Source organism: Meriones unguiculatus, chromosome 18 (assembly GCF_030254825.1).
Source record: "Meriones unguiculatus strain TT.TT164.6M chromosome 18, Bangor_MerUng_6.1, whole genome shotgun sequence".
In the NCBI taxonomy this organism is placed as follows: Eukaryota; Metazoa; Chordata; class Mammalia; order Rodentia; family Muridae; genus Meriones; species Meriones unguiculatus.
The window spans coordinates 50,346,896-50,418,984 of record NC_083365.1 but is presented as its reverse complement, the minus strand read 5'-3'; the positions used below and the strand labels follow the sequence as shown (position 1 = coordinate 50,418,984).

At 40.7% G+C, this 72,089-nt stretch overlaps 4 protein-coding genes and 1 pseudogene across 7 annotated transcripts in view; 2 read left to right on the top strand and 3 right to left on the bottom strand.

The window, feature by feature from the left end:
- The first annotated feature begins 13,727 nt into the window (after positions 1–13,727).
- Positions 13,728–14,660, top strand: LOC110564892 (olfactory receptor 4C5-like). Its single transcript, XM_021662439.1, has one exon. The coding sequence runs from the start codon at positions 13,728–13,730 to the stop codon at positions 14,658–14,660; it is 933 nt and encodes a 310-aa protein (XP_021518114.1).
- A 2,304-nt stretch (positions 14,661–16,964) lies between these two features.
- On the top strand, positions 16,965–36,085 carry LOC110564887 (olfactory receptor 4C45-like; annotated as a pseudogene).
- A 4,845-nt stretch (positions 36,086–40,930) lies between these two features.
- On the bottom strand, positions 40,931–41,860 carry LOC110564895 (olfactory receptor 4X1-like). Its single transcript, XM_021662443.1, has one exon. It carries the CDS (start codon positions 41,858–41,860, stop codon positions 40,931–40,933), a length of 930 nt encoding a protein of 309 aa, XP_021518118.1.
- Positions 41,861–61,242: 19,382 nt separating this feature from the next.
- LOC110564893 (olfactory receptor 4X2-like) lies at positions 61,243–62,169 on the bottom strand. Its single transcript, XM_021662440.1, has one exon. It carries the CDS (start codon positions 62,167–62,169, stop codon positions 61,243–61,245), a length of 927 nt encoding a protein of 308 aa, XP_021518115.1.
- A 6,407-nt stretch (positions 62,170–68,576) lies between these two features.
- Positions 68,577–72,089, bottom strand: part of LOC110564894 (olfactory receptor 4B1-like) — a 4,537-nt gene continuing 1,024 nt past the window's right edge. For all 4 annotated transcript variants that reach the window (XM_060371643.1, XM_060371644.1, XM_060371645.1 and 1 more), the window contains exon 2: positions 68,577–69,805. In XM_060371643.1, the coding sequence (XP_060227626.1) occupies positions 68,834–69,763 (930 nt within the window). In that variant the 5' untranslated portion in view covers positions 69,764–69,805 and the 3' untranslated portion in view covers positions 68,577–68,833. The remainder of the gene's footprint in view (positions 69,806–72,089) is intronic.

Here is a 72,089-nt window from a genome sequence, read left to right as displayed (position 1 = left end):
CACCATGACCAAGTAGGCTTCATTCAAGGCATGCAGGGGTGGTTAAATATATAGAAATCCATCAATGTAATCCACCACATAAACAAACTGAAAGGAAAAAAACTACATGATCATCTCCCTAGATGTTGAAAAAGCATTTGACCAAACCCAACACCCATTCTTGTTTAAAGTTTTAGAGAGATCAGGGATACAAGGCACATACCTAAACATAGTAAAAGAAATATACAGCAAACCTATAGCCAACATCAAACTAAATGGAGAGAAACTTAAATCAATCCCACTGAAATCAGGGACAAGACAAGGCAGCACACTCTCTATATATCTCTTAAACATAGTACTTGGCATCCAAGCTAGAGCAATAAGACAACTAAAGAAGATCAAGAAGATACAAATCATAAAGGAAGAACTCAAAGTATCACTATTCACAGAGTATAATATAGTATATAGAAGTAACTTATATATATATAGTATATATAAGTATATAGTATATATAAGTAACTATATATATAGTATATAGTATATATAAGTATAATATATAGTATATATATTGGTATATATACTATATATTATATAGTATAATATAGTATATATAAGTATAGTATATATAAGTATATATATATATAAAATTCTACCAGAGAAAGACTACAGCAAAGTGGCAGAATACAAAATTAACTCAAAAAAAAAATCAGTAGTCCTTCTGTATGCAAAAGACAAAAGGGCAGAGAAAGAAATTAGGGAAACTACACCATTCACAATAGCCAGTAATAACATAAAGTACCTTGGTGTGACTCTAACCAAGCAAGTGAAAGACTTGTATGAAAAAAACTCCAAGTCTCTGAAGAAAGATATTGAAAAAGAAATCAGAAAATGGAAAGATTTCACATGTTCAAGGATTGGTAAGATTAACATAGTAAAAATGGTCATCTTACAAAAAGCAAACTACAGACTCAATGCAATTCCCATGAAAATACCAACACAATTCTTTGCAGACCTTGAAAGAATAATTCTCAATTTTATATGGAAAAACAAAAAAAAAACCCAGAATAGCTAAAATCATCCTGTACAATAAAAGAACTTCTGGAATTGAAATCAAGTCCCAGAAATAAAACAACACACCTACAGACACCTGATTTTTGACAAAAATGCCACAACCATACAATGGAAAAAAGACAGCATCTTCAACAAACGGTGCTGGTCTCACTGGACCTCTACATGTAGAAAAATGCAAATGGATCCCTAGTTATCACCCCGCACAAAACTAAAGTCCAAGTGGACCAAAGACCTCAACAAAAAACCAGACACACTAAGTCTGTTAGAAGGAAAAGAGGAGGACAGCCTTGAACACATTAGCACAGGAGACAACTTCCTGAAGAGAGCGCTAATAGCACAGGCTCTAAGATCAACAATCAATAAATGAGACCTCATGAAATTGAAAAGCTTCTGTAAAGCAAAGGACATTGTCATCAGAACAAAACGACAGCTGACTGCCAAAAAAAGATTTTCACCAACCCTGTGTATGACAGAGGGCCAATATCCAGAATCTATAAAGAATTCAATAAAGTATACATCAACAAACCAAATAATCCAATTTAAAATGGTGTACAGAGCGAGAGAAAATTCTCAACAGAGGAATATTGAATGACATGAACACTTAAAGAAATCCCCAACATTCTTCATCACCAGGGAAATGCAAATAAAAATGACTCTGAGATGCCATCTCACACCCATCAAAATGGCTAAGATCAAACACTCAAGTGACAACAAGTGTTGGAGAGGATGTGGAGAAAGGGGAACCCTACTCCACTACTGGTGGGAATGTAAACTTGTACAACCATTTTGGAAATCAATCTGGTGCATTCTCAGACAACTAGGAATAGTGCTACCTCAAGATCCAGCTATACCACTCCTAGGCATATTTCCAAAATATGCATAAGTACACAACAAGGACATTTGCTCAACCATGTTTGTAGCAGCTTTATTCATAATAGCCAGAACCTGGAAACAACCCAGATATCCCTCAACTGAAGAATGGATACAGAAATTGTGGTACATTTACATAATGGAATACTACTCAGCAGTTAAAAACAAGGAAATCATGAAATTTGCAGGCAAATGGTGGGAACTAGAAGAGATCATCTTGAGTGAGGCATCACAGAAGCAGAAATATACACACAGTTTATATTCACTTATAAGTGAATATTAGACATAATATAGGGTAAACAGAAAAATCTGAACACCTAAAGAAACTGAGCAAGAAGGAGGACCCTGAGTAAGATGCTCAGTCTTCATTCAGAAAGGCAAATGGGATAGACATCTGAAGAGGGAGAAAACAGAGAACAGAACAGGAGCCACCACAGAGGACTGTTGAAAGACTCTACATATCAGTGTATCAAAGCAGTCATCACAGATGGAGAAGGGAAGATATTCAACGAAAAAACAAATTTAAACAATAGCTGGATATTTTTCCTGTTTTTTATTTATTACAATTTATTCACTTTTTATCCCAAGTGCAGCCCCCTCATTCATCCCTTCATCCCCTCCCAACCCCACCCTTTCTCCTTCCTCTCTTCCCATTCCCCTCTCCAAGTCAACTGATAGGGGAGGTCCTCCTCCCATTCCATCTGACCCTAGCCTATCAGCTCTCTACCCTGCAGGGTATCAAAGCAGATGCTGAGACTTATGGCCAACCTTTGTGATTATAGGCGTATGCCACCATGCCTGGCTGTAGTGATGATTTACAGTATGGTTTTACCTCAATAATTATAGTGGGCCAACCTTTGGGCAGAGTGCAGGGAATCTTTCAAAAGAAGGGAGAAATAGTAAGACCTGGAGAGGACAGGAGTGCCACAAGGAGAAATACAGAACCAAAATATCTGGACACAGGGGTCTTTTCTGAGACTGATACACCAACCAAGGACCATTCATGGAGATAACCTAGAACCCCTGCACAGATGTAGCCCATGGCAGTTCAGCATCCAAGTGGATTCCATAGTAATGGGAACAGGGACTGTCTCTGACATGAACTGATTGGCCTGCTCTTTGATCACCTCCCCCTGAGGGGGGAGCAGCCTTACCAGGCCACAAAGAAAACAATTCAGCAACTCCTGATGAGATCTGATAGACTAGGCTCAGAAGGAAGGAGAGGAGGACCTCCCCTATCAGTGGACTTGGGGAGGGGCATGCTGGAGAAGAGGAAGGGTGTGTGGGATTGAGAGGGGTGGAGGGAGGGAGCTACAGGGAGGATACAAAGTGAATAAAGTGTAATTAATAAAAATATTTTTAAAAATAAAAAAAAGATCCCAGGACTCAGGGAGACAAAGGCAGTAGGATCTCTGTGAGTTTGAGGCCAGCCTTGTCTACAAAGTGAGTCCAGTACAGCCAAGGCTACACAGAAAAACCCTGTCTTGAAAAACCAAAATCTTTTCTTAACATTCTTCTCTATATAATCCATTGTCGTGGGATAGCTTTCTAATGAAAATAATATATAACAATAGCTTTAGTAATACAAAATATGATACATGGCACATAGTTCAGTTAGAAGTGTTCATTAAAGTTTTCTATGATTTACCATTCTCTGTATTGTTTTGTTTTTGGTTGTTTGGTTGTTTTTACATACCTGTTACTATCACAAGGGGGCAGTATTCACTTCAACCACAGCCGAATATGAAAAGACCAGTCAGCACCCAAATTCATTCCTATGGTGTAAAAAGAAATTTTGCTACATCTGTGAACGGGTTTTAGGTTACCTGCATGCATGGTTTTCAGTTGGAGAAACAGTCTCAGAAAAGACCCCTTGGCCCAGGTTTTTTGGTTGTGTTGCTCTCCTTGTGGAGCTCCTGTCCTCTCCAGGTCTTTCTATCTCCCCCTTCTTTCATATGATTCCCTGTACTGTGTCCAAAGTTTGGCTGTGAGTCTCAGCATCTGCTTCAATATACTGCTGGGTATAGTCTTTCAAAGAGGCTCTCTGTGGTAGGCTCCAGTCATGTTTCCTGTTTTCTCCCTCTTCCTATTCCCCATCCCATTTGCCTGTCTGTGTGAGGATTGATTTCTCTTACCCAGGGTCCTCCTTCTTGCTTAGCTTCTTTAGGTGTACAGGTCTTAGGATGTTTATCCTATATAATATGTCTAATATCCACTTATAAGTGAGTCTATACCATGTGTGTCTTTCTGCTTCTAGGATACTTCACTCAAGATTATCTTTTCTAGTTCCCCTACACAGATGTAGCCTATGGCAGCTCAGTCTCCAAGTAGGTGACCTAGTAAGGAGAACAGGGCCTGTCTCTGACATGAACTCAGTGGCTGGCTTTTTGATCACTTCTCTGCTTAGGAGGGGGCAGACTTACCAACCCACAGAGGAAGACAGTGCAGGCAGTCCTGATGAGACCTGATAGGCTAGGGTCAGATGGAAGGGGAGGAGGACCTCTCTTATCAGTGGACTGGGGGAGTGGCATGGAGGAGAAGAAGGGAGGGTGGGATTGAGAGGGAATGAGGGAGGGGGCTACAGCTGGGATTCAAAGTGAATAAATTGTAATAAATAAAAAACATGTAAATAAAAAGGAAAAAGAAAAAGAAAAGAAATTTTGCAGTAGTTAATGATTTTAGAGTACATGATTTTATGATTTTACATTTACCCAGTAATTACACTTCATGAAGTGTCATTTTTAGCTTCAATACGGCTGCTTTCCACACAGTAGCTACTCTTTATACATTGTTGGCTGATCCCCTAAGTACATTATGGCACCAACCCTATCACGTGCACCTATATTTATTCAAGTTCTACATGTTAGATTTAGCATGATGATGTCATCACACACGAGATATTCTTTTTTTTTTATCTTTCTTTTTTTTTTTTTTTTTTTCAATGCAGTTTATTCAGGAACCTTGAACAATCCTCGGACCCTGGGGAAAGCCAGCCCACAGCTTAAATAGCCTCTGGGTAGCCAACCCAGGCGTGCCACGTGTGCAATGCAGATAGGTCCACATACATGGAAGCAAGCCAGATCCTCAGCCTTAGCCATTCTTATGTGGGTATATCTGCTCGTGCGTGGACCTGCCTGGAGAGGGATAGAGCAGTGTTTCCGTTCCTATGACCACCAGAAACCTCCCTCCTGGCCATTTCCTGGGACCTACCCCCATCTGCAGTACCCAAAGACCAGCACAGATAAGGGAGGAGCAAGTTAAGAGCCCCACCCGAGCCCCATCTACTGGCCATCCACAGCCTGCCGGCAACAGTGAAGAGGTCTGCCCAGGGTTCTCTGTGTTCCACTTCTCCTGTGCTCCCCACACCCCAGTTCCCAGGACTGTGCCATTATCCAGGACCAGCCGCAAACTGCGGGTCCCAAAACAGCAGGGATCAGAGAGCAGTGGTTCCCATGGCAGCACCATTTTTTTAGGACCCACCCTAATCTGAGGCTCTGGAGACCTGCACAGATCATGGAGCAGCAGGAAAAACAGAGGAGTATGGCCATCTGGGACCACGAGCTCTACCTGTGATCCCAGAGACCTATTACCATCAAAGACCACCAGGCCTGTTAATAACAGAGACAACCAAATGGCTAGAGGCCAGCGTAAGAACACCAACTGGAGAGGTTGTGGAGAAAGGGGAACCCTCCTCCACTGCTGGTGGGAATGTAAACTTGTAAAACCACTTTGGAAATCAATCTGGCGCTTTCTCAGACAATTAAGAACAGCACTTCCTCAAGATCCAGCTATACCACTCCTAGGCATATATCCAAAAGAGGCTCAAGTACACAATAAGGACATTTGCTCAACCATATTTGTAGCAGCTTTATTTGTAATAGCCAGAAGCTGGAAACAACCCAGATGCCCCTCAACTGAGGAATGGATACAGAATTTGTCCTACATCTACACAATGGACTATTACTCAGCAATAAAAAATAAGGAAATCATGAAATCTGCAGGTAAATGGTGGGACCTAGAAAGGATCATCCTGAGTGAGCTGTCCCAGAAGCAGAAAGACACACAGGGTCTATACTCACTCATATAGACATATAACATAGGATAAACCTACTAAAATCTGTACATCTAAAGAAACTAATCAAGAGAGAGGACCCTGACTAAAACGCTCAATCCCCATCCTGAAAGGCAAAGAGGATGAACATCAGAATAAGAAGAAAATAGGAAACAACCTAGGAACCTGCCACAGAGGGCCTCCGAAATCCTCTGCCCTGCAGACTATCAAAGCAGACGCTGAGACTTATGGCCAACTGTTGAGCAGAGTGCATGGAATCTTATGTAAGAAGTGGGAAATAGTAAGAGCTGGAGAGGACGGGAACCACACAAGCGAGCAACAGAACCAGAAAATTTGAACACAGGGAACTTCCCAGAGACTCATACTCCAAGGACTATTCATGGAGATAACCTAGAACCCCTGCACAGTAGTAGCACATGACAGTTCAGTGTCCAAGTGGGTTACATAGTAATGGGAAAAGGGACTGCCACTGACATAATCTGATTGACCTGCTCTTTGATCACCTCCCCCTGAGGGGGGAGCAGCCTTAGCAGGCCACAGAAAATGACAATGCAGCCACTCCTGATGTGATCTGATAGACTAAGATCAGAAGGAAGGAAAAGAGGAACTCCGCTATCAGTGGACTTGGGGAGGGGCATGCATGAAGAAGGGGAAGGGAGGGTGGGATCGGGACGGGAGGAGTGAGGAGCTTATTGGGGGATACGAAGTGAATTAATACAAAGAATCAATGAAACCAAGAGCTGGTTCTTTGAGAAAATCAACAAGATAGACAAACCTTTAGCCAAACTAACTAAAAGGCAGAGAGAAACTATCCAAATCAGCAAAATCAGAAATGAAAAGGAGGAAATAACTACAGACAGTGAGGAAATCCAAACAATCATTAGGTCTTACTACAAAAGCCTATATGCCACAATATCCAAAAACCTAAAAGAAATGGACAAATTTCTAGATACAATCCATCTAACAAAATTAAGTCAAGATCAGGTAGAAAGACTGAATAGTCCTATATCCCCCAAGGAAATAGAAGCAGTAATCAACAATCTCCTTTCCAAAAAAGCCCTGGACCAGATGGATTCAGTGCAGAATTCTACCAGACCTTCAAAGAAGTGCTAACTCCAATTCTCTCCAAACTATTCTGCAAAATACAAACAGAAGGAACATTATCAAACTCATTCTATGAAGCCACAGTCACCTTGATTCCTAAACCACACAAAGACCCAACAAAAAAGAGAACTTCAGACCTATCTCTCGTATGAACATAAGTATGATGTAAAAATACTTAATAAAATCCTTGCAAACCGAATCCAAGAACACATCAAAGATATCATCCACCATGACCAAGCAGGCTTCATCCCAGGCATGCAAGGGTGGTTCAACATACGGAAATCCATCAATGTAATCCACCACATAAACAAACTGAAGGAGAAAAACCACATGATCATCTCCTTAGATGCCAAAAAAGCATTTGACAAAGTCCAACATCCATTCATGTTTAAAGTATTGGAGAGATCAGAGATACAATGAACATACCTAAACATAGCAAAGGCAATATACAGCAAGCCTATAGCCAATATCAAACTCAATGGAAAGAAACTTAAATCAATCCCAGTGAAATCAGGGACAAGACAAGGCTGCCCACTCTCTCCATATCTCTTCAACATAGTACTTGAAGTCCTAGCCAGAGCAATAAGACAACTAAAGGAGATACAAATCGAAAAGAAAGAGGTCAAAGTGTCACTATTCGCAGATGATATGATAGTATACATGAGTGACCCCAAAAATTCAACCAGAGAACTCCTTCAGCTGTTAAACACTTTCATCAAAGAGGCAGGATACAAAATAAACTCAAAAAAAGAAGATGAGGGAGGCAGGATGAGATTGGGAGGGAAGGAGGAAGGTGACTACGGCTGGGATACAAAGTAAATAACCTGTGATTAATACAAAAAATAAATAAATTCAAAAAAAATTACCCATGTGGGGCATCTCCTTCTCTGAGGAGAACAGGTAGGAAATAAGGAAAGAAATGTGAGAGTGGGAATGGAAGGGGAGAGGACAGAGTGGACACCAATCAGGCTATAAAGGGAATGAATAAATAAATATTAAATAAGTAAATAAATTAATAAATAAATTGCACCTGCAAATTCATTGGCTGCTGTGTTTCTGCAGGAAAACAGACACTTCTACTTTTTTTTCCCTCCTACTAAAGGATTTTGCTGTGAAAACAGGTGTTTGGGTGTAGTTTAGGCCTGATCCGGGGCTCAGGAGGGAACTTCTGCTATGTGCAGGGACAAGGTGCACTCTACAAAGTTGAGCTGCCTGCTATGCGGTGTAACCCAGGTTCCCAAGTTCAAGAGCAGTCATTGTGCTGGGAAGAGCTTTGGTGATGTAGCTGTCTGTGAGGCACTTCTGTTCTTGTAAGTAACCCTTCATCTGCATCATTGCGAGTAAACTCAGTAAAACTCCTTAGCTCACTTGATGGACATTTGTGGTTTCCTCATGTTGGTCTCTGATGGGCTCCCTGTCCTGGGTAGGTAGACCTGTGCTGCGTTTCCTTAGGAAAAGTCTTATCACACAACAAGGAGGCATCAAAGCTCTTAATGTTCAGAAACATCTTGACTATAGTGTTTAGGAACTGTCTCCTTAGCCTGCACGTGTCTGTCCTCGACACAGTGATAACAGTAACAGCTCAGCTTTGCTCTGGCTTAGAGGATTTTTATGTGTCACCTTGCTCAGTCTTCCCCGGAACTACTAAAAAGAAAAGGATTGTTAACGTTATTTTATAGGCTGAAACTGGATGTTTTCCTCTGTCCAAAACTATTCTATTCTGTGCTTTAGGTCTCAGGCGCTAAGATCATTCCCACAACCATAGAGAAGCTACTAGCTGAGCCTAGCTGGCTCTTTCCCAAACTTTTGGTCACAGATGTCATGGTCACAAGAGAGAGAACAGACTTTATGCTGATTTAGATGCCATCTTGGCTCTAGAAGCTAATTCTGGACCCCTGGGAGCTAAGACATTGGAGCATCCCTGACCTCTCATATTTGTATAAAGTCTACTAAACAGTTTACTAAATCCACTCCTGAAAATTCAGTTAGGGACAGAGCCTTGGGCTTCCTAATCTCAAAATCACATGAGCATAAAAAGCCACAGTGTTCTGGTTTTCAGCTACTTGAATCAAGAGTTTCAGGAAGCGAAGAAGGTGTCCCTGGACTGTGCACGCACTTAGAGAAAGGCTCAGCACCTACGACTCCAAAGGAATGTTCACGTAGGGCTGCTCTCGTAGAGATTAAAAACCCTAACTTTTCCATATTCATGCTCTTTGCTATTTGGGGGTTTTATATGATATGAGCTCTCAAATTCAGTGTTAGTGTGCTGTTTTACTAGTCATCCAGGCAGATGCACAGAACGTAGCTTAGAGAAAGATGTATTTTGATGGTTGTGGTGTTTTAGCCCATCAGGTTCTTTTTTTTAAAAACTAATATTTTGAGGCTGACTTTGTTTTATTTTCTATCTTGGAATGTTTATTCCTCACATTCACAGCATTATAAACCTTTGAGAGAAGAAAAACTCTGACCCGTCCACTCAGTTTTATTCACAAACCCTTTGTAGTCACTGATGAGGAAAATAAATATATTTACCTGGGAGGAAGCAGCTCGTGAGGGGTCAGTGAATGCCAACTCCACGGGAACTGATTTCTGCAAATAATCTGACCTGCCATGGACGGAGCCTGTTGACCCCAGACGCAGTCAGAGAGGTGGGTACAACCTGCACTTTCTGTGGATTTGTTGTCTCTCTGTGAGCCGGGCGGCTCTGAACCCGCATTCCCAAACCTCAGTTTCTCTAGTCCTCCGATTGCAAGCCTGTGCCTGCATGGATAATTTTCTTCTGAGTAGTGTAATAAATTCAGACAAGAGAGACTTAGACATGTGTTTATAACATGGTAATCAACCTTTAAAAGATCACTCCAGATACAATGGCTTCAAAACTGATAGTTAAAGTGAAGATTCTTTCCTTAAACTATTTTACTGACTGTAATGGTAATATATTCCCTTTTTACAAAATTCAGGTTAGAATTTTTGAGGACACAAAAATTGTCCTGAACTCCATAATTCAGGCATGCATCACTAGTATTTTGTATTATTTTCTTGAAATACTTTTTCTATGTATGTTTAGTTTTTGAAATAATACGAATTATTTTATATTCTGTGTTTCCCACTCATATATTAGTTTTTCAAATCATTAATTCTTCTTGCAAACCGTTTTAATGCCTACCTGACATTTTATAGATCTAAATCATTCAATTTTTCCTCCTTCTTAGACATTAAAGTTGTCCATTCTTTTTCATTACTATGAAGATGCGCTTTGATATACCTGTAAGCATAATTCTGTCCTTATTTCTCTTGAGTACGCTCACAATCCAAGGAGTAATAGATTAAGGTAATAATCAATGATACATGCCTGCTTCTATGGCGTCAGATATCAGAAGATATCAACAACTTTATCAACACTGTATAATGCACATCTAAGAAATCTTTGTCAGTTTACTGATTTAAGTATTATCACATGACTGTTATCCCAGCATTTTGGTGAGGCAGAGGCAGGTGGATCTCTGTGAGTTAGAGGCCAGGCTGGTCTGCAAAGTGAATCCAGGACAGCCAAGGATACACAGAGAAACCCTGTCTCAGAAAAAAAAAAATATTTCACTGTTTTTGAATTGCATTTTTGTGACTTATGAGATAAAGTAATTTCTTTTAGGTATTGAATACCTTTTCTGAGAACTAAACTATTTGCAAGTAAACATTTTAATTTGTTTTTTAAATCTATTTAAAAAATAACACTCATTAAGCTTGTTGCAAATATTTCCAGTATATCACCATTTTTCCTATGTCTTCCACTATTGCATTTTCACTTAAAATTGTCTTCTCTATTCATATATGTTTGCATGTGATACATGTGTATAAGTATATATGTTTATATGTAAATACATACATATTTACAATATTTTTTCTGTTTTTCAATTGGTTTATATTTTATTTTCTCCTCTGGTGTCTAGGTAGCACTGAGGGGGGAAAAATGTTTTGAAAGTTGTGTTCCTACTTACTGAAAATCTTCTTGAAACATGTCCTTGAAAAACAGTATTCTCCTGTCGCTAAGACATATTTGTTTTCTTGCTGTGTTCACCTGAGTTCATTAGTTTGCTTATTTTTTTAATCTTTAAAATTTTATTATTATCATTTATCACAACTTATTCACTTTGTATCCTGACTGTGGCCTCCTCCCTCGTCTCCTCCCAATTTCACCCTGCCTCCCTCTTCTCCTCTATGTCCCTTCTAGTCCACTGATAGGGAAGGTCCTCCTCCCCTTCAATCTGACACTAGCCTATCAGGTCTCATAAAGACTGGGTGCATTGTCTTCCTCTGTGGACTGGCAAGGATGCACCCCCAACTGGGTAGTGATCCTGCCCCTGAGTTCATGCCAGAGAAAGTCCCTGCTCTCCTTACCAGGGACCCCACTTGGAGACTGAGTCTATGGGCTACATCTGAGCCAGAGATTTAGGTCTTATCCATGCATTGTCCTTGGTTGAGGTATCATTCTCTTCAGTGCCCCCCCCCCAGGGCTCAAATTTTATGGCTCTGTTGGTCTCCTCTTGGAGCTCCTGTCCCCTCCAGATCTTTCTATCTTTCCCTTCTTCAATAAGATTCCCTGCATTCTGCCCAAGGTTTGGCTATGAGTCTCAGCCTCTACTTCAATACCTTGATCAGTAGAGTCTTTCAGAGGCCTTCTGTAGTAGGCTCCTGTCCTGTTCCCTGTCTTCTCTTATATCCGATGTCTATCATATTTGTCCTTCTGAATGAGGATTGAGCATCTTCCCTAGGGTATTTCTTGTTGTTTATTTTCTTTAGGAGTATAGATTTTAGTATGTTTATCCTATATTATATGGATAATATCCACATATGAGTGTGAATATACCATGTGTGTCTTTCTGCTTCTGGGATACCTCACTCAGGATGATCTCTTTTAGTTCCTACCATTTGCCTGCAAATTTCATGATTTTCCTGTTTTTAATTGCTGAGTACTATTCCATTGTGTAAATGTACCACAATTTTTGTATCCATTCCTCAGCTGAGGGACATCTGGGTTGTTTCCAGGTTCTGGCTATCACGAATAAACCTGCTACAAACATGGTTGAGCAAATGTTCTTGTTGTGTACTTCTGCATATTTTGGATATATGCCTAAGAGTGGTATAGCTGGATCTCGAGGTAGCCCTATTCCTGATTGTCTGAAAAGGCTCCAGATTGAATTCCAAAGTGGTTTTACAAGTTAACATTCCCACCACCAATGGAGAAGAGTTCCCCTTTCTCCACATCCTCTCCAGCATATGTTGTCACTTGAGTTTTTGATCTTAGCCTTTCTGATGGTTGTAGGGAGAAAAGTCAGGGTCATTTTTATGTACATTTCTCTGATGACTAAGGATGTTGAACATTTCTTTAAGTGTTTCTCTGCCATTTGATATTCCTCTATTGAGAATTCTCTGTTTAGCTCTGTACCCCATTTTTTAATTGGATGACTTGGTTTGTTATGCTTTTATTTTTAAAGTACCAAAAAATTACAAATTTTCTATGGCTAAACGCATTTATTTCTGCATTTAGCCATGTTCTGAATATAGTTATTTTCTCACTTCTTGAGTGAGTTATGCATTTACCTCTGAATAATATTAAAGTAAATATTTGAGAATACAAAAATAATATGTATTTTGTTTATTATCTTTCTTACCCAAAATTTCGAGTGTGTGGAAAGCTATATGTTTTGGGATGAGAAGATGGCTCAAAGTGTAAGGCAATTGTACAAGCATGGAAGAACCTGATGTTTGATCTCTAGCACCTTTGAAAATACAGTCATATCTCGACTCCCAGCACCAGAAGATTAAAGACCAATGAGGGCCTGCCAGTCATGAGTTCCAGGATTGGTATAGATATCCTATCTCAAACAAAAACGTGGAGGACAATTGAGGAAGACACCTCACATTGACCTCTGACCTTCCATCCACAGAAAAACATATGCAAACACACACACATACACGCCCATATAAACATGTACATACAACACACATGTGAATGAAAAGTATTTAATGTTGGATAAAGGTTATGAAGGTATTCATTAACTCCACCATATGATTTGTTATTCCCTCTATGTGGCAAGTGACAAATTTAAGAGTATAATTTGTAGAAGCACAATATTCATCTAATTTTAGAGTAATCATAGAGCTTTTGCTTCTTTAACTCAAAAGTAATTTTGTTGTAGTAAATCATCTTTAATAAACTGTAAATTTATGTGTAAAATTCCACAAAAATCTAAATATGACTGAAATCATGAAATAGAGTTGTAAAGTTGCCAATAACTGTGCAAATTTACATTGCATCATGCTGTGTATTCTGTTCTCTTTACCGTAGGTTTTCGTAGGGGTTTTGAGTAAGGTGTGTGTGTGTGTGTGTGTGTGTGTGTGTGTGTGTGTGTCCAACTGTGAGAGAGCAGAGACCAACGTGTTCATTATTTAACCAATCATATGGTCCAAATTTAAGCATCTTTGAAATGGGTTTTGCTGCTTGGAATCCCCATCTGTGTTACAGTGAAAAATATATGAAGGAAAATTTTGTCTGATCAATATTTGTCAACCAAAATTTCAATTGTCTTGCTATTCACAGATAAATCAATTATACAAATCTTAAACCAGATTCATGAAACAAATGAACAATGTAACAGAATTCATCCTGCTTGGCCTGACACAGAACCCAGATGTGCAGAAACTCTTGTTTGCTCTATTTGTACTCATCTACTCTCTTACACTCATTGGCAATCTACTCATTATTGCAACAGTCATCTCTAGCCCGGCACTGGGATCCCCCATGTATTTTTTTCTGTCCTTCTTATCCTTTGTAGATGGCTGCTGTTCCTCAACTATGGCCCCCAAAATGATTTTTGATTGCCTTGCTGAGAAGAAAACTATCTCTTTCAATGGCTGCATGACTCAGATCTTTGCAGAACATTTCTTTGGTGGAGTTGCCATCATCCTGCTCACAGCCATGGCCTATGACCGCTATGTTGCCATCTGTAAGCCCTTACACTACATGATCACAATGAACAGGAGAGTGTGTGGCTTCCTGGTTTTCATTGCTTGGGCTGGGGGTTTTCTTCATTCTCTGATCCAGATTCTCTTTGTGGTCTGGTTACCTTTCTGTGGCCCAAATATCATTGACCATTTCATCTGTGACCTTTTCCCTGTGCTGAAACTCTCCTGCACTGACAACCACATCTTGGGACTCTTTGTTGCTGCCAACAGTGGGCTAATGTGCATGCTAATCTTTTCTATCCTTCTCACCTCCTATGTCCTCATCCTTTGCTCTCTCAAGACTCGTGGCTCTGAAGAACAGAAAAAGGCTCTCTCCACCTGTGCCTCCCATATTACAGTGGTCATGCTGTTCTTCGTACCCTGCATATTCGTTTACCTTAGGCCCATGGTGGTCTTCCCCATTGACAAAGCTGTGGCCGTCTTCTACACTGTGGTAACCCCCATGTTAAACCCTTTAGTATACACTCTCAGAAACACAGAGGTGAAAAATGCCATGAAAAAACTCTGGAATCAAAGAAAATGTGGAGAAAGATTCTCATGAATGAAAAGGATAGAAATAAATTAAATCCTTCTTTTGCCAAGTGTGACTCACAAAAAATATATACTGCTATTGAAGTCAGAATATGTGAATGTATTTCATTCTCCTTGTCATGTAAAAGCTGCATGTCCTTCTATGTCATAAAAGTTGATATTTTATTAAAGATAACTGAAGTGTCTTCTACTTAGAACATTTTGAGCAACCAGAGTCATCCCAAAATTTAGACTGTCATACTGCCTAGTTCAGGGAACAATGCTGACATTGTAACTTTTGCTGTTTCCAGAATAAATTATTTTCTCTGATTAAAGGCAAGGAGTGATGTAAATTTCTTCCACGTACACACATAGAATAATCTAGATAACTCAATAACTCAATTTCTCTGGTAGAAGTTTGGCTGTGAGTCTTGGCATCTGCTTCAGTCACCTGTTGGGTGGAGACTTTCAGAAGACCCTCTATAGTAGGCTCAAATAGTACATCTTAAATGTAATCCCTATCCCTAACACTCAAGGAACATTGCAGAAAAGGCAAGAGGAATATTGTAAGGGCCAGAGGACTAGACTGCCTACTGTGAGATAATGATGACTAAAAATGGCAGGGACACCACACTCATGAAATCTCAACAATATAATTGCTGAAAGCATGCCACATTTTCTTAATCTATTCTTTCTTCCACTGGCAGAAACCTCCATTCACATTAGGAACACATAAAAAAGGGCTAGACTGACATTAAGACTCAGAAAGAGTAGTCACAGCACATAGTGGTTTTTTAGAACCCCTATATTAATCAATTTCTTTAAAATAAGAAGAAAAAATGAATATAATCTAAATCACACTTGAACAGTACTCATCATTATACAAAAGCATTCATAAAACATGAACTTTAATATTATTGTTAGGAAAACACTTATGAAGAGAAAAGAACCAAGAAATCCCACAGTTCTATTGTTATAGGTGTGAAATAAATCAACACTAATGTATTTGATATTTTTATGCTCAACATCACAGGTTGTATTTTGAATGAGGTTATACTTTAAAAGAAAGAAAGATAACTGTGTATGAAAGTAGTACTGAGGCTTGGACAAGGCTTCAAAAAATGCTCATCAAATATTCTATCTTCCTAAGTTTGAGTTTCTCACTTACAATCACACAGAACATTTCCACTTCATTTGGAGACACACACACACACACACACACAGTAACTCCTCTTTCAGGCTGGAAAGATGGCTCCCTGTGCAGAGTGCTTACCAGGAGAACCTGAGTTTGCACCCTCAATTCCCATAAAAGCCAAGTATGGCAGAAAGCATCTGGAACCCCAGTGTTGGGGGAGTGAGACAAGTAGATTCCAGAGCTTGCCTGTTAACACTCTACCTAATCACTGAACTCCAGGGACAGTGAGAGAGTCTGTCTCACAAAGTAATGTGGGAAATAATTGAGTACGTCACCCAATAGTGATGTGTATACATGCACACAATCACACACGTGCACACCAAAACACTTAATAAACAAAATATAAGTAAAATTCTTTTTTAAAGCATTGAGTAAATTACCTTGAGCTAAAGAAAATAATGATTGATAAAGTCTGGGCCAAAGAGGCCCAATCTTATCTCTGGCATTATTGGCACTGTGAATGCATGCCAGCTGCCTCACTCTGTACCTGATAGTTTCCCGATTCTTCAGTAAAAAGAAGTGGAATTACATATACCTAAATAGCAAGAAATAAATTATTTACATTGAAGTATTATAGTAAATGAAAAACTGAGAAAGCTGCTCAAACTCTGTTCAAGGTTCAAAGACATCAGCAGACAATGATGAATGCTGGGGCTGCCGTTACCAACAGCATATTCATAGCACACAACTCCTATCCTGCACTAGCCATGACAGCAGGAGGGAAAGACTTATGTCCTAGCCTCAGCTTGCTTCTAATTATATGGCAAACGACAGCAATTCACACATAAGGACATAACACAATGGGTTATGATTTTAGCAAGGATGTTCCCTATGGTCAGTGGCCAGGTTCCTGGCCAACAAGAAAAAGCTCTTAAGCAATCTCTGTTCTAAGAGTGAGATACCACTGTGTCCAAGAAATTGAGGCTGGATAAGATGGCACCGTGTCCAAGAACCTGAGACTGGATAGGACATGGGCTTAAAGGAAAACCAAATACTGTTGTTCTACTAGAAGAACACAGCAATAAAATGACTCCTATACATTCTTTTATACTCACAGATCAGTGTTTCATTTAGCCATCATCAGAGAAGCTTCTTCTAGCAGTAGATGGAAACTTATATAGAGACTCACACCTGGACATCATGAGACTCACAGGAAACATAGGAACACTGAGACCTAAATGGAATGTCCTCATCAAAGCCTTCTCCTCAGGACTCAGGAACCTACTTGGACAAGTGGGCAAAGAGGTTTGTAAGAGGCAGAGGAGATGGACTACACCAAAGAAATGGGCATGATGGCCTGTAATCCTAACCTCCTGGGAGGCAGAAGCAGGCAGATCTCTGTAAGTTCAAGGCCAGTCTGGTTCTCAAAAGTGAGTCCTGGAGCTCCAAGGCTACACAGAGAAACTCTGTCTAGGACTCCTACCCTCCCCCAAACAAAACAAAACAAAAACAAAAAACGAATGTCTTACAGACACAACAGGACTGATGCACATATGAACTCACAGAAACTATGTTGACACGCACAGGCCTGTACAGGTTCAGTCCATAACGGATCCCAGCATGTAGAAAGAAAAGGGGACTTGAGTTCCCATCCCTACCCAAAAGCTATCTCCACTAGACAATGTTTGAAGTTAAACACTCAGTTTTCTCCAATGAACTTCCACTAAGTATATAAACCACTCTAAAGGGTAGGCCCCAATGCCCAACACAAAACAAACGCAGTGGTGTTTTTGTAGATTTTTATTGACTCATATTGCTTTGGACGTTTGTTTTTAATCTTACTGGTCTTTTGCTAGAATTTTATGGTTTCTAATTTTGTGGAGGTGAGAGAGAGAGTGTGTTTCTTGTGCTTTTTGCTGTTTTATTTTTTTTTCTTTTTTTTATTTTATTTTATTTTTTTTTATCAGTTACATTTTATTAACTCTGTATCCCAGCCGTGTCCCGATCCCTCATTCCCTCCCAGTCCCTCCCTCCCTCCCTCCCTCATCTCCACCGTGCCCCTTTCCAAGTCCACTGATGGGGGGGACCTCCTCCCCATTCATCTGATCCTGTTTTATCAGGTATCTTCAGGACTGGCTGCAAAGCCCTCCTCTGTGGCCTAACAGAACTGCTCCTCCCTTCGGGGGTGGGGAGACCAAAGAGCCAGTCATCGAGTTCCTGTTTAAGCTGTGGGCTGGCTTTCCCTGGGGTCCGAGGATTGTTCAATGTTCCTGAATAAACTGCATTGAAGAAAATAAAACAAAATCACAAAAAAAAAAAAAAAAAAGAAAGAAATAGTCCCTGTTCCCCTCACTTTGGGAAACCAATTGGTTACTGAGCTACCACAGGCTACATCTGAGTGGAGGTTCTAGGTTATATCCATACATGGTCCTTGGTTGAATGTCAGTCTCAGAAAAGACCCTGTGCCCAGATATATTTGGTCCTTGTGGAGCTCCTATCCTTTCCCCATCAGACTAACTCCCCTTCTTTCTTATGATTCCCTGTACTCTGCCAAAGGTTTGGTCATGAGTCTTTGCTTTGAAAACACTGCTAGTTAGAGTCTTTCAGATGCGCTCAGTAGACTCCTGTCATACGTTCAATGCACATCCCATCTGTCTTTCTAAATGAGGATTGATCATCTTACCCCATGTCCGCTCAATTGATTATCTTTTTTAGGTGTATAGATTTCATTATGTTTATCATATCTTATAGGTCTATATAAGTGAGTATATCCCATGTTTGTCTTTCTCCTTCTGGGATATTTCACTCAGAATGATCTTTTCTAGATCCCACCATTTGCCTGCAAATTTCATGATTTCCTCCTTTTTGATTGCTGAGTAGTATTCCATTGTATAAAAATACCACAATTTCTGTACCCATTCCACCGTTGATGGACATCTGGGTTGTTTCCAGGTTCTGGCTATTACAAATAGAGCTGCTATAAACATGGTTGAGCAAGTGTCCTTTTTGTGTACTTGAACAAACTTTGGGTATATACCTAGCAGTGGTATAGCTGGGTCTGGAGGAAGCACTATTCCTATTTGTCTTAGAAAGCGCCAGATAGCTTTCCAGAGTGGTTGTACCAGTTTACATTCCCACCAGCAGTGGAGCAGGGTTCCCCTTTCTCCACAACCTCTCCAGCATGTGTTATCGCTTGAGTTTTTCATCTTGGCCATTCTGATGGGTGTAAGGTGATATCTCAGGGTCGTTTTGATTTGCATTTCCCTGATGGCTAATGAGGATGAGCATTTCTTTAAGTGTTTTTCTGCCATTCGATATTCCTCTGTCGAGAATTCTCTGTTTAGCTCTGTTCCCCATTTTTTAATTGGATTACTTGGATTGCTGCTTTTCAGCTTCTTTAGTTCTTTGTATATACTGGATATTAGTCCTCTGTCAGATAAAGGGTTAGTGAAGATTCTTTCCCAATCTGTAGGCAGTCGTTTTGTTTTGATGACAGTATCCTTTGCTTTACAGAAACTTTTCAGTTTCATGAGGTCCCATTTATTGATTGTTGCTCTTAGAGCCTGTGCTGTTGGTATTCTGTTCAGGAAGTTGTCTCCTGTGCCAATGAGTTCTAGTCTGTTCCCCACTTGTTTTTCCAATTGATTTAGGGTATCTGGTTTTATGTTGAGGTCCTTGATCCACTTTGACTTTAGTTTTGTCAAAACTAAAACTATTTAGGGTGATAAATATGGATCTATTTTCATTTTTCTGCATGTAGACATCCAGTTGGTCCAGCACCATTTGTTGAAGATGCTGTCTTTTTTCCATTGAATGGAATTGGCTTCTTTGTCGAATATCGAGTATTGGATTTATTGGATTTAGGGTGTGTGGCTTTATTTCTGGGTCTTCTATGCGGTTCCATTGATCCTCCTTTCTGTTTCTATGCCAGTACCATGCAGTTTTTATTACTGTTGCCCTGTACTACAGCTTAAGATCAGGAATGGAGATACCTCCAGATGATCTGTTGTTGTACAGGATCGTTTTGGAGATTCTGGGTTTTTTGTTTCTCCATATGAAGCTGAGAATCTTTTTCAAGGTCTGTAAAGAATTGAGTTGGTATTTTGATGGGAATTGCATTGAATCTGTAGATTGCTTTTGGCAGTATGGCCATTTTCACAATGTTAATCCTACCAATCCATGAGCACGGGAGATCTTTCCATCTTCTGATATCTTCTTCGATTTCTTTCTTCAGAGACTTGAAGTTTTTCTCAAACAGGTCTTTCACTTGCTTGGTTAGGGTCACACCAAGGTACTTTATGTTATTAGTGGCTATTGTGAAGGGTGTTGTTTCCCTAATTTCTTTCTCAGCCTTTTTGTCTTTGGTATATAGGAGGGCTTCTGATTTTTTTGAGTTGATTTTGTATCCTGCCACTTTGCTGAAGGTGTTTATCAGCTGAAGGAGTTCTCTGGTTGAATTTTTGGGGTCGCTCATGTATACTATCATATCATCTGCAAATAGTGACACTTTGACCTCTTCCTTTCCGATTTGTATCCCCTTGATCTCCTTTAGTTGTCTTATTGCTCTGGCTAGGACTTCAAGTACTATGTTGAAGAGATATGGGGACAATGGACAGCCTTGTCTTGTCCCTGATTTCAGTGGGATTGATTTAAGTTTCTCTCCATTGAGTTTGATGTTAGCTATAGGCTTGCTATATATTGCCTTTACTGTGTTTAGGTATGTGCCTTGTATCCCTGATCTCTCCAAGACTTTAAACATGAATGGGTGTTGGACTTTGTCAAATGCTTTTTCGGCGTCTAAGGAGATGATCATGTGGTTTTTCTCCTTCAGTTTGTTTATGTAGTGGATTACATTGATGGATTTCCGTATGTTGAACCACCCTTGCATGCCTGGGATGAAGCCTACTTGGTCATGGTGGATGATATCTTTGATGTGTTCTTGGATTCAGTTTGCAAGTATTTTATTGAGTATTTTTGCGTCAATGTTCATAAGAGAGATAGGCCTAAAGTTCTCTTTTTTTGTTGGGTCTTTGTGTGGTTTAGGTATTAAGGTGACTGTGGCTTCATAGAATGAGTTTGGTAGTGTTCCTTCTGTTTCTATTTTGTGGAATAGCTTGAGGAGAATTGGAGTTAGCACTTCTTTGAAGGTCTTGTAGAATTCTGCGCTGAAGCCATCTGGTCCAGGGCTTTTTTTGGAGGGGAGACTGTTAATGACTGCTTCGATTTCCTTGGGAGATATAGGGCTGTTTAGTCTTTCTACCTGATCTTGACTTAGTTTTGGTAGATGGAATCTTTCAAGAAAATTATCCATTTCATTTAGATTCTCAAATTTTGTGGCATATAGGCTTTTGTCGTATGACCTAATAATTGTTTGGATTTCCTCAATGTCTGTGGTTATGTCCCCATTTTCATTTCTGATTTTGCTGATCTGGATAGTTTCTCTCTGCTTTTTAGTTAGTTTGGCTAAGGGTTTGTCTATCTTGTTGATTTTCTCAAAGAACCAGCTTTTTGTTTCATTGATTCTTTGGATAGTTTTATTTGTTTCTAGTTGATTGATTTCAGCCCTTAGTTTGATTATTTCCAGCCGTCTGCTCCTTTTGGGTGTATCTGCTTCTTTTTGTTCTAGGGTTTTCAGTTGGGCCATTAAGTTGTTTGTATGTGATGTTACGAATTTCTTCTTGCAGGCACTTAGTGCTATAAATTTTCCTCTGAGCACTGCTTTCAGTGTGTCCCATAAATTTGGGTATGTTGTGCCTTCCTTTTCATTGAATTCTAGGAAGTCTTTAATTTCTTTCTTTATTTCTTCCTTAACCCAGCTGTCATTGAGTAGTAAGTTGTTTAGTTTTCATGTGCATGTCGGCTTTTTGTTGTTTCTGTTGTTGTTGAGGTCGAGCTTTAGTCCATGGTGGTCAGATAGTATACAAGGGATTATTTCAATCCTTTTGTATCTGTTGAGGCTTGCTTTGTGGCCCACTATATGGTCTATTTTGGAAAAGGTTCCATGGGGTGCTGAAAAGAAGGTGTACTCTTTTGAGTTTGGGTGAAATGATCTGTAGACGTCTATTAGGTCCATTTGATTTAGGGATTCTGTGAGTGCTTTTATTTCCCTATTTGGTGTCTGTCTAGTTGATCTGTCCCTTGGTGAGAGTGGAGTGTTGAAGTCTCCCACTATTAAGGTATTAGGATCAATGTATGATTTAAGCTTTAATAATGTTTCATTTACGAATGTCGGTGCTCTTGTATTTGGGGCATAGATATTCAAGATTGTGATGTCCTCTTGGTGGATTTTTCCTTTGATGAAAATATAGTGGCCCTCCTTATCTTTTTTTATTAACTTGGGTTGAAAGTCTATTTTATTAGATATTAGGATGGCTACTCCAGCTTGTTTTCTGGAACCGTTTGCTTGAAAAACAGTTTTCCAGCCCTTTACTCTGAGGTAGTGTTTGTCTTTGTTGCATAGGTGTGTTTCTTGGATGCAACAGAATGTTGGATCCTGTTTCCTTAACCATTCTGTTAGCCTGTGTCTTTTTATTGGTGAGTTGAGTCCATTGATATTGATAGATAATAGTGACCAATGCATGTTAGTTCCTTTTGTAATGGAGTCGATGATCTAACCCTGATTCATTGCTTGTTTTCTTTTCATTTTTGTTGGGACATTATCTGTATGCCCTGTTTTCTTGGGTGAATTTGTTTTCATTGGATTGGAGTTTTCCTTCTAGTATCTTCTGTAGGGATGGTTTGCTGTGTAGATATTGTATAAATTTAGTTTTGTCATGGAATATTTTGTTTTCTCCATCTATGTTGATTGAAAGCTTTGCAGGGTATAGTAGTCTGGGTTGACATTTGTGATCTCTTAGAGTCTCCATGATACTTGCCCAGGCCCTTCTGGCTTTCATAGTTTCTGATGAGAAGTCCGGCGTGATTCTGATAGGTCTACCTTCATATGTTACTTGGCCTTTTTCCCTTGCTGCTTTTAATATCTTTTCTTTGTTCTGTAGATTTAGTGTTTTGACTATGATGTGACGTGATGTGTTTCTTTTCTGGTCTAGTCTATTTGGAGTTCTGTAGGCCTCTTGTATATTTATGGACATCTCTTTCTTTAAGTTGGGAAAATTTTCTTCTATGATTTTCTTGAAAATATTTTCTGGACCTTGGAGTCTGGAGTCTTCTTTTTCGTGAATTCCTATTATTCTTAGATTTTGTCTTTTCATAGCATCCTTGATTTCTTGGATATTTTGTGATTGGAACTTTTCTGATTTTACTTTTTCTTTGAGAGAAGTATCCATTTCTGCAAGTGTGTCTTCAGCTCCAGAGATTCTCTCTTCCATCTCTTGTATTCTGTTGGTGATGCTTACTTTTGTGGTTCCTGATCTTTTCTCCAAGTTCTCCAGCTCAAGGGTTTTCTCATTTTGTGTTTTCTTTATTGATTCTAATTCTGTTTTCATGCCTTGCACCATTTCTTTCATGTGTTTGAATTTGGATTCTTGTCTCTCTACGATGGCCTCTATTTCTTTTTTCGTTTCCTTCTTATATGCCACTAATTTTTCCTCTACTTGTGTATCTATTTGTTTGGCTATGTTTGCCTGTGTTTCTTTAAGGATATTGTCTATTTCTTCTTTCTTTGCCTCCAATTGACTGGCCATCTCTTTGAAAGACTTGTTCATTTCCTCCTTATGAGCCTCAAATAATTGGGCAAGCATGGCTTTAAAATCATTTTCCTGTGCTTCTGCTGAATTGGTGTATCCATCGATTTTGGGGTTTGCTGGTGAAGTCATGATGTCCTGATTTATGTTGGAAGTGTTCTTTCGCCTACCTCTGGCCATTGGCTTATCTGAAACCTTCCCTGTTTGTTTTTGGATTCTGCAGATCAGACTGGTGCTGTCTCTCTCTGGTGTCTGGAGAGTTCTTCAGGAAGCTGAGCACTCTCAGCGTGTGCTGAGGACTAGCTGTACCTGTGGGAGGAAAGTACGCAGGCGCAAACGGGGCAAATGCAAGCGTGTGTGTGCGCGCGCGCGCGCGTGTGTGTCTGTGTGTGTAAGTGTGCGTGGATGAGTTTCTCGAGGGACAGAGTGATGGCTAATGTTGAACCCTTGAGTGTGTGGGAGGGGCTCTGTACTGTATATGTCGCAGGCGCTAATGATGATCGCAGCGCAATTTCTGGTATTAACTGTCTTAGCTCCTCAATCAGGCCCACAGGGCAGGAACTTCAATGTCCCTAGTGCCCCTTTGTTTCCCAAAGTGGGTATGTGGGTGGGAGGGGGGTTCGATGCCTGGCTTCTGATTTAGAAGGACCCAGGATCTGGGGAACTGCAGATTCTCAAGGGTGCACTCACTTACAGGCAGGTCTCTTGGCAGAGATCTTAGTATCCGGGGCTCTCTGCTCTCTGGTTTGGCCCTGCTTCTTTGATGTGTTCCGCCAGTTCTGTGCTGCTGTCACTGCCAGGTTCTGAGGTCTTGCTGCAGCTGGAGATTTCAGGGTGGTCACTTCAGCAGGGATGGGGTAATCAGGCTCTCTGTTCTCTGGTTTGGCCCTGGTTAGTCTTAAACTGGAGGGCTGTGGTGCCCCACCAGTTCAGTGCTGCTCCGCCGCCAAGTCCCGCTGTAACTGGAGACTGGGTCGCTAGTCCCAATGCTTTCTGGGAAGTCCTGGGGTCTCTTCCTTGTGCTCTCCAAGCTTGGGAGGCCCAGCGCCTGGTGTGTCCAGGTTGTATGACGTTTCTGCCTGGTTTTGGTGAGTATATAGCGTATTCTCTGTCACTGTGGGGTTGGGCGGGCCGTAAGGTCAGTGATGGCGATCCTGCATAGCTAGTATGGTGTCTAGCAGATTCGCGCCCTGGGAGGATGGTGCAGCTGCTGCGCGAATCTGGGACTCCGGGGTACGTACTGCTGGCTTTTGTCTGCCGCTAAAGTGGTTGGGGCTCCGTCTCAGCGGTTGTATACCCCAGGCAGTTAGGTCTGCGCTGAGAAAGATGAGTCCGCTGTGCCGCTGTGCCGAGGAGGAAGGAGGTCTGGGGGAAGGGAGTGCAGCAAGAACAAAGGATCTTTTCTCTCCCTCCCCAAGCAAGTCTCTGGGTGACCGGAGGCCAAAGTTTTCACCTCCTGCGATGTTCTCTGGTGTTCAGAAAGCCTCGCTGTGGTTTTCCTGGGTTGGGGGTCCTTCCATTCTCCAACTCAGAAGATCAGGTATCCCACTGCTCAGAAACTGTGTGTGCTAGTCGCCATCTTGGCTCCGCCCCTCTCCCGCTGTTTTATTTTTTATTCTGGTTCGTTTTCTTTTTATTTGCTAGTTAGTTTTATAAAAAAAGAGAGAGAGAGTAAGAAGTCATGAAGTTGGATAGGTGTAGGTGGGGAGGATATGGAAGTGGGGAAAGAGGAAGCCATGATCAGAATATATTATATAAAAATATTTTTTCAATAAAAATATGCTGCTGTGAAGATATTTCCTGCAAATAAAAGCATTCCTTTCCTGGAGAAATGCTCCTTAAGGTTCGGGAAATAAGATTATAAGGCTCAGCACATGAACAAAAATCACTGTCACGAAATTCCTAAAACTTGCAAGGTTCACAAGACTTCTCCCAAAGTTATAGAGACAGACAAAAATTTAGGTAAGAGGAGACAGTATTCCTGTATAGCCCAATGAACTCACTGGTGTGCTAGGCTGAACCTAACGGAACTGTTCTGTTCGTAGTGGGGGTGCCCTGTCTAGCTGAATAGATCTTCACTCAAGTCTCCCCAGAAAAAAAGTCACTCAACACTAGGCATATTTTTCTTTTTTAATTTTTTATTGTTATCATTTATTACAATTTATTCAACTTGCATACTGCCTGTGACCTCCTCTCTTTGTCTCCTCCTAATCTCTTCCTCCCTCCCTCTTCTCTCCTTCCCTAGCCCACTAACAGGGGAGGTCCTCCTCCCCTTACCTCTGACCCTAGCCTATCAGGTATCATCAAGACTGGCTGCATTGTCTTCCTCTATGTCCTGGCAAGGCTACACCTCTCAGGGGAAGGTGTTCAGAAAGCCTGCCACTGAGTTCATGTCAGAAACAGTCCCTGTTCCCTTTACCAGGGACCCTCCTTGGAGACTGAGTCTACATCTGAGCCCAGTTTTAGGTCCTCTCCATACAAGGTCCTTGGTTGGGGTATCATTCTCTTCAGGGTCCCCAGGGATCAGGTTTTTTGGTGTTTTGTTTTGTTTTGTTTTGTTTTGTTTTGTTTTGTTTTGTTTCGCTCTGTTGGTCTCCTTTTTGAGATCCTGTCCCCTTCAGGTCTTTCTCTCTCCCATTTCTCTTATAAGATTCCCTGTACTCTGCCCAAAGTTTGGCTATCAATCTCAGCCTCTGCTTCGATACCTTGATCAGTGGAGTCTTTCAGAGGCCCTCTGTGGTAGGCTCCAGTCCTGTTCCCTGTCTTTTGGGAACTATAGTTACCCAGACTGTATTTTGTGACTTTTGGTTTCTGTCTTCATTTTTTTTTCTTTTTATTAAGGTAACTTTAATTTTATTTTTGTTTTTTTTTTTTAATTTTATTTTTCTTTTTAGTTACATTTTGTTCACTCTGTGTCCCCGCTGTATCCCGCTCCCTCATTCCCTCCCCAATCCCACACTCCCTCCCTGGTCTCCTCCCTGCCCCTTTCCAAGTCCACTGATAGGGAAGGACCTCCTCCCCTTTCATTTGACCCTGTTTTATCAGATATCTTCAGGGCTGGCTGTATAGTCCTCCTCTGTGACCTAACAGGACTGCTCCTCCCCTGGTGGGGGGGAGTCAAGGCTGTCTTCATTTTTTATTTAGCCTTGAGACAGGGATGTGGCTGAGCAACTCCAGCTGGCCTCAAACTCAAGATCTTTCTACCTCTGCTCCTGGATGCTGCAACTCACCACCAGCTCAACAGTGACGTAGCCTTTTCACTCAGCATCGCGCTTCCCAGTCCAGTCTCTATTGATGGCTTTGATTTAATTTTCTTTTACTCGTTACAAAGAACTCTTCTGTACCTGCCGCACATTAATGAAGTTGTCCATTGCTTGTTTGCCTGCTTTATTACAAAACAATAATATCTATTGTTCACAAATAGAGGTGAGCCCTATAGTTGAATATATTTGTGCACACTTCAATGTCCACATTTACGGTGAGCTTTTCTAAATCAATACCTGTGTCTACATCAAATGATTTAATTTGGGGTGTCTAAAAACATCTCCTTTGTGTTTGTTTGTTTGTTTGTTTGTTTGGAAAATTTCATACAGTATTTTGCACTCCCACCAACAGCCAGCTGCCATCCTTGCCAGAACTTGTCATTTGTTTTCTTTTCCTACAATATCTTATTGGTTCTTTGAGAACTTTACATAACATATACTGATCACATTCACTCCCTAGCTCCTCCCACACCTGCCTCTTATTTACTTACCCACCCAGCTTTGTGTCCTATATTTTTCTATCACTTCCAGTTAGCGTTGCCTAACTGTCCTTGGCTGTGTGGCCTTTCCCTGGAGCAAGAATGACTTACCAGGGACTCCATGCTTAGAGGAAAGTGACTCGCCTTCTCCCAGCAGCAAAAACTGACAACAGTGGTCCAGCAAGGGATGGTATTTCATGTATGACTCTCCTCTTCCTGTTGGGATTTGATCTACCGTGGTTTGCACAGGTCTCCTGCGTGCTTTCAGAACTGCTGGGAATTCGCATGTGCGACTGCCACCCTGTTTTCAGAAGAACTATTTTCCTTTTAATTTCTCATTTTTAATTAATACATTTCTAAAACATGGTTATGCTGTGCAATGGCAAATTGAACTGGTTAGCTTGGCAAGGCTATGGGACATTTTTAACACAACAAAATTAAGTATAATAAGATAAAAATAAAAACCATCACCTCAAAGTTGAATAAGGAAAAACAAAGAGGAGAAAGAGAACCTCAGAGACCCACTTGTTCACACATCCAAGAGTCCCATAAAAACACTAAAGTGTATGCAGAGGATGCAGTGCAGACACAAGGAGGCTCTGTGCTTGCTGCTTCGGGCTCTGTGAGTTCATACAAGTTTTCCTCTGTCGATTTAGAGGGCCTTGTTCTCTTACTCTCCTCCATTCTCTCTGGTTCCTACAGTCTTTCTGCTTTCTCTTCTGTGGGGTTCCCTGAGGTCTGAGGAGAATCATTTGATGGAGATATCTCATTTACAGATCTGTGTTCCAAGGTCTCTTTCTCTTTCTTTTTCTCTTCTCCCCCCTCCTCTCATGTGTGTGTGTGTGTGTGTGTGCCTGCGTGTAATATTTTTTCCCATTTGTTACAGGAGGAAGCCTCTCTGATGATGGCTGAATAAGGCACTGATCTATAAGTATAACAGAATATGATTAGGGGTAGTTTTATTGTTACTTCTTTTAGAACAGCACTATTTGGTTTTACTCTGAGTCTCCGGACTCTCTGGTCTTTGGCTCCATCTTGTGGAGTGGGCCTTAAGTCGAATCAAACATTGCTCAGTTACTCTCACAAGATTTGTGCCACCATTGCCTTAGCATATTTTGCAAGCAGGACAGACTGTAGATCGAAGGTTCTGTGGCTGGCTTGGTGTTTACATTTCTCTTTTTGTAGCAGAGTACATTACCATACCAATAACACTAGAACACGGTTCTCTGTAGGTAGCAGCTTGAGCTCTTTATCTTCAATGAGTTCTATATGGGCTTTGTCTTCAGCAATGGGGCCTTGCTCTCAGTTATAAAGAGCAACATATTTTCTTGCAAACAGCCTAGGTTGTTTGGAGATTTCCATGGGATCCTTTTAGCCAAAAACTCATTTTGATGAAATCTAGTCCTGGTACTGGAAGCTTCATTTGATGACAAGAAATGGCCAGCTGGGACTCTGTGTCCCTCCTTATTTGGAGACGTCATTAGGATCACCTTCACATGTTTTAGGAAGTTATTATTTTCAGCTACTCTTTGCTCTTACACTCTTTCCACTCCGTAGTCTACAAGGATCCCTGAGCCTTGAGAGGAGGGGTGTATATGCTCATTTTGGCAGGGAACGGTCCGCACTCTCACTCTCTGCACCTTGGCCAATTATTAGTCTCTGTGTTAATCACCATCTACTGCAAATAGAATTTTCTCTGATGAGAGCTGATAGATGCATCACGCTATGGCGAAACAATTAGTCCCTAGAAGTCAGTATAATAGTACTTCCATTCAGCAAAATACTAGTACTATGTTTTCCTGTTGGGTCTACACTCTGTCTAGCCATAGATCCTACGCTCAGTAATGATCCCAGGTGTGGGCTTTACCTTGAAGAGCACGACTTAAACCCAATCAGAAAGTTAATGTTCGTAATATTATTGTACCAGTGGCTAATGTTTTGCTAATTCAGTCATTATTATAGCTCACATGTTTCACAGCAGACTGACTATTCTGTTATATCTCACTCATCTCTGAGCCTTTTGTTTTGGAAGTATCATGCTCTCTTTTTCTTTTCTCTTTTTTTTTTCTTTTTTGTTCTTTTTCAAAATGTCTTCTTTTTCATTTTTTTTCTTTTTCATTATAATTTCTCACTAGCTCGATAATTTAGTCTGAGGACAGATAATAGGATGTTTTTGGCTATGTTCTATCTGCTTAGAATTTTGGGGCTTTCTGACATCTTGTACTGTTTCTTGTAAATTTTATATTTTTTTCTTGTAGTTTTGTGATTAATGTCTTTGAAATTTTGATAGGGATAGAACTGAATATATAGACTGGTTTTGAAGTATACATTTTTAAACTCTCCTGCCAATCTAGGAATATGGAATGTCTTTCCATTGTTCGTTATTTTATTTTATTTCTTTTTTTTTCTTTCAGTGTCTTGGTTTTTTGTTTGTTTGTTTGTTTGTTTGTTTGTTTGTGGAGCTCTTATACCCCTTAGTCAATCTTACTCCTAGATATTTTTAATTGTGAATAAAATATATTCTTTCCTGATTTCTTTCTCAGAAAGCTCATTGCTGATGTGTATAAAAGCTATCAGTTCCTTGAATGTTGTTTTCACTTGTTCCTGTTTTGCTGAAAATGCTTATTAAGTGCACAAGGCTCTGTGGGCTCTTTTAAATATGGTACCCAGTCATCTGAGTATAAGATAGTTTAACATCTTTCTGATTTTGAATCCATGTGTCTATTTCTCTTGCCTTATCGCTCTGCCTAAGACTTCAAGCACTATCTTAGTTTGTTTCTCTAGTACTGTGATAAACGCCATGACCAAAAAGAATTTGGGGGGAAAGGGGCTCATTTCTCCATCACAAGCCACTGTTGAGGAAATTTAAGACAGTAACTCAAGCAGGATCCGAGAGACAGAAACTGAAGACAGAAACCATGGAGGACTTCTGCTCACTAGATTTTTCCTTATGTTTCACTCAACTTGCTCTTTTTGGTGCAACCCAGGATCACTTACCCAGAAATGGCACCATTCAAGGTGGGTTTGGTCCTCTATATCAATTATTTTTTTTAATTTTTTATTAATTACACTTTATTCATTTTGTATCCCCCCATAGGCCCCTCCCTCCTCCCCTCCCGATCCCACCCTCCCTCCCCTTTCTGCATGCATGCCACTCCCCAAGTCCACTGATAGGGGAGGTTCTCCTCTCCTTTCTGATCTTAGTCTATCAGTTCTCATCAAAAGTGGCTGCATTGTCCTCTTCTGTGTCCTGGTAAGGCTGTTCCCCCCCAGGGGGAGGTGATCAAAGAGCAGGCCAGTCAGATTATGTCAGAGGCAGTCCCTCTTCCCATTACTATGTAACCCATTTGGACACTGATCTGCCATGGGCTACATCTGTGCAGGGGTTCTGGGTTATCTCCATGAATAGTCCTTGGTTGGAGTATGAATCTCTGGGAAGTTCCCTGTGTTCAAATTTTTTTGTTCTGTTGATCTCCTTGTGGAGACCCTGTCCTCTCCAGCTCTTACTATTTCCCACTTCTTACATAAAATTCCATTCACTCTGCCCAACAGTTGATCATCAGGCTCAGCATCTGCTTTGATAGTCTGTAGGGCAGAGGCTTTCAGAGGCCCTCTGTGGTAGGTTCCTAGGTTGTTTCCTGTTTTCTTCTTCTGGCTTTCAGAAGCCCTCTGTAGAAAGTTCCTAGGTTGTTTCCTGTTTTCTTCTTCTTCTGATGTCCATCCTCTTTGCCTTTCAGGATGGGGATTGACCATTTTAGTTAGGGTCCTCTCTCTTGCTTAGTTTCTTTAGATGCACAGATTTTAGTGGGTTTGTCCTATGTTGTATGTCTATATGAGTGAGTATATACTGTGTGTGTCTTTTTGCTTCTGGGACAACTCACTCAGGATGATACATTCAATTATTAACCAAGAAATTGCCCCCTCAGACATACCTGCAGGCAAACTGATGGAGGTCTTTTCTTAATCCAGGTTCCCTCTTCCTGGGTGACTCTACCTCGTGTCAAGTTGACAAAAAAATAACCGACATCACTACAACCTTGAATAAAAGTGGAGAGGATACAAGATGAAAGTTTGTTTTTTGACAGCCATCAGAATGGGTAAAGATCTTCACCAACCCTACATCTGACAGAGTTAATACCCAAAATATATAAAGAATTCAAGAAATTAGACAGCAGAAAACCAAATAACCCAATTAAAAAATGGGGTACAGAGCTAAACAGAGAATTCTCAACAGAAGAATCTCAAATGGCCAAAAACCACTTAAAGAAATGTTTAACAGCTTTAGTCATCAGGAAAATGCAAATTAAAACAACCATCATATACCTGTCAGGATGGCTATGATCAAAAACTCAAGGAACAGCACGTGCTGGTGAGGTTGTTAAGCAAGGAGAACACTTCTCCATTGCTGGTGGGAATGTAAACTTGTACAACCGCTTTGGAAATAAATCTGGCGCTTTCTCAAAAAATTAGGAATTGTGCTACCTCGAGACCCAGCTATACCACTCCTGGGCATGAACCCAAAAGATGTTCCGCCATGACATAAGGACACTTGTTCAACCATGTTCATAGCAGTTTTATTCATAATAACCAGAATCTGGAAACAACTTAAATGTCCCTCAACCAAAGAATGGATTAAGTAAATGAGGTACATTTACACAATAAAATACTTCTCAGAGATCAAAAACAAGAACATCATGAAATTTTCAGGAGAATGGATGGAACTAGAAAACGCCCTGAGAGAGGTAACCCAAACCCAAAAATGACGTGCATGGTATGTACTCATTTATAAGTGGATATTAGCCATAGAGTTCAAGATAACTATGCTACAATCTACAGACCCAAAGAAGCTAAGTTACAAGGAGGACTCAAAGGAGAATTCTTGAATCTCACTCAGAAGGGGAAATAGAATAGGCATGGTTGGGTATATGCCCAGGATGGGTATGGAGGTTGGTGGAGGGAGAGAACTGGGTAGGAGAGGGGATGAGAGAGGAGCAGGGACGGGTATTAGGAGTAGGAGTAGGTCCCTGGAACTTGCCAGAGACCTGGGATAAAGGAGACTCCAGGAAGTCTATGGAGATCACCCTAGCTAAAATTTACAGCTTTATTCATAATATCCAGAATCTGGGAAACAACCGAGATGTCCCTCAATGGAGGAGTAGATACAGAGATTGTGATACATTTACACAATGGAACACTACTCAGCAACTAAAAACAAGGAAATCATGAAATTTGCAGGCAAATGGTGGGAACTAGAAAAGATCATCCTGAGTGAGGTATCCCAGAAGCAGAAAGACACACATGGTATATATAAGTGGATATTACACATATTATAAGTGGATATTACACATATAATATAGGATAATCATACTAAAATCTGTACACCTAAAGAAGGTGAGCAAGAAAGAGGACCCTGGGTAAGATGTTCAATCCTCATTCAGAAAGGCAAATGGGATGGACATTGGAAGAGGGAGAAAACAGAGAACAGGAGAGGAGCCTACCAAAGAGGGCCTCTGAAAGACTCTACCCAGCAGTGGGTACCCTAGTAATGGGAACAGGGACTGTCTCTGACATGAACTCAGTGGCTGGCTCTGTGATCACCTCCTCCCTGAGAGGGGAGCAGCCTTACCAGGCCACAGAGGAGGACAATGCAGCCAGTCCTGATGATACCTGATAGACTAGGGTCAGAGGGAAGGGGAGGAGGACCTCCCCTATCAGAGGACTGGGGGAGGGGCATGGGAGGAGATGAGAGAGAGAAGGCAGAATTGGGAGGGGCTGAGGGAGGGGGCTGCAGCTGGGATACAAAGTGAATAGATTTTAAAATGTTAAATAAAAAAACAACAACTTCTCCTTGCAATGGGGGATATAGAGGCTGAAGGAGTCACCTCCTGCAGCCAGGCAGGACTTCCAGTGGAGCGATGAGGACAACAATCCACCCATAAAACCCTCAGCCCAAAATTTGTGCAGGGACAAAAATGGAACAAAAATTGAGTGAATGGCCAACCAAAGACTGGACTAATCGATCTCAGCCTTTAAAAAAAAAATAGTATTCTGAGGAGCTGGGAGATGGAGAGGAATGCTGTGAGGCTGGCCCCTGGGAACAGCATGCGGCTACCCACAAGACGCGGCTGTTCCCACCGATAAGCACGGAGTGAGGAGATGATCCTGCTGCCGTACCACTAGCTGATAAGCTACTGCACTTGATGGCTGTTGACGGAGGGAGCGTCACTTTCTGTGAAGATATCAGCTGAATTTTCTAGGTTGTTCATTCCTCAGTAGATGAGTCTAAATATATGCTTGAATGAGCAGCACTACTTTGACCTAGTGGATTTTTTTTTTCAGATTGATGGAAGTTTATAGAACGCTGAGCAAAAACTGACCAGTCATGTCTGTAATCTGGACTCTAGAGCCAGACTATGATTCTGGTCTGTTTATAAGACAGGTTTTTTTTTTTTAATTTTTATTTTATTTTTATTAATTACAGTTTATTCACTTTGTATCTTAGCTGCAGCCCCCTCCCCCACTCCCTCCTAATTCCACCCTTTCTCCCTCTTCTTCTACTATGCTCCTCCCCCACTCCAATGATAGGGGAGGTCCTCCTTCCCTTCCATCTGACCCTCATCTATCAGGTCTCATCAGGACTGGCTTCTTTGTCTTCCTCTGTGGACTGGTAAGGCTGCTCCCCCTCAGGTGAAGGTGATCAAAGAGCCAGCCCATGGTTTCATATCAGAGACAGTCCCTGTTCCTATTACTGGAGAACCCTCTTGGAAACTGAGCTGCCATGCGCTTCATCTGTGCAGGGGTTCTAGGTTATCTACATACATGGTCCTTGTTTAGGGTATCAGTCTCACAAAACACTCCTGTGCCCAGATTTTTTGGCTCTGTTGCTCTCCTTTTGGAGCTCCTGTCCCCTCCAGGTCTTTGTATCTCCCCCTTCTTTCATAAGAGTTCCTGCACTCTGCACAAATTTTGGCTATGAGTCTCAGCATATTTGTAAGGCGATGAGGAATATGTGACAGGGAGCAAGGAAAGCAAGAGGAATAAAATAGGGAATGGATGTGATAAAATGCATTTTATATGTGTATGAATTTTTATTTAAATTTATTTATTCATTTTGCATACTGATTGCAGATCTCTACTTCCTCTACTCCCAGTCCCAACCTCCCACCTTCCTCTCCCTTTACTCCCTCTCCTTCTTCTCCAAAAAGGGATTCCCCTTCTCTGAAAAGAAAATACTGTATAATAGATTTGAGAAAAGAGAGACATAAAAGGAAAATTTCTAACAAGCTACACTTTACAACATATTAAACACTTGAACTACAAAAGTATATACACCTAGTAAGGGGAGCAGGGGCTGTCTCTGACATTGACTCTGTTGCCTGTTTTACAATTGTTCCCCATACTGGGGATGCCTTTCCCAGCTTCACTGGAAGAGGATGCGCTCAATCATGATTTGGCTTGATGGTCTGGGATGGGTTAGTAGTTAAGGAAACTCCCCTTTTCTCTAGGAGCAGATGTATTCATACGATAAAGAAGAATTAAAGATCACAAAGCATAAATGCGTCACGTTTAACGACACTGGCCTTCTTAGTGTGTAATGCCCAGTTGTTCGTTCAATGCTGCAAAAAGTATCTAAGCAAACAGAACTTCGAAATAATTGATATCTCCAAAAACACAATGAAATGTCGAGGACTGGTTAGAAGACAGTTTGGAAGACACCTATGTTATCTATTATTATGAAGAAGGTGGGGGTTTTGTAGTATTTGTAAGATCCTGTCACTATTCCATGAAAATTCATTAAGGATAATCCAGCCTGTTTCTGTTCTTTATAACTGCATGGGATGTGACACTACCTGCAGAGGGTACAGCTAGAGCAGCCTCAGGGACCAGAAGTAATGAGATGATGAAGTATTTCAGTGTTTCGTTTTAAATATCACCACTGAAGCACCCTACGGTTTCTTTTCACAGCCTGAGCTACTGATGAAAAGGGTGAGCAATGCACAGCATTTATCCTCCTATGCTTGACCCAAGACCCAGATCTGAAGACACTCTTATTCATTGTGTGCTTAATAGTCTATTTGAACATACTGGCAGGTAGCATGCTCAGCTCAGTCGCCACCTTCATCAGCCCAGCCCTGGCTACTCCCCTGTACTTTTTTCTGTCCTACTTGTCCATCATAGATGGTTTCTGCTCTTCTTCCATAGCACCTAAAATGATCTCTTAAAAGAGCACCATATCTTTCAATGGTTGCAGGACTCTTTTTTTTTTTTTTTTTTTTTGCTAAGCATTTTTTTTCCTGCTCATGAAATCATCTTGTTGATTTGCATGGCCTATGATCACTATGTAGCCATCTGCAAGCCCTTGAACTATATGACCATCATGAGCTGACCTGTGTGTTTATTCCTGGTGGCTGCCGCTATAATCTTAGGATTCATCTATGGAAGAATTTATGGCCCAGTTACCATTCTGTAGTCCCAATACCACCAACCAATTTATGTGAGATTTAACACCACTCCTTGAGTTAGCCTGCACTGACACTCTTACTCCAGGGCTCCCGATGGCTGCCAACAGTGGGTCACTGTGTTTACTTACTTTCTTCATGCTGGTTGCTTCCTATTTAGTCATCCTTCCCTTCCCGAGGAATCACAGCTCAGAAGGATGTCACAAATCATTGTCTACCTGAGCCTTTCATGTCACTGTTGTCTTATTTTTTGTACCCTGTTCATACCTGTACCGAAGGCCCATGACCTCCTTCCCCACTGACAAAGCTGTAACTATGTTTTGCACCCTAGTGACACCTACGTTGAGGCCTTTAACCAATACCCTCAGAAATAAAATTTACCGTAGTCCATTTTCTTTGCTGAAAGGTTTTACTGGCATAATCACTATATTGATTGGTGATCTACAGTCTCATAATCCATGTAGACAAAATCTGTAATCAAATCAGCAAAACAAGTTTTCCACCCCCTTTAAAATTAATCATTCATTGAGATTCTTAATTCCTCTATTCTTGTTCTTTTAAAATATATAACAGGTTGTGGTGAGCGTGATCTCCCATTCTACACAGAACTCCTTCCTGAATACATGTATTTAGGTGCCATTATCTAACTTCGCATTATTCTTCCTCTGTCCCAATCTACCTATCTTCTGTGACCACTATTATTCTCTCAACTTCAGCAAGATCAACTGTTTTGGCTTCCGCATAGGAGTGAGAATATGTAATATTTGGCTTCTTGTGTCTGCCTAATTCCCCTTAGGTCTGTGCACCTTTCTACCCTCATTGCCACAAATGCTAGCATTCCGTTCATGTTCTGGCTGAATACTATCCCAATATAAATATAAAGTACATTTCTTGTTTGGAAGTATACAGAAGCGGGCTAGACTGATACATCAAGACAGGCAGAAGCAAGGCGAAGAGATCGCGATAAATCTAGATATCCCACAGTGCTTAATTTCTTTAAGATAAGAAAAGTAAATAAACACCGTCCAAATTCAACTGAAACTACATTCATCACTTGCCAATGCACTCATAAAAATGCAGTTTTTAATATTTTTCTTAGGCAGATATCTCTGAGAGAAAAGTGTCCAGGGTTCAAGCAAGTGTTTAATTTAATGTGAAAATACTCAATATTATGCAGTATATTGTGATCATATTTGCCATGTACCCTATTTAGATCCACTCCCACCTCCTCATGCCCCATCTTCATGTCTTTTATTTAACAGAACACTGCATCAAATTTGTGCTGCCCATACATATATATATACACATATGCACACATACACACACATGAATACACATAATATATTATATATCATATATATGATATATATATACATATAAATATTCACAGGCATGGGGACATCCACTGGAGGATGGCTGATCTACCAGGGGCCACACCCTTAAAAAAAAAAAAAAACACTGTTCTTCCCTTCACCAAAAGCTATTAACTGTCAATAGCACCTCAGCTAGGAGTTTGGGCTTGTGAATCCCTCTCCCTCCATGCTTCACTGCTGACTGGAATCAAGTAGATCAGCACTGACATTTTTAGGTTTTTATTCTCAGCACTACAGTTAGAAAAAGGAGGAAAAGTCATGATCATCAAATATACGTTATATTTTTCTTCTTTTAAGCAGTTTGTAAATGTCTACTAAAGCAACAACAACAAAAAGAACCTTTTTATTCAATTATGTGAGACTGCATTTTCACAGAATGAACACAAGCAAATGCCTTACAGTTGTCCTAAATGTCCTAGAGTCTTTGAAATTGCCTTTTATTTAGTCATCTATTCATATATTATTCCCGCTTATTTTTATGTATATAGATGTATTTTTTCACTTATGTCTGGCCATCACATGTATACCAGGGGCTTTCAGAGGCCAGGAGAGGTGTGCATTCGTGCACACACAGACACACACACACACACACACGAACCCATCACTTCACACGCAAATATACCACACTCACAAAAAATTTTCAAAGGGTTTATTTTGTTGCCTTATTAATTAAGAACAAATATAAAAATTGAATTTAGCAAAACAGTTAACAACAATAGAGAAAAACTTCCTTGTGTGGCCAAGTTGAAACTTGACTTAACTAAGGAATGATTTTATCCTCTAGCTGAAGGTTTGAAATTTTCTGAAGTTCCAGCTGTAATTGTGGACACTGACTATAAGAGTAGTTCCTAGCATGCTTCATGTAGCAAGCACCAAAGCCTCGTCTTAGCTACAGCTGCCTTACATCCTGGCCGCTGCTTTCTTGGATCTCTGGAGTCAGAATAACAAGACAATCAGGGAAATAGATGCCTAGTATTCCTCCCTAAAGATCTCACTTCTGACAGCCCAAAGTTTGATTTCTTGGATGAAGTCACTAAATAGAAGACAAGAGAGAATATGAGCACCGTCACTCTGCTTTCTTTCCTGTTCCGAAAACCAAAGTTGAAGGTGTCTTCCCTGAGTGTCTGAAATGAAGACTCAACTCTTAAAACAGTCTCTTCCATCTCCCAAGCTGAACGACATTGGCACTGAATCAGTAATTTAAACCCAGAGTCCTCCAAGGCCCTGTCTTGGCCATAGCCCAGGCATGTTAATACAGAGAAGTAGACAAAGTCTGAGAGAGCCTGTGACTCCAGATTTCCCGGCATTGCACAGTCATGTTTTACCATCCAGATAAAAAGTTTAATACTCAACTCAGCTGCCTATGATCTCACCAGATCTCTCTTCCCCACTTTACTCTTTGGGCAAATAATTCAACCAATATCCTTGTGTCATAAAGCAAGCCCTTTATGACACACCTAATCTTCTGGCGCCATCACTTTGAGCTGGCAGAACAAAAAGAAATAAATATTTATGTATGAGCTATTTCACACTAGTATTCTTATGGTGACATCTCAGGTGAACTAAGAAACTGAAAACTACCTAGATGTCCCTCAACCAAAAAAAAAGATTACAGAAATTGTGGTACATTTACACAATGGACTACTACTCAGCTATTGAAAACAAGGAAAACATGAAACTTGCAGGCAAATGGATGGACCTAGAAAAGATCATCCTGAGTGAGATAACCCAGACCCAGAAAGATAGACATAGTATGTACTTACTGCTAAGTGGATATTAGACCTATAGTACAGGATAACCATACTACCTCCCAGACCCAAAGAAGCTAAGAAATAATGAGGGCCCAGGCCAGGGTGCCAGAATGTCGTTCAGAAGGGGAAATGGAATAGACAGCAGAAGTGGATGAAGAGAAGGAACTGGGCAAGAGATGGAATGGGGAGGGAAACAAGAGCGGGGAATCAGATGTGGGGAGAATGGGAGTGGGAGGTGAGAGGGCTGGGAACAAAAAGGGAAATTGCGGAGGGCCATCTCTTTGTCAAGCCAGAGGCCTGTGACAGGGTAGGCTCCTGGGAGGACATGAGTGCGGCTCTAGCTAAAACTCCTAACGGGGGTCGGGGCAGGGGGTACATAAAGGTGAAGTGACCACCTCCTAGCCAGGCAGGACTAGTGGAAGGAGGGGAACAGCAACCCACCAACAAAACCTTTGATTGAAAAATTACCCTGCCTACAAGAAGTGCAGGGATAAAGGGGAACAAAGACTGAGGAAATGTCCACCCAATAATTGGCCCAACCTGAGACCCACTAGTGTAGAGAGCCAGCCCCTGACACTGTCAGTGATGCTCTGCTCTGCTTGCAGACAGGAGCCTAATTTGACTGTCATGTGGGAGGCTCCACCCATCAGGGGATGGAGACAGATGCTGGGACTCACAGCCAAGCCTGGAGCAGAGCTCTGAAGGTCCTGTGGAAGTGTTGGGGGAGATATGGAAGGACCTGGAGGGGACAGGAACCTCACAAGAAGATCAACAGAGACAACTAATCCAAACCTATGGGGGCTTTCAGAGCTAAGGAGCATGCATGGTCTGGTCCTAGGGCCCCTGCACATATGTGGTTGTTGGGCGGCTTGGTCTTCATATAGGGTGCCTGGTGAGTGGAGAGGGGTGCTGCTGTTTCTAACATGGACTCTATTGCCTGCTTTTGCATCACCATCCCTGACAGGGCTGCCTTGCCTGGCCTCAGTCCTGATGTGATTTGATGTGCTGGGGAGAGTTGATATGGGAAAGGGGAGCTCTGCTTTTTCTGGAGGGAAAGAGAGATGAGAAGGGAAAAGGAGAGGAAGGAGGTGCTGGGAGGGGAGGAGGGAAGGAGCACTCTTGGGATGTAAAGTAAATAAACTGAAATTTAAAAAAAAAATAAAAGATAAATGATTTTTTTAAAAAAGACACCATTATGTAATATTTCACTTGCTTTTTCCTAATACTCTTCCAACCTACCTTTGACCCTGGACCCAGAATAACTATCTTCCAGGTACTGATGAACTCTAAAAGAACTTTTTTTTTCACTTTTCACAATTATTGATTTATATACCTGAGAAAAACTCAGCTGAGAAAAAACTCCACTTTTGGAGTCAAGGATTCCTATTAATTCTGTGTGTGTGTATGTGTGTGTGTGTGTGTGTGTCTGTGTGTGTGTGTCTTTCTGTCTCTGTCTTTCTCTCTCTCTCTCTCTCTCTGTCTCTCTCTGTCTCTCATTTTACCACTACAATAGTCAATGTTAGGGGAAGCATTTAAGTGTTTGACATCAACCTGGTCTAGGATACTTAGGAGCCATTGATAGTTTTTGTTGAATTAATATATTAATTCACAATTACATAGAGTCTGTGATATTTTGTTTATTCTTTCATATATTCATTCACTTAATATGACTTTGTAATTTTCTCAGGGTTTTGAATTCTGTTTGTGTTGTATTACTACACAACTTCCAGGATAAACACTTGAATGAAAACTCTTAGTCCAAAGATAAGAAAATGCTTTTATGATAATATTTCTATAATATCTGTAATACCTATAAGTTGTTGTCATTGCTTCATCTTCCATAACTGGTATTTATTCATTTAGTCATTTAATCAGTAAATATTAATGGAACACTGACAAAGTGCCAAGCAATGAACACTACCACCTCCTGTTTTAGCTCCCTCCCCAACTTTCCCAGACGACCTGGGGTTCTGAAAATGTTCACTTTCTCCAGACCTGTCAGTCTACCTCAAGGCGACTGCGGTACTAAAATATCCCTTTCACCCATTCTAGATATCTTTGTTGTTTTTCTATTGCTGTAAAGATGAGGAAATTGAAGTTTTAATAAGGTCACTGTTAGACAAAGTAGAGACTGAGTAGGTGAGATCTGAGGTACCCCCAACTTCCCATCTCTGTTGTCCCTGTTTTGCGTAAATTTTCTATTTCTCTTCCCATGTCACCTTCCTCCACACAAGTCTCCTCATGGCATTTTTCACCTCAGTGTTTCTGAAAGAGTAAATAATCGGGTTCAAAAGAGGTGTGACAACCGTATAGAACACTGCCACAAACTTGTCCGCAGGGAGGGTGATGCAGGGCCTCATGTAGACAAAAGAGCAGGGTATGAAAAACAGACCCACCACAGCCAGGTGAGAGGCGCAGGTGGAGAGCGCCCTCTGCCGTTCTTCTGCCGTGTGGCTCCTCAGGGAATGCATAATCACCGCGTAAGAAGCCAGTAGCACCACAAAGCTGATCACTGAGATGGAACCGCCATTGAGGATGACTAGCAGGCTGATAAGAAAGGTATCTGAGCAAGCCAGCTTCAACACTGGATGAACGTCACAAAAGTAGTGGTCAATGATGTTGGGACCACAAAAGGGCAGCTGGAATATGAGGAAGGTTTGTCCAGCAGAATGCAGCAAGCCCCCACTCCATGCTGCCCCCACCAGGAGGCTACACACTCTCTTGTTCATGATGGTGACGTAGTGCAAGGGCTTGCAGATGGCCACACAGCGGTCATAGGCCATCACCGTCAGAAGAAATATTTCGGTGCCGCCAAAGAAATGGAGGAAAAATATTTGTGTGATACATCCCTGAAGAGAAACTACTTTCCTCTTGAGCAAAGAGTCAAATATGAGTTTGGGCGCTGTGACAGAACAGTAACAGAGTTCTACCAATGACAAGTAGCTAAGGAAGAAATACATAGGAGAAGAAAGCCCTTTGCTGGCCATGATAGTCACCACAATGAGGCCATTGCCCACCACAATGGCTATGTACATCAGGAGAAACATGACAAAAATGACCTTCTGTACATATTGGCTCTGGGAAAAACCCAAGAAAATAATTTCTGTCACGTTGCTTGTAGATGCCATGTTTTGAAGAGCAGGTTCTGAGAGCTTCAAATAACAGAAATTGGAATCAGAACTCCTACAGAAATGAGAGGCATCATCCTTGGACTTTGTATTCTGTTGTCACCTCTCTTCCTCTCCTTCTGCTCTTTTCCCTTCCCCTCCTCCTCCCTCTTCCTTTGCCCCTTCCCATTCCCCTCCCCATTCCCATTCCCATCCCTGACTTGTATCAAGGATTACATGATGCAAGTAACTAAATAGCAATTATCTACTGCTTGACATTAGTCTTAGGCTGCAATTTCACTTTGTGGTGATATAAATTCATAAACATTACCTGACTCTATCACAAATGAAATAAAGATATGCCCAGAGGAAAATATGAGAATATTTTAGAAAATAAGAAAAATGAGAACCAGGTTCAACCGCATACCCAAGATCACAAATTTCATACTTGGACGGTTGTTTGCGTTCTTCAAAGGTCTGCCCTGAATCTCCTACTTACACTAGACTTACATGAAGACATAGTCCTGCCTACGCCAGGACTTCTACAAGGACTGATAGAATTCCACATTCTACAAGGACTGATAGAATTTCTCAACTCTAATTATTCTGCAATTGGTAAAAACTTACCCGGCTCCTGAGTTTGTGTATGCTAAAATCAGAGTATAAAGTATTAAAGCATAACTGTTTTTATTTACCTTATCACACAGTTCATGGCTGTTAAAGGGGGTTACTAAAAGCACTCCTGTAGTGGAGGGGTGTATAACACCACCTTTGGAAATGTGCAGTCTTCCAGGATTCTGATACAAGAGTCTCCCACCGACACACACACAGAAGTGGTGGGTGCATGTGGTATATGTGGAGGCCAGAGGGAACTCTCAAGTGGAATTCCACAGAAGAGCCATCCACCCTCCTCCCTTTTTTTAAGACATGGGTCTTATAAATTCTCCTAGGCTGGCTGGCCAGCAAACCTGAGATCAAATCTGAGATAACCACCTATAATTGCCTGCTCAGCAATAGGCTTAAAAATAAGCACTGTCACATCTTGTTGTTTATTTGGTTGCTGGGGATTAAATTCAGATACTCATTCTTCCATGCCAAGATCTTTACCAACTGACCTATCAACCATTCCTGGTCTGGTTTGGTTTGGGTCGAGCCAGATGAGGTTGGTTTTAATTTAAAATTATTAATATTTAAGGTATAGGCGCAATGTAGTCATCATAAAAAGCTAAAAATTAAATGGTCTTAGGGCAGAATAATAAAGGAACCAACGTCTTCTAAGAGAAAATGAAAAAGCGTTTGAGAGAATTTCATTACAGTGCCATCAGAGAAGTTAAACATGGACAATGATGACTTTTCACCTCTGGGGTCTAGATCATCTTAATTCTAAATTCTTGATTATTGGAGACAAAGTTAAGTACTCTTAAAGATAAGTGCACATTCTTATCAGACAGTTAGCTACCTGGATATTTCTGGGATTTGAAGTTAATGAAACCTTAAATAGAGATGAACATAGAAGCTTAAATTAAACTTAGTCAATAAGCAACTTCCTTGAAAACCTTTTAGATGCTTCTAGCTCCTACTTTGTGACTTCCCGTGTGATGTTTCCTATTTTATAATTTCGTGTACTATGTGGTTCTGAAAGACAATTGACCCAGATGCCCTCTCTCCCACTTTTTCTCCAAAGATATATCACAGGAAGGATAGATCAATGAGATACAAGAGCTTCTTCCTCCTCTTTCTTTTACTCAATAATCATAAGCTGTTGGTTTTGGAAGGAAGTTCATGTGTTTCTCATCCTACTGAGGGAGACCCTGGGGCCCAGGATCTCATGGTGTATGGCCTGGAACTGGATGAGAGCCAATTTTCACAGCTGCTACTCAACAATGTTATCTACCCACTCCTTCTCTACTGCTGACTCAAATCTGACTCCATTATGGAGGCAGAACAGAAAGAGAAAAGACCCATTCCTGGGGGGCGGGGGCAAAGCTAAGAGAAAAATGGAAATTGTAAACAATAACAGTAAGAAAATTAACAATAATGTGCTCCGACTCCAGTGGGCCACTTGCCCCAGGATAAAATGCTTACTGAGAAAACTTGTCTTCATAGCTTAGAGATCCTGATGGGGAAAGCATACTTCTGTAGTCAGAAAAGTTTGATGCCAGGAGAAAATGACCTTTGCAAGGTTTGTGTTGCAGACCACAGAGCTTATCACCAGCACATAGGTACTAAGAGTTATCTAAACTTAAATGTTTGACATAGACCCATCAGCTCTCACCAGCAAAACTGTAAACTTTTGAAGGCACCTAGCGTATGCCTTATATCCTCTGTAGCACTCTACACAGATTTGAGAACAGTAGATGCTAGCAAGCATTTTGGTGTGATCCCTGAGTCCTCTGTATATTATGAAAACAATGGAGGAGCTCTCAAAATGGACCAGCCACTCAGGGTACATGGTCTCAAAAAGTAAAATCTTCTTTCTGAAAATAACTCCAAGCACACCCCAGGAAAGGCTTAGTGGCTGAACTTACTTTGGAAATATTTAATTGCCTTTATTCTTAATCTTATCTTCCAGCTCATTCACTGTTATAAAATGGGTTCATTTTCACAGTCACTCCAAGAAAAAGGTTATATTTTCATTAGCCATATCTAAAAATAAAGTGGTCAAAGACATATACAGTGTGTGTTTGTAAGTCTAAAATTTTGAAATCTTGGTTCAAGATTATTCTTCAGCAAAATTTGGGCTTATTTCTTTTTTTTCTGTAGTGCTTGGAATAATAACCAATCCTTATTCATGCTACATGAGCATTCAATCACTGTATCCCACTTCCAGGCCCATAATTCAGACTTGTGCATAGGCTTATCTCCATTCAGGCTCAGATGAAGTTAATACCTTTATGTCCTCCAGAGAATGTCAGGTATAAAGAAGTCTTGGCCAGGTCCTTCGGATTTCTTAAAAGACTATTTTCAAAAGAAATACATAACAGCAAATTTGTAAAAACACCATTGTAAATTATTCTTAGTTAGCCATATGACTACATGATCTGCTCTGAGCCAAACTGCAATCTAACTCTCACTCTGTAATTTAGCCAGACAGTTAAGATTCTAACAAATTGATGTCTAAGGCCAGCCCACCAGCTGATGGAGAGCAAATCTGAGAAAGGCTCTCTGCAGTGGAAGCATGAGTACCAACAATGGAATGGGTCAATACAGGGACTGGGTTACTGCTCAATTGGTAAAGTGCTTACCTTGCATGCAGAAAGTTCCAGAATCACATACGACTGGGCATGATGATATGTGCCTGCAATCCCAGCACATGAAGATGGTGTCAGGAAGATCAGAAGCCCAAGATCATCTTTGGCTACTTAGCAGGTACAAGACCAGCCTTGGATACATGAGACCTTGTTAGAAAATAAAGGAGAAAAGACTAGAAGAAGGAAGGGATAGAAGAAATGTGCCAGCTAGTGTTTTTCCATCCATGGAACAGTTCAGTGAAAGCAACAGACTCAGAATCTGCACTACCCAAAGAGAGCAGTTGTCATCAATGCTGACACCTCTGTGAGCCAACTCCAGTGCCTAACAGGGATTTCATTAGGAAAGAGAGAGGGGGATATATTAAGATCATTCTACCATAAAAACCTATGAAAAGGAAGTTGGGAATGTTTGCTGGACCAAGGATCCTGAAGCAGTTAAGGTGTGAGAGATAAAGAATTTAGATCAGAGAGCTGAATTCCCTGAACATCCCCTGCCTGGGGAGTGTTTGGGAACAGCAAAAGTCAATTTCTCATTTCCTTCATTCAGGGTTAAGGTAGCTCTCTCTAATTAATCCAATTACAAAGCCACGATTTCTATTTGTTCCCTCATGATAGGCCCCTGATGATCTGGCCCCAGAGGTCCTCCCTCCTCTATTCTCAGGTTAGTGACAGAGAAGAAACCAACATCACAGTCCATTACAATACCATCAGGGGCTCCAGGTGGCCTCTTTTGCCCTCTCACAACTCATTATGTCTATGATATCAATGAATTCCAGGAAAAGTCCAATCAAAGAAAACCAGGTCACCTTACACATGTACTTTGAACATCTCTGAATGTTCAAATGGAAGGGTTTCTGAGCTCATCTTGTCCACCTCACTCATTGTAAAGATAAGAGCATAACCAAAATGGACATGGTAAAATTGTTGCCCCAGTTCTCTCTTAACATCCATTGTAAGACCTTTCCAATCGTTCATTATTACAATTATAAGTATTTTCCAAAAAATTCCCAGAACATAGTGAAAGGACATCAGAAAGTCCCTAACTGCAAGATATAATTTCCAAAGTAATAGTGTACTGCATTTGCATTTCTGTGTATTTCTGATTTTTAATATCTCAAATAGTGGAAGTAACATACTCCCATAGCAACTGGCATTCCTATTTGACAGATTAAGAAACAAAATTAAAGTCCAAGTGGATCATAGGTCTCAACATAAAAGCAGACACACTAAATCTATTAGAAGAAAAAGCAGGGAAGAGCCTTGAACTCATTGGCACAGGAGACAACTTTCTGAACAGAACAGCAACAGCACAGGCTCTAAGATCAATCATCAATAAATGAGACCTCATGAAACTGAAAAGCTTCTGAAAAGCAAAGGACACTGTGAGGAGGGCAAAACCACAGCCTACAGACTGGGAAAGGATCTTCACCAACCCTATATCTGACAGAGGACTAATATCCAGCATATATAAAGAACTCAAAAAGTTAAATACCAACAAATCAAGTAATTCAATTAAAAAGTGGGGTACATAGCTAAACAGAGAATTTTCAATAGAGAAATATTGAATGGCAGAGAAACACTTAAAGAAATGTTCAACATCCTTAGTCATCAGGGAAATGCAAATCAAAACAACCCTGAAACACCCATCAGAATGGCTAAGATCAAAAACTCAAGTGACAACACATGCTGGAGAGGATGTGGAGAAAGGGGAACCCTCCTCAATTGCTGGTGGGAATGTAAACTTGTACAACCACTTTGGATATGAATCTGGCACTTTCACAGACAATCAGGAATAGTGCTTCCTCAAGATCCAGCTATACCAATACTAGGCATATATCCAAAATATGCCCAAGTATACAACAAGGACATTTGCTCAACCATATTCGTAGCAGCTTTATTCGTAATAGCCAGAATCCAGCCAGATGTCCCTCAATTGAGGAATGGATACAGAAATTGTGGTACATTTACATAATGGAATACTACTCAGTAACTAAAAACAAGGAAATCATGAAATTTTCAGGCAAAAGGTAGGAACTAGAAAAGATCATCCTGAGTAAGGTGACCCAGAAGCAGAAAGACACACACATACAGTATATATTCACTTGTAAATGGATATTAGTCATGTAATATAGAATAAACATTCTAAAATCTATACTCCCAAAGAAGCTAAGCAAGAAGGAGGACCCTAGGGAAATTGCTCAGTCCTCACTCAAAACACAAATGGGATAGACATCAGAAGAGGGAGAAAACAGGAAACAGGACAGGAGCCTACCACAGAGTACCTCTGAAAGACTCTACCCAGCTGGGTATCAAAGCAGATGCTGAGACTCATAGCCAAACTTTGGGCAGGGTGCAGGGAATCTTATGAAAGAGGGGGAAATAAAAAGACGTAGAAGGGACAGAAGCTCCACAAGATGACCAACAGCACCAAAAAAATCTGGGCCCAGGTGTCTTTGCAAAGACCAATATTCCAACCAAGGACCATGCATGGAGATAACCCAGAACCCCTGAACAGATGTTGCCCATGGCAGCTCAATCTCCAAATGGGATCCCTAGTAAGGAGAACAGGGGCTGTCTCTGACATGAACTCAGTGACTGACTCTTTGTTTACCTCCCCCTGGGGGTAGTGCAGCCTTACCAGGCCACAGAGGAAGACAATGCAGCCAGTCCTGAAGAGACCTGATAGGCTAGGGTCAGATGGAAGGGGAAGAGGACCTCCCCTATCAGTGGACTGGGGGAGGGGCTTGGGTGGAAAAAGGGAAGGTAGGGTGGGATTAGGAGGGGACAAGGGAGGGGGCTATAACTGGGATACAAAGTATAATAAAAAAATAAATTTAAAAAGTAAAAATATCATTTTGGTGCTCCAATGCATACCATGACTACACAGACAGAGAAATCATTCCAGCTGTAGACAATGTGAGAAGCCATCAGATTTAAGTCACCTGGGAAGTCCTCACACAGAGAGTTAAGGATGGAAGTACCATAATTCAAGGCACTAGAACCCTGTATGGTACTACTTTAGATTGCTTGAAAATGGATGCAGAAAATGAAGGGCAAAATGACATAACTGAAATTGGCTCAATTCCAATTATGATTATTATAATTTTGGTATTTCATATTTTAGCCTTAATAACCACAGTAGATTTGCATACCCATTCAATAAAAAAAACTTTAGAGATACAGGAAAAAGAAAAATATGAATAGTGGATTGATAAGATACAAGCCTTAGAAAGACTTGTAAATGCAAGTAAGAAAAATACTCAGACACAGAGAAAATTAGACAAGCTTTAAAAAAGACCACTAAATGAAAATAAGATTGACTTCAGCTGTGAGTAGAATAGTATCAGATTCAGAAGTCAGGAAAATAGTAATCAAATCTTTGGCTTTTGAAAATGCTAATTCAGAATGTAAAAGGGTAGTTAGACATTTAAAGGCAAGATCAGCACCAATAATATGAATAGATGATATCTTATTGCCTGATCCAGATGCAGATACCTTTAAAAAAAGTTTGATGAATTAAAGATAATTTTGCTTTGCTGGGGATTACAAGTAACTCCACACACATAGATAGATAGATAGATAGATAGATAGATAGATAGATAGATAGATAGATAGATAGAGGAGATTCTATCACTTATCTAAGATATAAGATAAGTTTAAGAAAATAAGACTGCCACAGAGGGCCTCTGAAAGCCTTTGCCCTGCAGACTATCAAAGCAGATGCTGAGACTTATGGCCAACTGTTGGCAGAGTGCATGGAATCTTATGTAAGATGTGGGAAATAGTAAGAGCTGGAGAGGACGGGAACACCACAAGGAGAGCAACAGAACCAGAAAACTTGAACACAGGGAACTTCCCAGAGACTCATACTCCAACCAAAGACTATTCATGGAGATAACCTAGAATTCCTGCACAGTAGTAGCACATGGCAGTTCAGTGTCCAAGTGGGTTCCATAGTAATGGGAAGAGGGACTGCCTCTGACATAATCTGATTGGCCTGCTCTTTGATGACCTCCCCCTGAGGGGGAAACAGCCTTACCAGGCCACAGAAGATGACAATGCAGCCACTCCTGATGTGATCTGATAGACTAAGATCAGAAGGAAGAAGAGGACCTCCCCTATCAGTGGACTTCAGGAAGGGCATGCATGAAGAAGTGGGAGGGAGGGTGGGATCGGGAGGGAAGGAGAAAGGGGCTTATGGGGGATACAAAGTGAATAAAGTGTAAGAAAGAAAGAAAGAAAGAAAGAAAGAAAGAAAGAAAGAAAGAAAGAAAGAAAGAAAGAAAGAAAGAAAGAAAGAAAGAAAGAAAGACAGAAAGAAAAGAAAGAAAGAAAGAAAGAAAGAAAGAAAGAAAGAAAGAAAGAAAGAAAGAAAGAAAGAAAGAAAGAAAATAAGACCACAAAAAGTACAAATCAGGAGAGATCAATTACAAACTCTTAATGATTTTCAAAAATTGCTGGAAGATATTAACTGGCTATGGCCCACAAGTGGATTAATTACTCAAGACCCAATTAATTTATTTCAAACCATATAAGGTGATAAAGACATAAATAGTCCAATAAAATTATCAGCTGAGGCTGAGAGCAAATTGGCTTTGGTAGAAAAAAAATTTCAGAATGCACTTGGATCCAGAGCTAAATTGTATTTTGGTTATTTTGTTCCATGTTAGAATGTTAGAATGTAGACTTTCACATGTCCATGCCATGACATCAAGTTTTGAGTTTTCTTCTTAAATAAAGGGAATACTTTTGTTGTTTAATATTTAAAAACACAGTTAAGAGATTTAAAATGCTTTAAGTAAATTTAAAGGGTTGCTATAGTTCAAACTCATTTTCTAAATCTCTAAGAGTTGGAGTGAGTTGGAGCCAAAATAAAACATTTGATCAGGGCATTGCTAGCCCATGCCTTTAATCACAGCACAGAAAGGCAGATCTCTGTGATTAGGTCTTTTCTAAATTCTAGAGTTACAATGAACAGGGTGGTGGTGATTCATGCCATTAATCCCAGCACTTGAGAGGCACAGGTCTTTAATCCCAGCACTTGGGAGGCAGAGGGAGGCATTTAAGAATTACAACGAAGATATCATCCACCATGACCAAGTAGGCTTCATCCCTGGCATGCAAGGGTGGTTCAACATACGGAAATCCATCAATGTAATCCACTACATAAACAAACTGAAGGAGAAAAACCACATGATCATCTCCTTAGACGCCGAAAAAGCATTTGACAAAGTCCAACACCCATTCATGTTTAAAGTCTTGGAGAGATCAGGGATACAAGGCACATACCTAAACACAGTAAAGGCAATATATAGCAAGCCTATAGCTAACATCAAACTCAATGGAGAGAAACTTAAATCAATCCCACTGAAATCAGGGACAAGACAAGGCTGTCCATTGTCCCCATATCTCTTCAACATAGTACTTGAAGTCCTAGCCAGAGCAATAAGACAACTAAAGGAGATCAAGGGGATACAAATCGGAAAGGAAGAGGTCAAAGTGTCACTATTTGCAGATGATATGATAGTATACATGAGCGACCCCAAAAATTCAACCAGAGAACTCCTTCAGCTGATAAACACCTTCAGCAAAGTGGCAGGATACAAAATCAACTCAAAAAAATCAGAAGCCCTCCTATATACCAAAGACAAAAAGGCTGAGAAAGAAATTAGGGAAACAACACCCTTCACAATAGCCACTAATAACATAAAGTACCTTGGTGTGACCCTAACCAAGCAAGTGAAAGACCTGTTTGAGAAAAACTTCAAGTCTCTGAAGAAAGAAATCGAAGAAGATATCAGAAGATGGAAAGATCTCCCGTGCTCATGGATTGGTAGGATTAACATTGTGAAAATGGCCATACTGCCAAAAGCAATCTACAGATTCAATGCAATTCCCATCAAAATACCAACTCAATTCTTTACAGACCTTGAAAAAGATTCTCAGCTTCATATGGAGAAACAAAAAACCCAGAATCTCCAAAACGATCCTGTACAACAACAGATCATCTGGAGGTATCTCCATTCCTGATCTCAAGCTGTACTACAGGGCAACAGTAATAAAAACTGCATGGTACTGGCATAGAAACAGAAAGGAGGATCAATGGAACCGCATAGAAGACCCAGAACTAAATCCACACACCTATGAATACTCGATATTCGACAAAGAAGCCAATTCCATTCAATGGAAAAAAGACAGCATCTTCAACAAATGGTGCTGGACCAACTGGATGTCTACATGCAGAAAAATGAAAATAGATCCATATTTATCACCCTGCACAAAACTAAAGTCAAAGTGGATCAAGGACCTCAACATAAAACCAGATACCCTAAATCAATTGGAAAAAAAAGTGGGGAACAGCCTAGAACTCATTGGCACAGGAGACAACTTCCTGAACAGAACACCAACAGCACAGGCTCTAAGAGCAACAATCAATAAATGGGACCTCATGAAACTGAAAAGTTTCTGTAAAGCAAAGGATACCATCATCAAAACAAAACGACTGCCTACAGATTGGGAAAGAATCTTCACTAACCCTTTATCTGACAGAGGACTAATATCCAGTATATACAAAGAACTAAAGAAGCTGAAAAGCAGCAAACCAAGTAATCCAATTAAAAAATGGGGAACAGAGCTAAACAGAGAGTTCTCGACAGAGGAATATCGAATGGCAGAAAAACACTTAAAGAAATGCTCATCCTCATTAGCCATCAGGGAAATGCAAATCAAAACGACCCTGAGATATCACCTTACACCCATCAGAATGGCCAAGATGAAAAACTCAAGCGATAACACATGCTGGAGAGGTTGTGGAGAAAGGGGAACCCTGCTCCACTGCTGGTGGGAATGTAAACTGGTACAACCACTCTGGAAAGCTATCTGGCGCTTTCTAAGACAAATAGGAATAGTGCTTCCTCCAGACCCAGCTATACCACTGCTAGGTATATACCCAAAGTTTGTTCAAGTACACAAAAAGGACACTTGCTCAACCATGTTTATAGCAGCTCTATTTGTAATAGCCAGAACCTGGAAACAACCCAGATGTCCATCAACGGTGGAATGGGTACAGAAATTGTGGTATTTTTATACAATGGAATACTACTCAGCAATCAAAAAGGAGGAAATCATGAAATTTGCAGGCAAATGGTGGGATCTAGAAAAGATCATTCTGAGTGAAATATCCCAGAAGGAGAAAGACAAACATGGGATATACTCACTTATATAGACCTATAAGATATGATAAACATAATGAAATCTATACACCTAAAAAAGATAATCAATTGAGCAGACATGGGGTAAGATGATCAATCCTCATTTAGAAAGACAGATGGGATGTGCATTGAACGTATGACAGGAGTCTACTGAGCGCATCTGAAAGACTCTAACTAGCAGTGTTTTCAAAGCAAAGACTCATGACCAAACCTTTGGCAGAGTACAGGGAATCATAAGAAAGAAGGGGAGTTAGTCTGATGGGGAAAGGATAGGAGCTCCACAAGGACCAAATATATCTGGGCACAGGGTCTTTTCTGAGACTGACATTCAACCAAGGACCATGTATGGACATAACCTAGAACCTCCACTCAGATGTAGCCTGTGGTAGCTCAGTAACCAATTGGTTTCCCAAAGTTAGGGGAACAGGGACTATTTCTAACAGGAACTCGATGACTGGCTCTTTGGTCTCCCCACCCCCGAAGGGAGGAGCATTCCTGTTAGGCCACAGAGGAGGGCTTTGCAGCCAGTCCTGAAGATACCTGATAAAACAGGATCAGATGAATGGGGAGGAGGTCCCCCCCATCAGTGGACTTGGAAAGGGGCACGGTGGAGATGAGGGAGGGAGGGAGGGAGGGACTGGGAGGGAATGAGGGATCGGGACACGGCTGGGATACAGAGTTAATAAAATGTAACTGATAAAAAAAAAAAAAAAAAAGAATTTGAATAATAATTTTCTGTAGTTAACAGTACTGTCTCAATGTTAATTTCTTAGAGTTGATAACGGATCACCATGGTAATGTAAGACATTTACATCAGAAGATGCTGACTGAAGGCTCCATGGAAACACGACTGTATAAGTCTGAAATTTATCTGAAATACATGCTTGAATAATTTGGAAATTGGTTGAAAATAAAATGAGCAAAGAAAAAAAAAAAAAAGAATTACAACGAATCCCACTGAAATCAGGGACAAGCCAAGGATGCCCACTCTCTCCATATCTTTTTAACATAGTACTTGAAATCCTACCTAGAGCAATAAGACAACTAAACGAGATAAAGGGGATACAAATTGGAAAGGAAGAGGTCAAAGTATCACTATTTGCAGATGATACGATAGTATATATGAGTGACCCCAAAAATTCAACCAGAGAACACCTTCAGCTGATAAACACCTTCAGCAAAGTGGCCGGATACAAAATTAACTCAAAAAAATCAGTAGTCCTCTTGTATATGAAAGACAAAAGGGCTGAGAAGGAAATTAGGGAATCTAAACCCTTCACAATAACTACTAATAACATAAAGTACCTCCAGGTGACTCTAATCAAGCAAGTGAAAAGACCTGTTTGAAAAAAACTTCAAGTCTCTGAAGAAAGAAATTGAAGAAGATATCAGAAGATGGAAAGATCTCCTGTGCTCATGGATTGGTAGAATTAACAGTGAAAATGGCAATCCTTCCAAAAGCAATCTACAGATTCAATGCAATTCTCATCAAAATACCAACACAATTTTTTACAGACCTTGAAAGAACAATTCTCAACTTCACATGGAAAAAAACCAGAATTGCCAAACCAATCCTGTACAACAACAGATCATCTGGAGGTATCTCCATCCCTGATCTCAAGATGTACTACAGAGCAATAGTAATAAAAACTTCATGGTACTGGCATAGAAACAGAATGGGGATCAATGGAATCAAATAGAAGATCCAGAAATAAACCCACTCACCTATGGATACTTGATTTTTGACAAAGAAGCCAAAACCATACAATGGAAAAAAGACAGCATCTTCAACAGATGGTGCTGGTCTAACTGGATATCTACATGTGGTAAAATGAAAATAGATCCATATTTATCACCCTGAAAAAAACTAAAGTCCAAATGGATCAAAGACCTCAACATAAAACCAGCCACACTAAATATGTTAGAAGAAAAAGTGGGGAAGAGCCTTGAACTCATTGGCACAGGAGACAACTTCCTGAATAGAACACCAATAGCACAGGCTCTAAGATTAACAACCAATAAATGGGACCTCATGAAATGGAAAAGATTCTGGAAAGCAAAGGACACTGATTGTTGGATCTTGTTTACACATCCATTTTGTTAGTCTGTGTCTTTTCATTGGTGAATTGAGTCCATTGATGTTGAGAGAGTTTAACGACCAGTGGCTGTTAGATCCTTTGATATTTATGTTGGCTGTGGTAGTGTGTTTGTATACTTGGCTACTTTTAGTTTTGCTGTAGTGAGGTTATGCATTTCCTGTGTTTTCCTGAAAGTAGTTAGTTTTCTTGGGTTGTATTTTTCATTTTAGTGTCTTCTGTAACACTGGATTTTGTGTAGGTATTGTTGAAATTTGTTTTTGTAGTTGAATGTCTTGTTTTCTCCATCTATGATGACTGAGAGTTTTGCTGGGTATAGTAGCCAGGGCTGACATCTGTGTTCTCTTAGGGTCTGCATGATATCTGTCCAGGCCCTTCTGGTTTTCATAGTATCTGTTGAGTAGTCAGGTGTGATTCTGATGGGTTTGCCATTATATGTTACTTGGCCTTTTTCCCTTGCAGCTTTTAGTATTTTTTCTCTGTTCTCTATACTTACCATTTTGATTATTATGTGGCAGGAGAATTTTATTTTCTGGTCTAATCTATTAGCTGTTCTGTAGGCCTCTTGTATGTTTATAGGCCTCTCCTTTAAATTGGGGAAATTTTCTTCTGTGATTTTATTGAAAATATTTTTTGGGCCTTGGAGACAGGAATCTTCTTTTTCCTCTATTACTATTAATCTTAGGTTTTGTCTTTTCATGTTGTCTTGAGTTTCTTGGATGGTTTGTGTCAGGAAGGTTTTAGATTTATTATTTTCTTTGATGAATACATCGATTTCTTCCATTGAATCTTCCACACCTGAGATTCTTTCTTCCATCTCTTGTAGTCTGTTGGTTATGCTAACCTCTGTAGTTCCTGTTTTCTTCTCTAAGTTCTCCCTCTTCATGATTTCTTCCATTTGTGTTTTCTTTCATTTTTCCAATTCTATCTTCATATCTTGAACTGTTTTGTTGATTTCCCTCACCTGTCTGACTGTATTTTCCTGCAATTCCTTCACCTGTTTGTTTGAATTTTCCTTGGAAAATTTTCCCCAGAACTTTTCCGAAGGTGGGGAGGAGTCGGCTCAGTGCCCTAAGTTTGGACCTGCTGTTTCCCTCACTGTGGGGTTTCCTCTCAACAGGGAAACCCAGTCTCTGGTGACCTGGGGCCCACAGTTCTGTCTGGGATGGTGAGTCGGGCATACAGCAGGTCTCTGGACTGGTGGCTGAGTGCCCTGTTCTGAGCTGGAGGCTGAAAGCCCACTGGATACCAGGACCTTTTCCAGGGATTGACTGGGTGACCTGAGGTTGGTCTCGATTGCATCCTTCACTGTGGAGTTTTCTCTTGACTGGAAATCCCAGTCTCGGGTGTTTTGGTGCACACACAGTTAGGCCTGGGAAAGTGATCAGGACACACAGGCATGTGGCTCTGGGCTGGCAACCTAGTGCCTGCTGGGACCCAGGAACTCTTCCATGGTTTAGCTGGGTGACTTGAATCCAATTGATTCCCACACCGTGAGGTTTCCTCTCACCTAAGAAACACAATCGCTGGAGTTTTAGGGCCCAGAGTTCTGTCTGTTTCTCACTGTGTAGACGCTGCTGTGCTGCTGGTCAGAAACAGTATCCTCCTGGCACTGCCATCTTGGATTCCCTCTGATTCTAATCTTAAACTATAGCACCAATACCGGCCAAAAATCTAACACTGGTATATATCATTGTATAATGATACAAAATTAAGGTTATATTTTGTTACTGTACATATGCCATTCCTAAAAATGCAACATGAAGTTTTTGTCCTTTTGAAAGCTGCTATTACAAGCTGTTTAGGATAATTAAGAAATGAAAGTTAATAGTGTATCAAACTTGTGGTTTTGTTAAGTACTAGTTTAGTTAATTACAGAAATATACTTCCTAGGTTGAGCAGATATAAATAGCTAGAAACGAGCAATTCAGTTATACTAGAAATATATAGGTGGTCTTCAAAACCTCAGAGATGGTGTTTAAGGATGTTTTATAAATTTAAGCCTTTTTTGACAATGAGACATGTCAGCTCCTGACAGTATCCCACACTACTTCAAAGAAGATTATGGACATCACAAAATCCTGGTATGGAGTTTGCTTCAAATTTCACAAAGCCCATAAAAAGCTAAAATGATATGCTCAGGATGTGAGGCTAAGCACTGCACTCAGGGTCAGCCGCTTTGGACCCAGAGAAGAGCATGTCTGGTTGCATGCGGGTTGATGCCCCAGGTCCCGCCTCTGAGAAAAAGGTATCGGACGGGTCTGATGCTCTTTGGGTGGATGACATCTAAATGAACATCGGTACAAAGTCCCAATTTATTTCTAATATCAGAGATCAGACCTCTACTCTTGCCTGATGCGTCTAAAACAAAAAGGGGGAACTGTAGAGAGCTGTGGAATGCTATGCCTTAAAGATGGAGCTGGTTTCTGCCTTCCACCTTCCCGATGGTGAGTGCTCTCTGTCACGAACAATTCCACATTTGGCTAAGGCTGAGTATCTGGCTTGCTTCCATGTATGTGGACCTATCTGCATTGCCCACGTGGCACGCCTGGGTTGGCTACCCAGAGGCTATTTAAGCTGTGGGCTGGCTTTCCCCAGGGTCCGAGGATTGTTCAAGGTTCCTGAATAAACTGCATTGAAAAAAAAAATTTCACAAAGCTAGCCACAGGGCAAAAATCTGGCATTGCCTCAACTGCTAATAGAATTCTGTCCAAGCTGTGGACAAACAGGACACAAGGAAAGCTAATTGCCAAATTCTGCCTGAAAAAGGTAGAGGAGTCCTTCACAATTCCTGCTCCACAGGAAAAAAAAAATCTGTTAGATGTTTTATCTCAGCAGGCCAAAGTGTGGCAGAGGAATCTTGGGTGACTATCCAGGGGGCCAACAAACTCTGTCATTTCTGTAGTTTTGGAAGCCACTTGATCTGTACTTCCTGTTTAGTCAGGTATCTGATGAGGTTGAATACTAGATAGTTATAGTTCCATAATTAAGCCTCAGTTGTTTAGGATTTAAGAAAATGTTTTAAGGTCTAAAAAGATGTTTCTAGGTTGATAAATGTAAGTTATGATAGAAAGTGTTTTAGGTACAGAAGTTTGAACTCATCAAGATAGGTAAGATAGTAGAGAACTTTCTCCAAGATTGCCAAATACTAATGGACTGAACATTGTGACTATAATTCTTACCAGATAGTATATAGTTTATTGATGTTAGAGAAATAGACAAAAAGAGGGAAATATTACAGGATCACCATGTGAACTCCAAGATTGTGTAACAGAAAAAAAAAACTATTTCTAGTTGTGGTATGGTTCAGCCCTAGCACACACCTTTAATACAATACCTTTCTGTAAATAAGATTAAATAAAGTCAATCACAGATCAAGAGGCTGAGCAAGCAAACAGTTGGCAGGAAGTGAACTTAGGGAGGGAAATACCATAGAGAGTGAAAGGAAATCCAGAGGACAGATAGAGAGACCCACAGGAAGTAGAAATGAGGGACATTCCATTTGAGTGGCTTTTAAGACAGCATGGGGAAGGAGAACAGGGCTTTTCCTTCTGGGACATCAGCTAAGCAGGAAAGTCAGCTGGTTTCTTTCTCTGCCTCTCTGAGCTAGTGGGCTTTCACCCCAGCATCTGGTTCCTGAGTCTTTATTGGTAAAATTGAACATTTGTGATTTTGTTTTTTTTTTTTTTTGAGAATGCTACAGATAAGCATATTGCATCTCCTTCACTCCTTCTGACCTTCTTTTTCACCTTCTAAGTTCTCCACCCTTCCCAAATTTATGATATCCTTTTTGTTACATGTATATACAATGCATAAGCACCATATATGTATATGTATATATAGGAAATATATATATATTTGCACACATGTATCTATAACCTACTAAGTCCCTTTAACTTTGCCCATGTGTGCATGTGCCCAACACTGACCACTCCGAATTGGAGAGCATACGTGGACATTTGCCCCTGAAGGCATTCTAGCAGCTATTGACTTCCTCTCACTCTTCATCAAGGAGTAGTATTTCCCCCATCTGCACTGGAACATCAAACAAAAAAAGAAATTGAAAATAAATAAAATCTGTCCTTACTACATACAAGACCGAGTAAAAATCCAATACCCTATTCCCAACTCGCCAATCATACAATTGTTAAACATGTAACCTACACAAATTTAACAACCTATATCTATACCCAAAATACCATGTATATTTTGTATGTTTAATTAAAAAATTCCATGTTTTAGGACTTCAAACTCTGCATATGATTTTAAAGAGCTTGGAAATTGTGTTGGCAAAGGAGCAAGTATGGAATATAGGAGCACCACAAAAAATATTTATTATTGGATATTTAAGGTAGATTGCTTAAAATGCTGTTAATATAAATTCCAAATATTGATTTTGAAGGTCTTTAAGTGAACACGTCAAAGGTATACATCATAAGAGTTCATCTGGCTTAATTATGCTTACTCACAAGACCATAATCTGTGACCCAATTGTGTTTTTGTCATTAAGAAGATATCACATACACAGCATGAATATTAAATTATTAAAATATTAAATACCTTTATCTTTAAAATAAAAAATCCAATAATCTTAGCAAATGTCAGTGAAAATATGTTGCATCTCCATGCTGGAGCCCACTGGCAGAGTTGAACAGCTCTTGAGTTGGGAGTGAGAATTGAAAGAGAATTTAAAAACCAAGACACTACACATGGGATCTGTTGGAGAGCACTGCCAGTAGAGACCATCACCAGTTTACTCCACAGTCCCTTTTTATAGTCAGAGCAAAGCGCCTTGACACAGTGAAGTTCATCAAGAAGTAAAATTTGTTTACCTTGACCACCTGTCTGTGTGATCCTCACACAAACAAAAGGAAGTGACCTTGGCAAAAAACATCCTACCTCCTGTCTCAAACAAAAGGAGATGAACTTGGCAAAACATCCTGCTGATCCCTGACTCCAAGTAAAGGCCAGGGTGAAAACATGTTTTTTGCTGAGAGCTCAATAACAAGGCAGCCTGATAAACAAGCAGCTCTCCACATCTCCAAATACTTAATTAGATTTATTTTAAATTTTATTTTTATATTTTGATGTTGTAATTTGTTATCAAAATATATCAAATAAATCACAACTTAAAGTTTTACTAATATCCATCCAGACAATTAGGCAAATCAATCATACTCATTTTCCCTGCCTGCTCTACTTTATGTTACTAATTAATTCTTGTGACAAATTTTTAAATGCATGATTTCCTTGTTTTTAATTGCTGAATAGTATTCCATTGTATAAATGTACCACAATTTCTGTATCCATTCCTCTGTTGAGGGACATCTGGATTGTTTCCAGATTCTGGCTATTACAAATAAAGCTGCTATGAACACAGTTGAGCAGATGTCCTGGTTGTGTACTTGAGCATATTTTGGATATATTCCTAAGAGTGGTATAGCTGGATCTTGAGGAAGCACTATTCCTAATTGTCTGGGAAAGCACCAAATTGATTTCCAAAGTGGTTGTACAAGTTTACATTCCCACCAGCAATGAGGAAGGGTTCTCCTTTCTCCACATCCTCTCCAGCATGCATTGTCACTTGAGTTTTGATCTTAGCCATTCTGATATATTCTAAAGTCTTTGAAAACTGCTACATAATATTCTGTTATCCCTACTACTTTAATGAATAATTCCTAAATCTAAAGATGTCTTCTAAAATGAATGCTGTCATTTTCAAAGTTAGCAAACTAACATTTACCCGATTCTAGTACTGCATCTAGAAAAATCTGATCCAGGAACATATATCTTATTCAGTTGTCATCATCAGTTCATTAAAAGAAAAAGAAAACATTTTTGGTGATAACTTGCCTTTTTATTGAAAACAGATTTTTTTTTATACTGAAAAAGACCCATATGGCTCAAACTTGGACTCATCATTAAGAATTCATTTCTTTGCTTTTCAAAATTGGAAAATTGAAATGCATTCATTCTGAGGCTTGGATCCCTAAGTGAGAAGCTAAAGGGAGGTGCTGGAAACACAGTTGACTGCCAAGAGAAAGTAGCTGAGAGGAACAGAGAAGAGAAGAGAAAGCACTGAGAAAGCTAGAGAAAAAAAAGGACAGGAGTACATAAGAGTGGAACAGGAATCAGGCTTCAAAGGGGAAGGGACACCAAAAAAGCAACAGAAGTAAACAAAGATTGCAAGCATTACACAAGACACTTTTGTCTAAAGGACAAAGGAAGGGTTGCATAGCAAAATTTCATCCTTCATCAGGATGATTTTTTTTTCTCACATAAGATATCCTTATTATGGTTCCCCTTCCTTTATTCCTCCAAGTTCTAAAAAAACAGGTTTCTAAAGGATAGTAATAAAATAAAATAAGACATCAGTATAGGGCAAAACAAGCCAAGAGAAGGAAAAGAGAAATGAATCAAATATGGACGCAGAGACCCACTCACTGCACACTCAGGAAAGCCATAAAAGCACTAAACTGGAAGCCACAAATACAGGGAAAGGACCTGTAACATAAAAAGAAAGAAGAATATGTATATTTTAATATATATTTTACATATGTAATACATCTTTTATATAATATGTATCTGTGAAGATACAGTGAGAAAGCTTATTAGTTCATTTATTTCTTTGCTACAGTATCATGGATAGCGGTAGTAATGCAAACAATCTAAAATAGCTAACTATGTAACAGCATTTTCATAACAGAAACTAATTTACAAATATTTTAGAAAATATTTATCAGTTACAATAATGTTAAATGAGAATTCTTTCCACTCACAGTGCCCATCAGTTTGGACTCAGTACCCCTCTGATAGCAATAGCAATGGCCAATAGCCAGACTCTATTATTCATTTACTTTCATTGTCCTGATCCATAGACCCTTCACAGCTTTCTTTACTTCTGCATTTCTCAGGGAATAGATGATAGGGTTGAGGAGGGGAGTTATCATGGTGTAGAACACAGCTATCATCTTGTCTACAGGCAGGGTAGCAGAAGGCCTCAAATAGATGAAGATACACGGACCAAAGAACAGTATAACCACGGTGACATGGGACCCACAGGTGGACAGAGCTTTGCGTCGTCCCTCAGAACTCTGAGTTCTCAGATGATACAAGATGACCACGTAGGATGCTAAGAGGACAACAAAGCTGATCACGGACAGTGTTCCCCCATTGGCAACAATCAGCAGACCGATGAGGAAGGTGTCTGAGCAGGCAAGCTTGAGCACAGGAAGCAAGTCACAGAAGTAATGGTCAATGACATTGGGGCCACAGAAAGGCAAGTGGAAGATGAGAAGGATCTGGGCAAAGGAATGCACAAAGCCTCCCATCCATGCTGTTCCCACGAGGACCGCACACACCTGTCGGTTCATGATGCTGGTGTAGTGCAGGGGCTTGCAGATGGCCACATAGCGGTCATAGGCCATCACCGTGAGTAGGAAAATCTCAGCGCCACCAAAGAAATGCATGAAGAAAAGCTGTGTCATGCAGCCCCACACAGATATGGATTTCTTTTCAGCTAGAAGATCCAAAATGAGTTTAGGAGCTATTGTGGAGGAATAACAGATCTCTACAAAGGAAAGTGAGCTGAGGAAGAAGTACATGGGGGACCCAAGACTTCTGCTGGTTGCCACAATGATCACCATGAGAAGATTCCCCAGCACAACAGCTGTGTACAAGGACAGAAATATCACAAAGCAAACTCTCTGCAAGTCTTGATTGGCAGTGAGTCCCAGGAAAATGAATTCAGTCACATTGTATATGTCAGCCATGAGGGGGCAAGTTGGTGGTATGATCTGAAAGGTTACAAAAGATTTCGTGAAATAGCTAAGACTATACATATACATCAGATAGATAGATAGATAGATAGATAGATAGATAGATAGAAGATAGATAGATAGATAGATAGATAGATAGATAGATAGATAGATAGATAAGGAAACTTGTGAACTAAGTTTTAAAAGATGAGTAGAAGCTAATAATTAAAATAAGGGCATACCAAAAAGACAGAGAAAGTGTGAATGCATTGTGTATGGCTGTAATTCTGGAGAAAATAACTGTAAAGCTGAAGAAAAAGAATACCCCCTCATAAGTGAAGGGTCTTCAGGACTTTGAACTTTACCTACAGTCAATGAGGAATCACCAAGAGTGTCTCATCCTAGGATCAAATGACCTTATTTGCAGACAGTCGTGTCAAAGAGGGGTGACCAATAATAAACTCAATAAATCCACTCATTGTTCAACACAGGGCAACCAGGAGAGTATTGTCATATCCAAGTTAGCTATTTTTCTAGTACTATTGAATATTTTTACTGTACTTTCCCCTACAATTTTTTTTTTGCCTTTCTCCTGACTCATTTCTTTTTCTTGGTTTACAAGGGATGGTCCTCAACCTCTCATGTACTCAATTAGTGTCTTCTGAAAACATGTCCATGGTGTACCTCCCTTGGCATTCAACACCTTTTAAGAGGACCATAAGCCTGTACACAGTCATAGTCTGAGATCTTCATTCTGCTTTTTCTCCAAATTCTCATTGTCTAAAGTTGTTTACTTGATGACATCATCATAGTTCAATCTATGCTAACTTTTCTTTTTTGCTAGCATGCTCTTTCCTCCATACTTATGCCCTCAGTGTCAGTAGTTTGACATCCTTTCATAGTTCCTACTCATGATCTGACACATGACTATTGTCTTTCCTAGCGAAAGCTATCTAGAACTTCAGAAAATCACCCAGACTGCCACAGACTGACTTGAAAATTATCCTAACGCATTCTAGATTTTGTCCAGAGTAGTGGAGAGCTATCTGCATCCACAGAACCTCTCCTATATCAAGACTGCAAGGCACCTGACAACAGGATCCAGATGACTTCCACTCATATCACAAAGCTTCCCATCCTTAAGGGATCAAACTGGTGAGATGAGTTAGCTTGCTAGGGGGCAAAACAACACACTAGTATAAACACAGAAACAAAAAAAAAAAAAGGGTAAAAACCAAAATCCATTTTTGAAGAAAGGCATTGCTATAGCCAGAATCCTAACCTCACATATTCAGGTTTTCTTGGGTGGTAATTGTGTGATGTCCAGGAAGTTCTATAACTTCTTAGAGACTATCATTCCAAACAACACCATGCAGATAATACATACTTCAGAAATTGAGACCATAAATCCCGTTCACAGTCTCCTGGCACAGGTTAAGTTCTCCTCATATGACTCTTAGTTTTTCTTTCAGAGATAGGAACCTTACAACCTCCCATATTCATGGGTCCTCACAGTCAGTGGTCCCTCTTACCTCACGACAGTTTGGAATCATAGCGTTTACTGACTCATAGTAATTCATGCAGTCATCTGTCTAACTACAGGTGAGCCTCCTTAAGGCAGAGACTATTTCTTTCTCAACACTTCCTTGCTAGTACTTTATGTATCTCAAGGCACCATTCCCTCTTCTTTTACAGTACACTCAGTCATCACATGCACAAGAAGCCCACAAAAACAAAACTAAAGTCATACAAGAGTTCTTGGGATTTTGCTACTCCGAACATGCAAAAATTTCTCTTGGCCCACACTGTTTCTCCGTGAGCCAATGGAGAAGGACTAAGCCAGCTGTGTCCTACCTCTGCCTCCCTGAACTAGTAGGCTACATCCCTTTGCAGTCTTAGACTTAGAGATATGGAGACTATATATAGATATAGAGACACTGTGACCTCAACCCTACATAATTTTTAAGTAAAAGAAAAAGTAGACTTGCCTCCCAGATGTTTCATAGAAAACTGAGCAGGTGGACAGACCAGTCTTAAGTTCATGCTCCCTAGATGACATCAAGGGAGAAGGCATGATCAGGTGAAAAGAAAGAGGTCCCTAGAGACCTGTAGTCTCTCCCCTTCCTAACAAGGCAGAATGCCTCATGGGAAGCAAGACCTCAAAAGCATCTATAAGAAACAACATCAGAAATCAGAGAGAAATTCAAACCAGTTGAATTTGCCCAATGTTCACAGAACACTGGCCCGTGAGGGTCTATTAGCAAGAGAGAATTCTCCTACCCATCATAAATCTAACATGGTGGTTTCACTTAAAATAATATGTCTAACAAAAGAGGCCCAAACATTATGAAACATATATGTCAGGAAATTGAAAAGGACATCTCATTATCTGCGGTGAAAACACACACACACACACACACACACACACACACAATAGTATAAAACAAAGACTCTCAGCCAGAAATGGGTTTGCCTCAGAGGGGGTCTGGTTCTGTCTAACAGCACTTTCCCATTTTCCAACTTAGTTGAGAAGAAAAGTTCCAATAACATTTTTTTTTTAAGTAGAGGTCAAGGATACAGAGAAATATCTTACAAGGCACAAGACACACTCCCACATAACAAAGAATAGCCCAAACCAAAGAAGCCATAAACCTACCATTGAGATAATCTGACATAGAGAACATTAAATTGCTGTAAACTAATATCATTAAAGATGTCGTGTTGTAGATTGCATGAGAGTCCATTATACTGCTTTGAGCATGCCTACATGTACTTTATGTTTTATGTGATAAGATATCTTAAAGATTCTATAAAAGCATTTTTTTCAAGCAAAATATCCTCTATGTAAGTGCAAATCATAAAAACTCAACCTTGCTGTTTACCTTCTTAGTTCTTTATGTGTTCTGAATATTAGCCCTCTGTCAGATATAGGGTTGGTGAAGATCCTTTCCCAGTCTGTAGGCTGTCGTTTTATTCTGATGACAGTGTCCTTTGCTTTACAGAAGCTTTTCAGTTTCATGAAGTCCCATTTATTGATTGTTGATCTTAGAGCCTGTGCTGTTGGTATTCTGTTCAGGAAGTTGTCTCCTGTGCCGATGAGGTCAAGGCTCTTCCCCACTTTTTCTTCTAAGAGGTTTAGTGTGTTTGGCTTTATGTTGAGGTCTTTGATCCACTTGGACTTTAGTTTTGTGCAGGGTGATAAATGTGGATCTATTTGCATTTTTTCTACATGTAGACATCCAGTTAGACCAGCACCATTTGTTGAAGACACCGTTTGCTGTCTTTTTCCATTGTATGGTTTCGGCTTCTTTGTAAAAAATCAAGTATTCATAGGTGTGTGGGTTTATTTCTGGGTCTTCTCTTCAATTCCATTGATCCACCATTCTGTTTCTATGCCAGTACCATGCAGTTTTTATTACTCTTGCTCTTTAGTACAGCTTGAGATCAGGGATGGAGATATCTCCAGACAATCTGTTGTTGTATAGGAGTGTTCTAGCAATTCTGGGTTTTTTTTTGTTTGTTTGTTTTTCCATATGAAATTGAGAATTGTTCTTTCAAGGTCTGAAAAGTATTGTGTTGGTATGTTGAGGGGAACTGCATTGAATCTCTAGATTGCTTTTGGCTGATGGCCATTTTCACACTCAACCTTGAATAAAGATTAAATGAAGTATATCAAATTTAAACTAAATATTAATAAGAAAACCATAAAACCTGTTAAGAGTTAAGAAAAAGTTTGAAACTTCCTTTTGAATATGTAACTCCTGAATGAAAGCAAGGAATCACAAAAATGAATGAACATGAATAATTAGGACTGAGGTAATGGATCCCTGGTAAAGAGAACTGACTGCTCTTCCAGAAGATCCAGACTTTATTCCTGGTACACACATGAAAGCTAGGAAGCCATCTTTAACTCCAGTTCCAGGTAATCCAATGCATCTCTTCTCATCTTTTGATCTGGTTTGGTTTGGTTTGGTTTGGTTTGGTTTAGGTTTGGGTTTGGGGGTTTGATGTTTTGGGTTTGAGATTTTGGTATGGATGTGAGGGTGATCTGGCTGTGACATCTGACAACCCATTTATCGCCAGGGCTGATTTGGCTGATCTGGCTGACTAGGTGGATGTCCCCTTCTGCTCCAAGTGCCTCCCTCCAGAAGCTGCGCTCTCAATTGAAGAGGACAACTTTCCCCACATAGAGGAGGACCTGTCTTTGGGAATGTGAGTAGCTGCGCTCCCCTGTTAGAACCTCCAAACAAGCTCAAGGTTTTTGGGTTTTGGTTTTTGGATTTTGGTTGTTGTTGTTGTTTTGAGACAGGGTCTCTCTACATAGCCATGGGTGTTCTGGATCACTATGTAGAACAGGATGACCACAAACTCACAGAAATCTACCCGCCTCTGCCTCCACAGTTCTGGGGTTAAAGGTGTGCACCACCACTTTATAGGTGTACCTTCTTACTTTACTACTTGACACAATTTCATGGAAAACTCCCTGATTCTCTGGCTCTAACAATCTTTCAGATGCCTCTTCCATAATGTCATGCTTGTTATTGATGTGGATCATAGATATCATAGCTGGGCACAACTGTTGTTTCCCTCCTTTAGAAGTTTGCATGGTGACTTCTGGAACTGCAAAAGCCAATCCTCAGGAAAGTGGCATTCAGATATGTTCCAGCTCAGAGGTCTCCGGGTCCTAAGTCTAAAGGGCATTGAGTCTTCAGCAATAGCGACTTACCTCCATCTCTGAGGAAAAACCAAGGGCCACACCAATATAATGAATGTTTTGGGGAGTCTCTTGGAAAGTCCTGGACAATAACTCAAAAGATAATTTCTTATGTCTAGTATTTCAAGGATGGGTTGTGAGGCTGTCTTTAGAGTCTTGGAAAAAGCACTAACAGTTCAGATGAGAGCTTTTTCTTTCTTCTGTTTGTTTAGTCTTTTTCAATTTTTTGTTTTATGTTTTCTTACTCTATTCAATTATTCCTTAGATAACTGTTTGTTTCCTAGTGAGAGAGAGAGGAAAGCTGTTAATCTGGAAGGGAAGAGAAGTAGGGATGAATGGGAGGACTAGAGAGAGGGGAAACTTAATCACAATATATTGGTGGTTTTATTCTTTTTTAATTTATTTAGTTTTTATTAGTTTATTCACTTTGTATCCCAGCTGCAGCCCCCTCCCTCATCCCCTCCCAATCTCACCCTGCCTTCCCCATCTCCTCCCATACCCCTCCCCAAGTCCACTGACAGGGGAGGTCCTCCTCCCCTTCCCTCTGACCCTAGCCTATCAGGTCTCATCGGGACTGGTTGCATTGTCTTCTTCTGTAGCCTGGTACAGCTGCACTGGCCCCAGGGGTAGCTGATCAAAGAGCCAGCCACTCAGTTCATGTCTGAGACAGTCCCTGCTCCCCTTACTAGGGAACCCACTTGGAGACTGAGCTGCAAGGGGTCTAGGTTATCTCCATGCCTGGTCCTTGGTTGGAATATTGGTCTCTGCAAAGACCCTGGGGCTCAGATTTTTTGGTCCTGTTGCTCTCCTTGTGGAGCTCCTGTCCCCTCCAGGTCTTTCTATCTTCCCTTTCTTTCATAAGATTCCCTGTACTCTGCCCAAAGTTTGGCTATGAGTCTTAGCATCTGCTTTGATACCCTGCTGGGTAGAGTCTTTCAGAGGTCCTTTGTAGTAGGCTCCTGTCCTGTTCCCTGTTTTTTCCTTCTTCCAATGAATGTCTCATTTGCCTTTCGGAATGATTGATCATCTTACTCAGTGTCCTCCTTCTTGCTTAGCTTCTTTAGGTGTACAGATTTCAGTATGTTTATCCTATATTATGTGTAATATCCACTTACAAGTGAGTATATACCATGTGCCCTGGGGCCCACAGTTCTATCTAGGACGTGAGTCGGGCATGCAGGCAGATCTCTGAGTTGTGCCGCTGGACCCCGGGACCTTTTCCAGGGATTGTCTGGGTGACCTGAGGTTGGTCCCAATTACTTCCCTCACTGTGGAGTTTTCGCTAGACTAGAAATACCAGTCTCTGGTGTTGTGGGGCCCACAGTTCAGTCTGGGACGGGATCAGAGGATGCAGGCATGTGGCTCTGGGCTGGCAACTGAGCACCTGCTGAGACCCAGGAACTCTTCTGGGTGACCTGAGAATGGGCCTGATTGCTTCCCACGCTGTGGGGTTTCCTCTCACCTGGGAAACACAATCGCTGATGTTTTAGGGCCCAGAGTTCAGTCTTTTGGTCACTGTGCAAACACTGCTGTCCTGCTCCTCAGATACAGTGTCCTCTCGGTGCTGCCATTTTGGATTCCCACCCCCCCATAACGGGTATTTTTTGCAATGCGATCTGGCACATTGACTTTCTTCATTATTTCTTAGGTTTTATTTTGCTTTGTTAACACAGATCATGTTGGAATATAGGAGAATACATGGGTGTGGATTGGGTCTAGAAGTCAGAAATGTTTGAGTGAAATGAAGTCATGTGGGCAAAGGGATTATGCTGGTATACAATATGAGATGTAAAATAGCCCAATTTGAACATACTCCAAAATACTGATACCTATGACCTGATGCAATTCAAATGAAACAAAAACCATGAGCATGTAGTTCTTAATCTGTGTCTTCACTGATGATTAAAGTCAGATTCAAATTCTAATCACAGTAGTCATGTTGTTTATTGTTTCATGCTTTTAATTTTATTCCAAACTTGAGTTCGATTTCTTGCCCCATAACTTTCTCACAGCATTCTTCACCTCTGCATTTCTGAGCGTGTAGATGATGGGGTTCAACATGGGGGTGATGACCGTGTAGAACACAGCCACAAGTTTGTCTTCAGTATAAGTGGAGGCAGGTCTCAAGTAGAGGAAGATGGCAGGTCCAAAGAACAAGAGAACCACCATGATGTGAGAGGCACAGGTAGATAAGGCCTTGCGCCTCCCCTCAGCAGAATGGTTCCTCAAGTTGAACAGGATGACAACATAAGAGGACACCAAGAAAAGGAAGGAAAATACAGAGAATAATCCACTGTTAACAAACATGATAACTCCTACCACAAATGTGTCAGTGCAGGCCAGCTTAAATAAGGGATGGAGGTCACAGAAGTAGTGGTCGAGCACATTAGGACCACAGAAAGGCAAGGGGATAGTGATGAAAATCTGAATTATGGAATGAAGAAACCCCCCTACCCAGGAACCAGCCACCAGGTTGTGACACACAGGCCGACTCATGATAGTTGTGTAGTAAAGAGGTTTGCAGATAGCCACATAGCGGTCATAGGCCATCACTGTGAGCAAGAGGATCTCAGTGACCCCAAAGAAATGGAAGAAGAAAATCTGAGCCAGGCAACCCTTTAGGGAGATGATTTTAATCTTGGTAAGTAAGTCAGTGATGAACTTAGGGACAACAGTAGAGGAGTAACAGATCTCCACCAAGGACAAGTAGCTGAGGAAAAAATACATGGGGGAACGCAGACTCTTACTGGCGTTCACTGTCACAACAATTAGGCCATTGCCCAGCACTGTGGCCAGGTACACAGGAAGGAACAGCACAAAGCACATCTTCTGCACCTCGGGATCCTGGAAAAGGCCGGTGATGATCAGCTCAGTCACATTATTTATACTGGCCATGAGTGCAGTTCAGGTGTGTGCTGGATACCAGAGCTGAGGAACCTGCAACAAAACAAGCAACAATTGTCACACTATTCACACTGTTTATTTTAGGGGGAAGATCTCTGTGTGGCAGAAACAGGAGGGATGGCCTCAGAAGACAAAGAGAAGTCAGCCATTCAGAGAAGCCAGAAGAAACGGACTCAAACTGCAAATCCTTTTTAAAAAAATCTTATTCAGCAGCAAAATTACATTGAAACTCAAGGGTACAACAAGCAATATACTCAAATTCAGTATGGCATATACTATGAAACAAGAACTGTAATTCAGTGCAAGGCTTTTTAATCATCAGGAATATCCAGTCACCTGAGAAATCAAGTTGTTGGATAGGGGACAATGCAGAATCACTTTGTCTACATCCTTATTCACAAGCACAGGGAAAAGATATGGTCAGTTAGGAATGCAGATGGTAGGACTATGTTGTAATTTGACAGAAGATCTAAAGACAAGTAGGATGTAAAATATGTATGGATGAAAGAGCCAGCCACTGAGTTCATGTCAGAGACAGCCCCTGTTCCCCTCACTAGGGAACCCACTTAGAGACTGAGTTGCCATGGGCTACATCTGTGCAGGGGTTCTAGGTTATCTCCATTCATGGCCCTTGGTTGGAGTATCAGTCTCAGAAAAGATCCCTGGGCCCAGATTTCTTGGTTCTGTTGCTCTCTTTGTGGAGTTCCTGTCCCCTCCAGGCCTCTCTATCTCCCCCTTCTTTCATAAGATCCCCTGCACTCTGCCCAAAGTTTGGCTATGCGTCTCAGCATCTGCTTCAATACCCTGATAGGTAAAGTCTTTCAGAGGCCCTTTGTGGTAGGCTCCTGTCCTGTTCCCTATTTTTTCACTCTTCCGATGTCTATTTTGCCTTTCTGAATGAGGATTGAGCATCTTAAACAGGGTCCTCCTTCTTGCTTGGCTTCTTTAGGTGTACAAGGCAGCCTTACCAGGCCACAGAGGAAGACAATGCAGCCAATCCTGATGAGATCTGATAGGTTAGGAGCAGATGGAAGAGGAGGAGGACCTCCCCTATCAGTGCACTGGCGGAGAAACATGGGAGAAGAGGAAGGGAGGGCAGCATTGGGAGGGGTCAAGGGAGGGGGCAATAGATAAAAAAAAAAAGTAAAAATAAATAAATAAAATTTAAAATATATATATATGTATGGATGATCCCATTACCCTCCAAGCTTCCTGACCCTGCAGCTTTGATGTCAGTGTTTCATAGACATGGCATGCCTATCTCATTTCCCATATCCAGCCAGCCTATTGCATTTCATTTGACCATTTCCAGTGTGCCCTTTTCTTCCCATTCTTGCTGGCATCGCCTCACACTTAAGCTGCACAAAAAGCTACCCTTTTTGTAGTGGAAATCAGAAAATTGCTTTACTGCACCCTTCTTTCCTCAGATCACCCTGCTACCTAGGAATAACCAGGGCAACCCTGAATTCCTCCAACAGGATTTTAATGCTTTCAAAACTGAGACACCTCAAGAATTCTTTCTCTTTTTAAAACTAATTTATATTTTATTGATTACAGTTTATTCACTTTGTATCCCAGCTATAGCCTCCTCCCTCATCCCTCCCATTCCCACCTTCCCTGCCTCATCTCCTCCCATGCCCCTCTCCAAGTGCACTGATAGGGGAGGTCCTTCTCCTCTTCCCTCTGACCCTTGCGTATCAGGTCTCATCAGATCTTGCTGCACTGTCTTTCTCTGTGGCCTGGTAAGACTGCTCCCCACCCCACCCCCCAGAAGGAGGTGATCAAAGAACTAGCCACTGAGTTCATGTCCTAGACAGTCCCTGTTCCCATTAGTAGGGGGCCCACTTGGAGATTGAGCTGCCATGGGCTACATCTGTGCAGGGGTTCTAGGTTATCTCCATGCACGGTTCTTGGTTGGAGTATCAGTCTCAGAAAAGACTCCTGGGCCCAGATTTCTTGTGGTACATTTACACAATGGAATACCACTCAGCTATTAAAAACAAAGACATCATGAAATTTGCAGGGAAATGGTAGGAACTAGAAAAGATCATCCTGAGTGAGCTATCCCAGAAGCAGAAAGACGCACATGGTATATACTCACTTATAAGTGGATAGTAGAAATATAAAATAGGATGAACATACTAAAATCTGTACACCTAAAGACGCTAAGCAAGAAGGAGGACCCTTGGTACGATGATCAATCCTCTCTCAGAAAGGCAAACAGGATGGACATAGAGAGAGGGAGAAAACAAGGAACAGGACGGGAGCCTACCACAGAGGGCCTCTGAAAGACTCTACCCAGCAGTGTATCAAAAGA

Bases quoted from the DNA above. Each gene is read 5' to 3' on its own strand.
- LOC110564892 (XM_021662439.1), top strand. From the start codon at position 13,728: ATGAAACAAATGAACAATGTAACAGAATTCATCCTGCTTGGCCTGACA.
- LOC110564895 (XM_021662443.1), bottom strand. From the start codon at position 41,860: ATGGCATCTACAAGCAACGTGACAGAAATTATTTTCTTGGGTTTTTCC.
- LOC110564893 (XM_021662440.1), bottom strand. From the start codon at position 62,169: ATGGCTGACATATACAATGTGACTGAATTCATTTTCCTGGGACTCACT.